The sequence below is a fragment of the Myzus persicae genome, unplaced genomic scaffold (assembly GCF_001856785.1).
Source record: "Myzus persicae strain clone G006 unplaced genomic scaffold, MPER_G0061.0, whole genome shotgun sequence".
Taxonomy (NCBI): Eukaryota; Metazoa; Arthropoda; class Insecta; order Hemiptera; family Aphididae; genus Myzus; species Myzus persicae.
In genome coordinates, this window is record NW_019104280.1 from 29644 (window position 1) to 90747 (window position 61104).

A 61104-nucleotide genomic window follows, 5' to 3' on the forward strand; every position below is an offset into this window, starting at 1 on the left:
TTGTATTTGTCTATTCGTATAAACAAATAAAGCAACGTCATATTTATTATTACAATATTCAATTTAGGATCCGAATGAGTTTTGGTATAAGTTTTTTTAGTTTTAGATTTGAAAGGTTCACAAAGTACCTTTTATAATAACATTTTCTAGACATTTGCTAATTTTTTTAAATATTTATAGGTACACTTTTCAGCTACATTTAAACACAATTGAAATTATTGCTTTTTTTTAGTTTTTTTTATGTACTCGTATGTTAATCAACATTTTTGTAACTCGGTCAATAATCTTAAAATTCAATACAAGGTTTGAAGGTCCATCATTATCATAGCCCAAGAACCATCATGGCCAATCTCAAAAAAATCGTATTTGCGTTTTATGTATTAATGGATTCGTATTTTAAAAACGCTTGAGCCGGTATAATTAGTTGTAAGGTTTGGCCCACAGCAGGCCATGTTTTTTTTTAATGTGACAACAATTTCAATTAATAAATAATAGGTATTAAGAAATCTAATATAATAAATAGGCGTATATCGATAGCTCCCAAACAACGTTTTCACCTGTAAGAAATCTACTGATTGCGCCCCGTATCAACTCCGCTGAATTTTTTTACACATTGATTCCGTCGGCCATCAATCCGCTGAATATTTGTAAATTATTTATTCGTGTTATATTTCCGTTGTGGACGACAACGTTTGAATTGTTTTTGAAATGTTGTTATTTAAACTAAAAAATTACGATGAACTAAATGTGTACCCATAATGTTAATTTTAAAAAAATACTTTATTATATGATGCATCGGTTATTGTTTAATAACTTAACTGTCAGCGGAATCAATGTATGCAAGTATCGGGCGGAATAAATGTAGATAGCCCATGCGGAATTGATATTAAAACGGTGGAATCGATAAAACCTCATAATAAATAATTAGTCATTTCAAAAAGTCATCACTTATACTAGTTATACATAAAAACATGATATATTGCTTATTTATTTAACGCAATTATACGCACTTAACATACTAGTAACGTATTTATTTTTTTTTTTTGCTAAGTTTTAGGTAGTAGGTACATTTAATTAAAGTGGATTTATTTTTTGGAGTGTTTGGAATATTTTAATTGGCGGCAATTTGTTAAATGTAAGTGTCCATCTGGATATTTTCAACCAACGTTTTTAAAAATATGCTTGTAGCTGTGTGTTATTTTTAAAACTGTTGATAAAACTGTGAATAAAAAGGTTCACAATTATTAGTAGTTTGGCGTAAACTTTCCATCATGCATATTATCTATATTTTTAGGGTAAACAGTAGACACTAGTAGAACAGTCTTTTTGTAACATTTCCATCGGTTTGGCTTAAATTAATATTTAAAATTATCCAAAACTAACTTTTTTTTACCATTTTTACTTTTTATAAGTTCAATGGTACTGGCTATTAGGTTATTAAATGACAAATTTGCAAATACGATTGTGCCGTACATTATAAGTATATAATACTTTAATTTTATAAAATAGGTACCTACAAGCTACAGAAAATGATACTTTTATTTTAATCATATATTCATAATTCATAATTTATACCTTTATGCAATATACCTTTCATATTATGTGGGTATAAAATAATTTGTGATCGATAAGAGTTTTATACTTTTATGGCATATAACATTATTGTTTACAATGTATTACATTAACTATAAGTGTTAATTACTGCGTCCTAACCTAAGTTTTTTAAAATATTATGTATTATATTTTCTAAGTTAAGACAGTAAAAATTGAATAAAAATGAATATTAGTTGCACTTCTTTACAATAAAAAAAACCCGTTTAGTGACAATTGTTGGTGAAAGTTTTCAATTTGCAGTCGCCAGGACAGAAGCCCAGAACAGGCCCTAAAATACCAAAATTGCCAAAATCTATACCTATAATTATAGGTAATAAGTCTGTCTCTTGACGAAAGCTCCGGGTGAAATGCGTCAGAAATACGCTAGACCCCGCAAGTCGATGTGCAACCTAAATTCAGGGATTTGTATTTTACAAACTATAAATAGTATAAACCGCATTAGTGGTGTAGGACGTATAGGTAAATCACAGGTTTAAATCTCTCGGTTTATCTTAATTCGTGACCATGGAGGGCAGGGGTGGCTCCAGAGATCTGGTTGTTGGAGGGGAAAGGAAATCATAATTTTCAGAAAACTATTAATGATAAAATACGTTTTTTTTTGTAATTTTGTTTTTAATATCATACAATTTTTCAGAACCACGGGCTTGGGAGTTTGAGGTGCGCAGCCTCTAGTCCCTCCCCCCCCCACGTGGACCATGACTAAGCTTCTTATATTATAATACTTGTTCTCACCTAATAAAATCTAATCTAAAAATTATAAAAAACAATATTATGAATATTATGATAAACGATAAGCGGTGGCGATAACAACTACCTACGTCCTTCGTTACAATCTTAGAAGTTAGAAGACACGACTGACTGTGGACTTATAAATATTATCATAGACATTTGAGTAATAAGCATTTTAATTTATTCATTTATGTCTAATAATAATTTTAAATATAAGTCTGTGATAACAACGGATATTATTATATTTTCGGTCGGTCGTCGACTCGGGGTGGGCGGATTCTACCGTTGGCATTCTGTGGGACCGTGGGGGTTGGTCGCACTGAGAGCCATTCGTAATGAATTCCTCCCGAGACCGTCCCGTCGATGCTGATCGGCGGTGAAGAAGTGAAACACACATTGGGTAGAAAAAAAACCAAAAAATATTAATAAAAAACCTACTTGCATTCGTCGTACGATAGATATCATAATATTATGCGATTGGAAATTTGGAAAATTGTTGTTGACATAAGACAATAACAACAATAAAAAAATCGAAAAAAAAACAACAGTATTTATTTACAACGATCGGCTGCGCACGGCTGTCGTACAATCTCGTAGGTAAAACTCGAGTTACCGTCGGATGTGAGTGTGTGTGTGTGTGTGTGCGTTTATGTGCGTGCGTGCGCGTGTGTGTGCGTTTCGGTTATTGTTTGGAGTAGTTGGAACAAATCTAATGTTATAGTCGGTGCTCCTCGTCCGCTCGTCACTCCGCCGTCGACATCGCCACAATTCCTGAGGTTATCACCGACCGACCAACGTACCTCATCGTCCGATTGATCGTCGAATTGCACTCGATCTGCCACCGAACAACTCGGATCTCGCCGTCTCCGCCAAGAGGACACCACCACAGAGGTGAGTCCGTCGTATCCTGTCTGTGTCCCTCTCCGGTGCTACGACACGGTCGTAGCGATCGCCAACACCTTCCCCTGAACCGTCCGGCGGGACGTCGTGTCCTCCCCTCGCTCTCGCCATCGCTGAAATAGGTGCCCGTCTTTCCGGAGACGCGTATACCACTTTTGTTTTCCCATACCCCAGCTGGAGACGTCTAGGTATTATGATGATATTATTATTGTAATAGTGTCCGCTCGGCCCCTTCCTCGGAACAGATGTTCTATTTTTACAAGACTTCCAGCGAGATAATAGCGTATTACTATGCTTCCTCTGATAGTCTGTAATTGACTTATCTAGCATGTCTGTTGCTACAAAAACAAAAAAATTCTACTCAAAGGTTTATGTGCATATAGAGGTACCCAACTATCTGTTGACTCAACTTGACTGTATTGTTTCTCTAATTTATGTTGCTCAATAACTTCTTCTATCTAAGACCTAGGGGCTAGGAGTTACTTTAACTTATACATTTAATTCAATCTTAATTAGGTAAGTATAGGTATATTATCCACAGTATATTAATCAATATTCAAAAACCTACTAACCTGTAGTCTTCTAAATGCTACAGATTTAATAAGTTTATAAAGTCTGTAATTCTATTTTACATGTTCACTAGGTACCTAAGAAATTGTTAGATACTCAATACAATTTGAAAAAACTAACATCCCATTGATATAGATACCCACTGTGTACATTATATAGATGTTTTAGAAAGGGTTATAATATATTAAGTACCTAACTATCTAACCATTAAAATCTAATTATGATTTGTATTACTTAGTTTAATCTGTGATTTAATTTATATACATATTTAAAAAAAATTAATTGCCAAAATGTGTTTATAAGCACTGAGTAAAAAATAGTTTTCATAATTTTATTCAGCTAAAAATCGCTACAGAATAATTTGGCACTACAATATTCATAAGACTAATATGTGTGGATCATAATGACAGTTTCATATTACTTATAAGTTCTTGGTTGGTACCTACCTATTTAAATTATTTATTATAAATCAAAAATTATTAATTTATCTTATTTTATTCATTTAAAAACTTTATGTCCAAATCTACCTTGTTATTTGAAGCTTATTTCCATTAATAATTATTTATTTTTGCAAAAGGTCTTATCTACTCATATTATATAATGTTTACTATTTGTATTGTACAGTTCTAAGTGTATAGACCTTCAAAAATTTAGTGTTGATTAATGTCAGTTAGGTACATCAGTATTAGTTATGTGATTATGTACAACTATAAGATTTATAACACATGTAGATACCATAATATATGTTTCTAATAAATATTAGAGATGTAGTCCTTGTGACTTTAAGATATTATGTATATATATTGATTTTTAATTAGTCACTAGATAACACACTTTAATGTTTCAACATGTAGATTAAACTAATACAATTTTATATTTCATTACACTTGTAGTTATTTTATTATAAGTGTACCAAATTTACTTTATTTTATCAATTCCTCTCTTCAATTTAAAAATTGTTTAAAAATAATTCACTCTTGAACTATCTCTTTTTTCCATTTGAACTATGAGGCATTGTCATTACTTCTACCCAGCCCTATATTGTTTATTTTATATTACCTTAAAAAAATTACAACTGTTTGTTCCCGTCAAGATTGGTGCCATAGTTTAAAAAAAGTTTTAAAAGGCTTGTGGCTAGTTACCTATCTGTCTAAACTGATTTTGTGTTGCTTTGATTACTTTTTGTCTACTACCTATACCCTGTCTCAAACGAGAATAATCAGTCAGTTGACAGATTTAAGTCAGTGCTGCGCACCCTCCCCCCTACCAACTAGTATTAGTTTTGATCATGAGGTTCACGGTGTATAGATTATTGCTGAACACCTTCACCTTCTTTCTTCTATTCTAGAATGCCTTCTATCAACTAGAACTTCCTACAAATTTATATTATATTATCTACCATTGATTAAATATACATTATATACATCGTATGTGCAATATCAATGTATCTACTCTTTTAATTTTATATTTAATACTCTTATTTTTGAAATCATTTTAACTACAATCTATTTATTTGTGGATCCTGAGAACAAAATAGTTCTTATAACTAGGGCTCAAACTTAATATTGTATTTGAAACTTTTTAGCACTGATTTATATTGTTATATAATTTATAAGGTAAATTAATAAATGAAACACAATAAAGATACATTTTTCAGTTAACATCATTTTTACCAATTCTTTAAAAATGGCAAGACATAATAATAATATTTAATTACTTTTTAACTCTTATTCTTAAATACACCTGTTATTTGTTAAGTAATTCAAATTATTCAAGTAAATAATAAAAATACTATATTAATTATGTATAGAAACTAATCATTTAAGTATACACAATTACTTAAATCCTTATATTCCTATAGTTTTTTTAAGGTCTTGTCAAATTACTCAAGTATTTATTTATAAGTATGTATTTTGTTTTTTTCCAGAGGGTTGAATAAATACATTTTTATCATAACCATCTCTATAAACCAAGTACATACTTGAAGTTTTCAGATTTTGAAATTCTTCCATGATGGAATGGAAGAACAATGTTCCAGAAGGGTATATATATTTATAAAATCAATGCAACATAAATCTTTTTTATAATACCTATATTTATATACTTTTTATGTGTGCAGGAAAGTAAATAAAACTTCAAGTTCTCAAAATAGAAGACCTTCTGGTGGTGGAAATAAAAAAGCTAACGATACTGTTGAATATTTTGGGTAAGTACTTGTACAAGATGTCACAATAAGACCTGACAAATAAAAATAAAAGTTGATACTAGTTAAACTCATTGCAAATATTATGAAAATTATATAGGTAGTAATCGAGGTAGTAATTAATGTGGAAAGTATACTTTCGCAGGGAATTCCCAAAAAGATCTTTTTTGTAAAGTTATTACGTTTCAAATTAATTTACTCCAAAAAAAATATTGAAATTATAAAAAATAAGCTACTTAACATGAATGAATGTTTTTATTACCAACATTTGTCTTAAAATTATATTTACACATTGGCTATTTTTAATTATTAAAAAGTAAAAATTGTGTACTAAACTTAAAGCTCGAGCTTTTAAAAATTGTGTCTAAAAAAATGTTTAAAATTTATTAGAACACAAGTTATTTAATTTATCAGGTCTTTCTGTTACACCTTTTATATATCATTGATAATTCAAAGAACAATGCCTACATTAGTTATTTTTATTTCAAAATTTTAACAAATTATTTTATAAATTTAATATTTACATATTTTTATTATCAAATTGTTCAATATAAATATATACTTTATTTTTATATTTAGGTTTTATCTACATATCAGGTGACATTTTTAATTTCCATGGTCCATTCAGTATTTTAAAAAGTATTAAATATCTTGAAATATTTAAGATGAGCATGCAATGCCCACTTTTTATATTAAGTACGCTTATAATATTTTAATTGGTAAATTCACTGATTTATAGTATACACATTTGATTTTCTAATGACAACTTACTTTTGTAATTATATTATTTGAAACTGAATATTTTTCTAAAGTCTGTGTGTATAATGTTGATGTATTGACAATTTAGTTATATTTTTTTTTATTATGCATTTCAATTTTAAAAGTATTAGTTTTGAAAATTTGATTCTATCAAATCATAACTAATTTTTATATCAAATACCCAAATTTAACATAAAAATTTATAAATAATTTTATGAACACTTCCTTAAAAATGAAAATTCTGTTTTTTGCACTAGGTAACAGTTTTTTTATTTAATTCAAAAATATTTATCATCTTATATTGTATTACCTATACATTTTATTTATGAATAGGTTCTAAACACAAACGCTATTCTAGAACCATGATTAACTATTATGCTACATAAATTATGTGATTGTAGGTTAGTAAACCACAGAATATTTGTGTGATTGTCATTGGCTATGTGACAATTTTACAAAAATGTGTCAAAAGTTTTAAATTAGAGAATTTAGAATTTAGATATGATATTTTTTTAAATATTTAAAAAAAATATATATTAATAATTGTGAAATGAAAATCATACTAATGTTATATTATTGTATTACACCTATATTTAAAGTATTAATAAATCTTTTTTTGATTATTTTTTTTTTTACTTTATTCGATCATATGATTACGTGGTATAATTGAATTTTTATTGATTTGTTTCTAAGAATAAAAAAATGTTGAGTTTAAAGTTAAAACTTTTAATAATTTTATTATTTTTTAGTACTACACAAAAACCTAAATCTAAGCGTAAGCCTAAGAAAGAAAGCAAGATGATCAATATTGAAGAATTTGTATGTACCTATGGCACTGGTAATAATATTGTTAGTTCAGAGCCAAATAAAGCTGCTGCAACATTCCGTAAGTCTAGAATATATTGCACTAAAAATGTATAACTATGTGTATTAAATCATAAACATGAAATTATTTTATAGCTGTTACTACAAATGCTTGGGCACGCAAAAAAGGGTCTGAACTGTTTGCCAAAGCAAAAGATGATAACGAGGAAGAAAAAATGTTAAAAATGGCTATTGCTGAAAGTATTAAAAGTGCCGAAGAACATTCTCGAACCAAAGATTCATCGTGGTAAATTTAATTGAAATGTCATAGGATTATCATTTTTTTAATACAAAAAAACAATTAATTATTTCAGGAAAAATGACCAAGAAAATGCTATTGGTACTGATGACCTGACGTTCCAAAAAAAACATAATTCCCAAAACAAAAAGAATTCCAGAGGATCTAAGGAATCTAGATCCATAAATTGTTGGAATAACAGTTCATTTGCTAAAGAATCAGACGATTATGGTTTTGCGTCTGAACACAATAAAACTAATAAAAGTCCTAAAGTTGGGATACTTTGGGAAGATGATTCCAAGAACAATAGGTCCAAAGAACGGAAGGACATTAAAAGTAAGTCAAAACACATTCAAAAAGACAAACCTAAAGAAAATAAACCATCACCTACTGACAGTCCACTTAAGCCAGAAAAAAAACTTAGGCAGAGGGGTGACTGGAAGGAAACATTCATCAAAGACAACTATCAACCGGAAAGAAATGTGAGGTCAAATGACATTGATGATCAAAGACCTCAACCTCAGGCCCATGATTGGAGCGTTCTCACATCAGGTTGGAACAAACCCGAAGAAAAAAAAGATGAAAAAAAGCCGTCCAACATGTGGAATGGTGATGTAGGTGTCAATGTACCCAAAAATAAATGGGATTCTTCAAACTGGTCTTCAGAGCCTGTTAAAACAGAATCTGTGGATATTTGGAGCAGTGATCGCCCCAAAAGTAATTCGGTTGTTTGGAACGACCCAGTTGAAGCCAAAGATGATGGCATCGATGAGAAACTAGTTCAGTCTGAACGAAAAGAAGTTAAGCCTAACGTGTATGGCTTTACTGATTCTTGGGGACCGATGAATACTCAGATTAAAGAACCTCCCAAACCTATTGAAAGTCCTAAGTTTGTTGAGAAAAAACCACTGCCGGCTCCAGATTTCAATAGGTACCTATTGGAAGCTCTCAGTCAGAGTTCGCCATATAATGTGCCACCACACACAGAACCCCAAATATCTCAAACAAATACTGATAGTCTGTATTCCAACATGGAATCTGTCCTTCCAAAAACCTCTAGTTCGGTGTTAGAAACGAACAACTCGCCAGAGTTCCTTTCCAACTTACACTTTTTGGCCAACATGACCCAAATATGTGATAGGCTGGGCCTCAACAATAAACAATTACTTTCAGACTTGCCTGTCGGTCCAACTAGTAGTGGTGTTGAACCCGATTTACTTCAACAACCACCTACGTTGAATCAGATACAGCAGAATCTGAACTGGAACCAAAAGACTACCCAGAAAGTGTACCAACCGTTCCAGCCTGTGCTGCAACAGCAATCAGATTATATGTTGCCTAACCAGTTATTGCAATCTCAACAGCAACATCAGCAGCAGCAGCAGCAGCAACAACAACAACAACAGCAGCAGCAGCAGCAGCAGCAGCAGCAACAACAGCAGCAGCAGCAGCAACAGCAACAGCAACAGCAGACATCGTTTATGCCTACTAATTCAAACAACTTCAATCTAACTGGCAACAGTGCGTTTCCAGCATTAAACTTAGATCTTAACCCTCAATTCAATAATCTCATATATCCTAACCCATTAGTGCCGCCACCTAATGGTCTTTACCCCTATCAACATCAGACTAACATCGAAAGGTTAGCCAATCTATCGCTAGGGCAGGATAAAATGAATTTTCCCATGTATAATTTGGTCCAAGACAAACAGACAAGACTAAATGACTCATCATTTAATTCTGTCCGAGAACCAATGAAACAATCCAAACCCGTGCAGCCGAATGTGTTCATGCCTAACACACTGCCCAACTCGTACAATTTCAACATCGATCCATCCCCTCCAATGTTTCCTGCCAATCTGTTTTATGCACAGATGCCTCAAGATGTGAACTACGTGCAACCTAACCAGCAGCAGTTCCACAACTTCAAAGAGCAAAATATGCAACACATGTTTGGCAACCAGAAACTGGAGCATCAGGTTCTCAGAGACAAGATGTTGAATGTGGGCAATCCATATTTAAAAGATTAATGAATATGTAGTCTTATCACAAAACGTAATATTAATACGTCATCTAGTCAATGGAAATACTTAGGTTTTGATACCTCGGTAGCATTGAACCCCAAGTATTGTGTAAGGTACTGTGTTTTATTTTTGCTTCGATTTTTTTCCCACCAATTTCTCCTAGTGTGTGATTTTTTTTTTTGGCAATAAATACTTTCAACCCATCTTGCTTCGATATTCGTATCGAATATCAATTGGGTATAAAAAGAATAGTGCAAATGTTTTTTCTTTTTATTGTAAATTTATATTTATCATTGAGTAACCAGTGTACATTATAACGAATTATTCGGTAAGGACTTTAGAACCATTGTACGAGTGTATTATTCTCATTATTATTAATACATTTTAAACGACACATAGTTATTGAGCTGTATTTTAATGTATATGAATAAGTGTAGACAGCAGGTGCGTACACAAAAATATATTTGGGGGGGGGGGTGATTGTACATTTTCGTACTTATATAATTTAATCTAACCTATAACCTAACACGAAGTTTACACAATTTCAATTATAGTACTATTTATTTCTCATAAAAAAATGTCATTATTAAAAAAATTTAATTATTTTTAAAAACATTTTCCTGAAATTCCGGGGTGGGGTTGAACCCCCCTTGTATACGCGCCTGGTAGACAGTATAGTTTGCTCATAGTAGAAAACCATAAAAAAATGTCAAGCAATAAGAATTGTTTGATCCTACCCATGGGTTATGCAATATCTACGACCTATGAGTAAGGATGGTCATTTGCTCACTGGTTTCTATTTGTAACCTGTAGACTTTAAGGTCTATTACCTGGAACAATCTAGTGACTAAACAAAAACTACAAATTCAGTTTAAAAAAAAATATATGTTTAATATTATTAGGTTATGAGATGGGTATAAATAAATAAGAACCAAGTTTCTCTTTGAACTATTAATATCCGTTTAAAAAGTATTTTCAATACTTATTTTTTTAATGTTCTTGTGAACTTGCATTTCCATGCCTATTTTGGTTTTTATTTAGTTTATAATGATACCATTGTGGAATACATAAAAAAAAAATTGAATCATCTTTAAATATCATTATTGAATATTATTGATAAAACCGTATATTTATAATACTTGATAATGAATAGTTGTACCATGTACGTATTGTTCTATGCATTGGTTGTATCTTGAATCATATACAATTGTATAATATTATGGTTATAAATAGGACCGTCCACAAAGTATACAAGCTGATGGATAATTATTGACGACATGAAATGACTAGAGTACTAGGCATTATGTTATTATATTATTCAACCACACAAGGTCCATCAAATTTCTAACAGGTAGGTGGCGCGGCGGGCTCGTCGTTTTGGTCACGTGATTTCAATGCCATTCGGGCTTCTTTTTTCAAAATAAATAAATCGGCTTTCTGCAAGTTCGCAAAAACAGGGCCAGTGCCGGCATGACTTGAGAGACTTTTAGTCTTCGAGTTGTTGAAAAAAAATCAGGCTTAAAAGCGCTCTCAGACGGAGCAGCATATGATGTGTGAGTAATGGGTAGGTAATGTTACGACTTACAACATAAATTCGTTTTCTGCCACTTTTTTGAAAATTTCCGATTGTCTAGTGCAGGGATTCTCAAACTGTGATACGCGTACCCTTTGGGGGTACTCGAAATGTTTTAAGGGGTATGAGTGTGGCCAACAATCCAACAAGGAAAAAATTCTTCAAGTCTTTAATTTTTTTTTTATATATTTGAGTTTAACAACTAAGGGGTTACTAAAAAAAATGTATTGATAAAAGCGGTACAGTGCTTATAAGAGTTTGAGAATCCCAGCTCTAGTGTGTACATCAAAGACAAGGGCGGCTCCCAGGCACATGGTTGGGGAGGCTAAATCATAATTTTCAGTTAACTTTGCCCCCTCTTTTATAACTTTTAAAATCATACCAATCTTATGACAAATGCCGTACAAAAGCCGCTACGTCTGGACGCGCCGTAACTCTTACACATCCTATATAAAATAAAAAATTAACAATTATATTATATACATCTATTGATGTATGTTATTACATTAAAATTGAAAAATAAAAGTTTATTTGAATATTATGAAACTAAATTATTTGTAATTATTCTGAGTGGGACGTGGGTAGGCGTATCATTGCGTGTCACTGCTTAGTAACACTCGTAGTGTTATGGCATATTAATTATTATGACATTATCTACTGACCACTGGCTTATAGCTGTGAATTTTATTGTGATACCCTAATCGAGAAAACCAAACAATTTTACAATGTTATGATATATAAGTACAAATTTTGTAAAAAGTTGCTTTCGTTCGTTCAAAATTGTTTTTTCCTCTGTATCATCAATAAATAACTACAAAATGGCAATTTTCAAATTTTTAAAAATAAAAAATAGATTTTGAACTTTTTTGAAATTTTTTTTTAGACCATGGAAATAGAGAGGCTATTAATTATGTAATAAAATTTACTTTCCAAAAAACTGCACTGGAATATCTGCATTATTATACTTAGAATTAAAGTCGACTTCACAATTAATTACCTGCGTAAGTATTAAGTGCAAAGTAGTGCATAATATTATTATACAGCATTTTTAGGCCATGAAGCACATTTTGGTTTAAACTGTTTTGTTGAAGTTAAAAAAACCGCACTCGAAGGCAACTAGTTTTCAATTTTTCATTGGGCGGCGGTCAGGCATCAGCTTTTCGTAATTTATCTCCGATCCTAAGTCAATCATCTGTTCGCCTGCCGACCACAAAAGTTGGCCGAAAAAACCTAAGAGTACCTCCGCTGCATGCGCCATGCAGATACGTCGAACGACGGACATGTCCTGTGATTACTCATCACCTATTTTTTATTTATTCTGACTCTTTGCGTTATTACAATAAGTCAATTTCGGAATTTCTGAGTAAAAATATAGTATACACGGGCACAGAATATCAGTAGACACTATTAGAGAAATCTGTTTAGTGTTTATTGTTTTCCGATGTATAACAATGTCGTTGTGTACATCGTTTTCAGATATTTTCCCAAAAATATAAGTACAATAGAAGCGGCTTATTAGAAATACTTTAGGACCAAAGTGAAATGTGTCAATCAACCGATTTTTTTCTAATAAGCGGTTAATTTGATGTGTACTATAAAAAAAAAATGAAAAATACGCGAAAAATGTATGTATAATTTAAAAAAAGTACATATGTATATATTTTTGGAAGCACGTCGTATGATTTTAATAACTCGTACTTCTGTTTGGAACTTAAATCTTGGCGTTTTTAGATTTTTAGAATAACGAAACACTTTTAAATCACATTTACGTACGCACGCCAAAGATGAACTAACGATACGTATAGGAAAGAGCATTCTTATGCATCGTACAGAACTGCACTTAAAATAAAGTTTAGTCCAAACATAAACGTAACGACAGCAAAGATAAGATTAAATTTACATTGGTTATCGCACGGATAAATGGTGAATACGTCAACTGACCTCCCAATTGTTTCAAATAACCGATGTGATGTTTCAATAATCCGATTTATTTTCAATGTTCTAATATACGGCCGGTCCGTCCCTGTACATTTTGTTTCAATAACGCGATTGTATCAATTATCTGTGTTTCTTTTTTTTTTTTTTTTTACATTTTTTTATTAAAATAAAGTTTTACTGACATATGTCATCTTAACTTAATGTTGATTAGATACATTTTTTTTTTAACATTTGGAAAAAAATATAACAATTAGTAATAATTAGAAAAAGTATTAGTAAAAACTAAAAATAGAAACTACTACGTTTTAAAGTATTTACAAATCGGAAAAAAAAACAAAAATAATAATAAATAATAGTTTAACAACAGGTCGTGTGGGCGTCCACGCTTGAGTCGGCGTACAGAAGGTGGGTCAATTAGTTTATAAAATTTCGCATCGTAATCGTAATAATAATAAATAATAAATATGTAATAAATTAATTAGAATAATATATTTTATATAAAATGTTTTTTGTAAAGTCAGTAAGACTTAAATTTCTGTATTTATTCATTTTTCCGAATAGCAGACATCTTTAAAAAGAGAACAATTTTTAAGGCCCAATGTGTGTCCCACTATTTAGAGGTTTTACTGTATTGAATAATAATAAATTACCTAAAACTTCCTATATTACCAAAGAGCTTTAGCCAATTAAAGTCATCTCGTTAAAATCATCTGTGATTTGCTTTCAGAGATACATTTTAGGGCTTCTGGGGATACTTCCCTGATATTTGCTCCTTTCTATGTTTCATTTCACTGCACTATGGTCTATGCCAGGGGTCACTAATTTATATTTTTGAAAGGCCACATTACGAATTTAGAAGTTTTTTGTAGACCATCAAAATTTCTGACGTTAGAAAACACCAATGAACAAAAGTAATAAATTACAACATTAGAAAGTATAATATTATCAGTTTTCACTTATTTTTATCTTGTCTGCAGACATATAACTATTAAATAAGAACATATATTAATAAACATAATATATTTATAATATTTTACAAATTACAAAATCATTTTTTTTACATAATAGGATTATTAAACATTTGAAACCCTAAATACAAATTATTACTTCAAGTAAAAGAATTAGTTGATTAATTGAAAATAGTAACACATTTATTCAAACAGATTATATAAGTATCACATGTTCAATATGTCATAATAGTTTTATTATTTAGATGCCTGTATAGAATTATGTATCTGTTTTTGTAGAAACTATTTTGACACCCTCAATTTTGATTACTTGTTTTTATTTTGTACTAAAACTATGAAAATCATCATTATATCTGTAGTTTCCTTGAGTTGGAGAATTATATTGAAATGAATGATTCATAGGGTACTGGACATTTCTACAATATTCATCATAAAATACATGGGTTTCTGATTGTTTAACATTGCCACATAACCATAATTCAGAAAAGTGAATAACCGAGCGAAATATTAATACTATCCATGATATATGTTGGAATTTATCGCTAGGGTAATCAATAGGGCCACTTTCAATAGCCAAATAATTATAGTTTTTGATTTTATTTATCTCTTTGAATCCATTTTCTAGAGAACCATAATATGTACTTTGAGTGGTAAAAATACAAAATATAATTTCATTCTTAACATCGAATCTTTTTATGTCTCCAGGGTCCAACTTTTTATCTTTAACGTATCTTAATAAACTACAAACAAATCAAAAACAATTAATTAATTAATAAGATGTTTAATAATATTGTATTTTAAATTGTAAAATCCTGAAATTTCATTGTCCCCAAGACTTGAAAAAATACTCAACTTGAAAAAAATATAATAAATGGATAAGTTAACCAAAATAATTATTCTCAAAATAAATAAAACCAATTAATGAAGGTATGATGCTAATTCTTTTAAAAAAATAACCTACAAATTACAATCTGTAAAGAAATATAAAATTGTTACAGTAAAGCCCATACACACTGCAGTAGTAGCTGTAATATACAGCCAAAAACAATATCACTACTGTGGCAAAACAGCCATGATATCATCATCATAAAATGTAGTTTTTTTTTATTTTAAACATAAGACATTCCTAGCCTAAGGCTATCTATATCTAGTGATGTTTTAAGACATTTGAGCTTATTCAATTGTTTAAACCTTAATGACAACAATGTAGGGTGTCTTAAATAAATATCAAATATATTATATAAGTGTATGTTACAAGTAATATGCCATACTATGCTCTGTCAAAAAACAGAATAATCAGTCGGCCGACCGATTATGTCGGTGCTGTGCATCTCCTACCAACTTCCTGGTGTTAGCATGAACACAGGGGTTTCGACACAGCAAACGCATCATTCAAAATGCGCAAAAAGTGATTGTTCTCTTTTAAACAGTGTATACATATACTATACATGTTAAGTTTGTGTCAGCCAAAAACGGATTGATACCTTTAGTTTTTTAGGGATATATTATTCTTATTGGAAAAAAATATATTATCCAACATGAAACATTTTTTATCACTTTACCAACAGTACTTAATATTATCATTTTTTAATGAGATATTAAAATGGCTGCTTAAGAGGATGTCGCACCCTCGTGTGTTGTCTGTCTTACACACGTATGACACAGTTTTAATTTTGTGCTGTTAGTTTTGATATTAGAGTGAATTGACTTATTATACAATTTATAGGTAAGATTATTATCTAGGGCTCTTAGTATGCTTTTATTGATATTATTATTTTTAAGTAAGTTATTACCTTTTAGAAACTGTACATTTGAAAATGATCATAACTTACATACAAATAATAATATCAATAAAAGCCTAAGTGAGACTCTGCATAATAACCTTTTCTTTAAATTTTATAAAAGGTAAATTCACTCTAATGTCAAAACTAACACCACTCGGCACTCTATTGAAACTGGTTAACAATAATTTACTATGTTGTATGTGTGTAAGACTGAGACAATACACGTGAGTGCAACGTTCTCTTGTACCTATAATATATTCAATCATTTCTTATTTTCTAAATTTTAAAATTCAATGGACTTATGGAATGAGTTAAATATAAATATAAATACTTTTCTTTGAGTGGGTATTTAGCGTCAACTGCATCTATTATAGGGTCTGTCCAATTCTTTTTGTATATTTGTTCTAAATCGATAAATAAAATAATAATTGTTTCTTGTTGCATCTGCCATAAATGTTTTGGTGTAATGTAAACTTTTAATTTCTGCGTTTTTTTTGAATCTAATAACTGACAATTTTTTATAATAATAAAAGTACCAAGATATTCAGTAATTAACAGTTATTATTTGTAACACTCACTTTTGAAGGTACACATACTGTTATGTGAATACCAGATCCATAAAAAATTTTATTGATAAGCAATTTTGTTTCAGACCAATCAAGTTTATCCAATCCACAACCAATTTTTGGTATTCCTAATTTTGTTAAATTGTTTTCTTTCATTTTGTTTAAAAGAGAATGGAGCGCTTTTTCCATTGTCACCATTGTAGGTTTACCATTGCTACTTTTTTTTGTTACCAAATAAAATGCATATTGATCATGGCGCTTAACTGTACCAACATCTCCTACTTTTAATTTCTGATCAACTAGTTTACCCACACCACCAAAGCTGCGTCTAGAAAGTAAAATAAATTATTTACAAATGAGTATAAATGAAAATAAGATATTTTTACTTGAAATCAACAGCTATGCCTGCTCCCATTCGTAAGTCTTCAGCAACACAATGGGCAAGAGAATAATCTTTTGATAATTTGAAAATGTCTTCATCTATTTCCTCAAAAATACTTAAATAATAATGAAATATTTTTAAATACATTTTAAATAGTATATAATCCAACAAAATGTTAAACAAAAATTTGTCTTCAAAATTTTAATCCATAAACATAGAGGCATAAAGTATAAACAAAAATATTTTTTAAGAAACAAGTTAGTAATAGGTGCAACTTACAATAAACATTATAATTCTCAATTTGCTTAAGACAGCGATAACATGTAGTAAATTGAAATAAATACTTAAGTAAAAAAAGAAGTGATAGATTTTAATAATTGATAACATACCTTTTCTCTATGTCAGAAAATCTGCTCTGCTTTTCACCATTGTTATTTTTGTTTTTATCCCTCCATCTGTTTTAGATAATATAAAATATTAATGATTACGTAAATACATTTTAGTATCCAAAACAATGATTTAAAACTATCAACATAAAAATAATAAAATAATGATGCAAATATCAGACAATAATTTTAATTAGGTTCATAGGCATAAATAGCAGTCAGCTTGGGGGAGGAGGGGGCAAAACACCCAAAGATTTTACACAATATTGAAATATATAAAAAAATATCAGCTTCATCTTTTCCTACCCCCCCCCCCCCCCCTTCCAGAATCTTAAACACTATTTGCATTTATTAAATAATTGGTTTTCGGTAATTGTAAATAAAAATTATGAGTAGATCTGATATTATGTTAGTATACTGTCTCAAAAGAGAATAATCAGCCGAACGAATGACTTACGTCAGTGCTGTGCATCTCTCACCAACTTCCTGGTGTTAGCATAATCACAGGGTTCTCGACACAGCAAATGCATCATTCATGATGCGCAAAAAGTGATTGTTCTCTTTAGAGACAGAGTATAGTTTGGCATTGAGGGACATGACAATTTAAATAATTTAGTAATTATGAACTGACTTTGTAACCATTGATCAATTTATATAAGAATTTTAGATCACTTATATTTCTCCTGACAGCAAGGTTAGGTATTAATATACGTAATTGTGTCTAACAATGGTGAATGAGGTTGACGTATAATATCACATTTGTATCAGATAACCATAAGTTCCAATTATTCTGAATTAATGAGGTTCTATTGTAATGCATAAGTAAGAGAAGATAAAACAATATTAATAATTGACAACATACCTTTCTTCTCCATCTTTAGTTACTGATATACGTGTGTCCTTTTGTGAATCACTGTTTGTTCTATTGTGTGCTGTTTTTTTTTTTAAATAGTCTTCATTAGAATCTTTGTAAGGCAATTTTCTTTGGTTTTGAATCTTTTTATGATATTTTTGTTCTTCGCTCAAACTTTGGGGACTAGTTTTTTTGTTGTTTTCGTTTTTATCCTTCCGTCTATTTAAAATAATATAAAATATTAATCATTTTATGACTTTTATGAATTCTGCTAGCATAAATATTTGTAACTGCCAAAAAAAATTATTTAAAACTATTATGATTATTTATGTAAGATTTAATCTACTGAAATTTGAAATATAAAAACAATAAATTACATGATTATTGTTTTAAATTTTTTTTTTTAATGACGGTATGTACACACTTTAAATATATAGGTACTGAAATAGAATAATGTGAATACTTATGATTTACAACATACACTTCTGAGTCATCAATTTTTGATAAATTGAATGTATATTCTTTATCCGAATTAATGTTGTTTCGATCGTCTACTTTTTTCTGATTAAATGTATCAGTTGATGAATCAAAATCACCAAATCTACTTTGCTCTTGACTATTTTTATTTTTGTTTTTATTTCTCCTTCTATTTAAAATAATATATAATATTAATGATTTTTATTAATATTGTGATTTATGAATGCTGATTACATAAATACATTTTAGTGTCCAAAACAAGAATTTAAGCTACAGAGTGCAACCGAATTAACTGACTAATGCAATAACTTTTGTTATAATCAATTCTCTAATTTTTTTTTAATATAAATTTTAAACACTTGTACTATATTTATGGTGTACATTTTTTCATTTTTATTTCATGAAACTGAAAATTAAAATTATAAAATTTGCTTTAACATTTTTCGGAAAAATTCTAAATAGTCAATAAGTAAATCTGACTATAAGAACAATTTTGATGATAACAACATTCATATAAATCAAATTATTTTTTAGAATTTTTTAAAATATTAATATTTTTTCAGAGTCAATTAATTTAAAAAGTAATAACACTAATAACTAATAGGTAATTATTTCAAAATATTATTTATGAGAATTTGACAATATGTGTATATTTCTTAAATTATTTACTACCCATGTCATTTTCATAATTATTGTTGTCATCCATTTAAGATTTAACAAGAATCAAATTTTTTCGTATCTTTCTGTACGCCTTGTTTGTAATTATCTAAGTAAAATGCAATTTTATGGGAATATTTGTTAAATAAAAATAAAAAAGTAATGTAAGTAAGAGAAAATGAATATTAATAATTCAAATTGACAACATACCTTCCTCCTTTTTTAGTTAATGGTTCATGTGAATCAATGTTGTTTTCCTGTATGGAATTTGTGTCATACAATTTGCTTTGCTTTTGAATATTTGTATGATTGTTTTGTTCTTCACTCAAACTTTGGTGGCTTGTTTTGTTTTTGTGTTTTGTTTTAACATGCCATCTAGTTAAAAAATATTATATAATTTTAATAATTTTATGACTTTTGTGAATACTGATTGCATAAACATATTTAAGTATCCAATAATACAATTGTTGTGATCTTCCAAGTGAGATGTTATTTTATGAAATTTGTAATTTAAAAATAATAAAATAATGGTTCAACTACCATACAATAATAATAATAACTTTTTTTTAAGACAATGACATGTAAAAAATCTAAATATATATAAATATACATTTTTAATTAACTACTTAAGTAAAAGAATGTGAGTAATGAATAATAATAAATGACAACACATTTAACACATAACTCTTCTAAATCATCAATTATTGAAAAACATGTCTCTTCTTCAAGCAAATTAATGTTAGTTCCATCAAGTTATTTACAAAAGTGAAAAAATAGGTAAACACCCCTACATCACCAACGCACAAGTAGGTGTCAAGTGTACCTCATAATTAAGTAAGTCTATGTAAATTATGTGCTAAACTGCTAAATATGAATTCATTGATAAATCATTGCATACTGAAAACAATTCTGGGTGAAGATTCCTCAGCATGTGTTACTAAATATATTTTATGATATATTTATGTATCTATTACAGTAATTTATTTTATTTTAAGTTAAACTGTAGGTTGAATTAATTATTTTTGAGTAAAATGCATTTATTATATTATTGATATTTAATTATTATAATAATATGTGTTTATTTTATATATTTTTGAATTAACTTATAAGTCGATATTGACTTACAGAAGAATGGTATGAATATATTTGTGGTATGAATACTAAATAGAAAATAGTGTGAAATTAATCTAGATGTTTTTAAAATGTCATAATAAAATAAAATAAATTATAAGTTTCAAGTTTCCACAGATAACATTTTTGAATTACAAAAATACAACTAAAATCATTATTCTTTGTTTAAATATCTATTTTTTTTAACTTCAAATTTCTAAAAAAAATTTGTGCCTATATTTTTGACTATAAATGTTTTAATACATATGTTTTCTTCTTATGAGGAACTTAGTACAATTTATATACTTAGTACATATTTATTTTAATCTTCAAGTTTTTACCAAAAATTTATTTTTATCAAAATATGTAGAAAAAAATGGAAAATTTAAAATGTCTTTAAATAATTAAAAATAATCAAAATACTTTGAAAATTATACCATTACAGAAGGATGTTAATGTAAACATTTAATGGTTATCGTTTCATGTAGTTATTCGTTCTTAAATTACACCAAAAAATGTTACACATACAAATTGCAGTATTCTCTATTTTTTTTTTTTTTTTTGTTTTTCTCAATCATTTAGGAAAATACTGTTCTACTAATTTTCTCAATTTTGACTCCCCAAAAGTACCAGATCCACTATAACAGAAATTCTAAAATTGAATCGCAAAGGATTTTTTTTACTAAAAATATCATGTCCACAAAAAAAAATATCCACATTGCAAAATCAATAAATTGATTTTTCCACTACTCGGAATACATAATAACAAATAATGACTAATCTACTAAAAAATAATAATAATTATTTATTTTTTTGGTTTTTTCAGGTAATGACATGTACTTATTTATAAATAATAAGTAAACAAAAACGAGTAATTAATTAAAATAACTAAGAACTTACTCTTTCTTTTCATCATCATCCGATGGTTTACATTTCAAATCCTCATGACAATCAATTTTGTGTGCTTCATTCTGTTTCAATTCATATTTGTCAGAATCTTTTTTACAAATTATGTTGTTTGAACCCTTCTGATCTTCACAAAAAGATTGATTGCTTCCTTGACTTATGTTATCTTCATTGTCACTGTGTCTAGTTAAAATATAAATTATTTTAATATTAATGATAATAATCGTATTTTGACAACAATTGCATAAAGAAATTTCAGAATCAAGGATGTATTTTAAAAATACTAAATTTAACAAGACTGTTTATATTAAACTTCAGTATTTTTATAACCAACCTTTAAGGTATTATATAGTATAGAATATTATTTACATGAATATTCTATTTAAAATCAAATCGATTTAAATCATAGTTTAATAAGAAAAGTTGCTTGGAAAAAGGGAATGATTAACAAATTTACACAGACTTTTTTTCAGATTATTTTGAATAGCTTTGAAGATCATTAATTTATTTATTTATTTTATTGTAACAATTTAAATCTTAAATGTAATGTACCGAATAACTAATATTAATAAGTAATAAATAATATTTTACAAAACAAAAACTATTTTGATTGTTTTTTCTATAATTTTAGGTCACTGCTTATATAATATGATGTAGGATTTGTTTGATTTTAAGTAGGGCAAAAATGTCCATGATCTTAAACACCAAAACAAAGCAAACTTATGTACAAATATCAAAGTATGCATTAAAAATAATTAAAATATAGGTACATAATAAAATGCATTAAATAAATTGTATTATTCATTTAAAATGGTATTTGGACATTTGGACATCAACTCCTGGACTAAGACAATTCCCCCCAGAATCAATATATATTTTTTACACACATAACATTAGATTGAAAAGTTGATTCTTTGGTTTTACCCAAAATATATTATGATCATCTATCGACTATCATCATTCACATTATGGATTTATTACCCAATTTAATGGCTAATGATTGATGAATCAAATGTATTATTATTGAATTATAATTAAATAATGCACACGTTAGTTTAACAATTTGTATACTTACTTAATGAAAAATCTCGTAAACTGTACCTACATTTACTTATTTGTAATTTGTATATTGTTAAATATTTTTACTTTTAATTTTTAGTCCAGAGGGTGGGGAGGGGGGTGTCTTAGATTCAATACTACACATTTTTAATAGAAAGTCAACTTGCATGTATTATTCCTTTAATACAGCCTCCTATATAAAAAATGTGTATTTGTAAATTTTAATAATTTATTTTTTTTAATTTAGATATGGTCAAATCAATACCTTTCAGCATAAACTATTTTATTAATCCTAAAAACATGTGTTCTAATCATACAAAAGATATCTAAAGATGCAATGAGAAGGGTAATGCAATTTTGATTGTACAATTAATTTAGGTTGAGTGGTTTCTGTAGAAAAATATCTTGTCTACTGACATTTTATGAGACAATAGTTATAAATTGATAAACATCTTAGATATCATTGACCCATAACAAATTTATCAAGAATAATGCTCAAGCTTATATTCTAGGAACATAAAATCAATTAAACATTACAAATATTAAATAGCAGTTACTAAATATGATAGTTGTATAAAAATTATTCTAAAATAATATATTAACAAGTTTTTAAAATATACTTCTCTTTTTTGCCTGATTTCTTATCTTTAACTTTGTTCTGTTTTACATCCTTCTTTTTGTTATTTGTTGATTCTTCTTTGGACCTAAATAAATTTATTACAAATTTAAATATTAATATAGACATTATTTTTATAAGTATGGTTTAATCCAACCTTAACTCTAAAATATTCCTCCAATATTAATTTTTAAAAAATACTAAGGAGTTAAATTAGAAGATAATGTGTATATAATTATATTGTTATTAATCTAATATATTTCACAGTGACATGTTTATAGTGAGAGGATGGAGGTAACAAAGGAGTCCTAAACAATGAGGTAATAAAAAATTATTATTGTTATTCTCAGCTTTGAGTTGGGAAAATTATATAGTTCCCTGCATAAAACTTAAAGTTTACTAGTTCAAAATTTAAATATTTTGTTTTTACATTTTGGTTAAATATAAGATTTTCAAGGATTTGAGGCTTATCGATACCTTCTAATTTCTTATTTGACATATATTTTTAATTTTACAACTAACAAATCACTTTAAAATAATGCCAATTCAGTATACTACAAACAGTATTATTGTAGCAATGATTATTATTTATATTCAAACAGAACATCATTTTGTGAAATTATCTAATAATTAAATATATAAGGCGTAAATAAAGTATTATAAAAGGTATGAAATATTATTGTTGTACAAAACCAGTTACCTTTTAGATCTTTTCTTTCGGTCCATTTTGATTAGAAATTAGCTTTTCTAAATTAAAAAAAAAAATACATTTAGGTATTAGTTCAATGAAGTATTAATATTTAACATTCACTAACATAGAAAATGGTTAATACCCAGTACTACTTGGTCTATTATAGAATTAATGATGGTAGGGCAATGTGTTACAATTTACAACTAAAATATAGCGATTTTAATAAAAAAGTTTATTAGTATCTTAAAATTAATATAGTATATTTATTTATTTACTGTATATAGAATATGAAAAGGTAGACAGATGAATATCTGTGATAACATACTACACATAGTTTAACTTTAGTGTTTAGGTTTGGTAACTATACGTCTATACTTAATAGTATTGATATTATAATAAATACATAATTATTGTCAAATTCATGGTTATAGAAATAACTAGTTTAATTATTGGAAAAGTATTTAATCATCCACAGAAAAAAATGCAAATGTTTTAAGGTACCCGGTAATAACATATGAAATGAACATTGTTCAACAGAATTACTAGCATTAAATTAAATCAATATTTTAAACAAATTAAATAAGCTGGACTCCTCTTCAAAAACATTTGAAACAACTTCTGGCGTTCCCCAAGGCGGCCACCTAAGCCCATTACTATTTTCACTTTTTGTTGACTCTATCTCCATACGGCTTAACCAAGTAAAATTTTTGTTGTATGCGGATGATATAAAGATATTTCATAAAATTAGATCCCCTTCAGATTCCACCCTACTTCAGAGTGAATTAGACATTTTTAAAGAATGGGTCTCTCATTTAGGTTTAACCCTAAACCTTTTTTAGTGTAACGTTATTTCCTTCTCCAGATTTTTAACTCCAATTTTAACCACATACTTTCTTAACGGCACAGAACTTGAACGAGTTTCCTCCATTAAGGACCTTGGTATAATTTACTCGCCTAATCTATGTTTTAGCACTCAAATAAATTTGATGGTTAATAAAGCACTAAAGTCCTTAGTTCATCATACATAATACTAAATTATTTAAGTCGGTTGGATGCCTTTGTACTTTATACAATGCCCTTGCCGCTCTCTTCTTGAGTTTGGATCTGTGGTCTGGCAACCGTATTTGGTTAAAGACCAGCTACGACTTGAACGCGTCCAAAATAAATTTCTTAACTTTATTGCCTTCAAAATGAACATTTATCACGAAAATCATGATTATTCCAACATAAGGCAAATTTTGAACATCCCAACTCTTACCACTCGTCTCGCAAAAGCAGACTTAGACTTTCTAAACTTAATTCTAAATGGTTCTTTGGACGTTCCTGATCTCCTTGCAGCCATACCATTCAGAGTTCCTTCTCATTCTTCCAGAAACCAATCACAATATTATGTCCCAACCCACAAGACCTCTTATGGGCACAACCACACTCTACACCACATACTCAGAGCTGCAAACAATCAATAATCCTTAGGCCACTAATTATACTTCTACCTTTATAATTATACTATTTATCTATATTATAACATGCATACTCTGAAATATTTATACTTTTATCTAAATTATTTATGTATCTAATTAATTATTTATGTATTCTACCTTACTGTACTTATACCATATTTGTAATACTATGTAAAATTGTCGTTTCATCATTTAATAAACAATAATAATAATAAGTACCTACACTAGTAATTTAATCAAAATGTATTTGTCAAGAATGCCTATAAGGCTATAACATAAGTATGTTTAATTTAAAATAATGTAAAATATTATAGGTAATAACCTATAAACCAGTATACTTACTAAACAAAAGTAGAATCCAAGAAAACTATTATATTTATGTATATAAAATTAATTAACAACTACACAAAAAATAATAACCATATAACATTTAATTTGTTAACTTGAATAATTTAAAATATTTTGTTATGCAACTACCTACTCATATTTATTAAGTACATTATTCATTATGATCGAAAAGTTTGAAATAAATAGTAGTTGTATAAATTACTATGGAAATCTATAATGTAATATCGTCCTTAAATGTCAATAAGCAATCAAGTAACATCCATATAATATAATTTATCAATCACCATTAATCAAACAAATGCTATTCGTTCGTTCAACAATAATATGTAATCAGTAATGAGCTAGGTACTATAACACCACTTAAACCTCTAAACCTCTTTAACACTGCATTACTGACTACTGTAATAGTATTGCTGATGATTAAGAATATTTACATTGTTTAATCTTTTTTATCTACATAATGTGACCATACATTTAAGAATTCAGGAATATTATGACGCGACGATTCAGATAATACGACATTAGTACATCACGATTTACAACATAATATTTATCTTTACCAAATACAAATTCCATGCCATTATTTTCATTAGGCACAAAATACAATTTGCCAAATCGCCGTTTTAAAACACGTGTTTATGTGTCATTGTGTCGTGTACTAATGTGTATACCATGTGAAACCATAAAATTGTGTTGATTGTTACTTGTTATGGATTTACACGCATTGGACTCTTCAATGTTGACACTAGACTGCCGTCATTTCTTGACTTCTAATCAGGGACTTCAGAGTTCGGACTACTGTTGTTTCATCTAAGAGTTAATACTTAAGAGCCATTAGTCAAATCTCAAATTACAAACACAGTGTCTCTGGAGTCTGGACTCAGATATTCTGAAGTAATTTGAAGTCTAAAGAAAAATGGCAGTTACGGTTAAGGTTAACGTGATAAATGATAAAACAAAACCATAGACAACCGAATAGTTATGTATATATTTGTCATACATGTCAATACATGTAATCTGTCGCCTGTGCCATTTCCATAGGCTTATATATTTTTATATATTTTGTATAATATTGTGGTCTATCGTCTATGGATAACACAAATTTAATTTTATCATAGAAAACAGTTGAATTCATTTATAAGACTAGTGACTACCGTACCTATCTTTGCCCAATGGTAGAATTTGAATTGGGCGCACGGCCATTATCTGGGATCAGCTGGCAGCTGGCAGCTGCTATTTTTTATTCCGCTTAAGGCCACGGCTAAGGCGATTGTTCACTTATCATTTTTTGGATAAAAAAAATCTCATCACTGAATCATTAAAATAATAGATCGGTGCATCGCTTCTGCCTTCAGAAAATAATTGTTCCAAACCAAAATTGTTTAAACTAAATTAATATCCAAAACGTAGACACCTACGTATGTTTTTTCCGATACATATTTATTTCCAGAAACATTTGTTCCAACGACCAATTGTTCTCCAATCTATTTATGTCACTAGCCAATACTTATGTTTTTAACCCACCTGTTGTAGAGACTATAACCCAGGGGTATATTATGATGGCACTGTATGAATTGGCCGAATCGATTGTTCTATACTAGAGCTGGATAGTGGTACACCATTCACAGACCTTTTGCTTTTGTCTTTACAGTCTTGATACAATTTGGAGAAATAATTAATGCTTAATATTAGGTATTTATTAAAGTGATTTTAGATCCGCTATAAACGGTGTTTTCTGAACTAAAATCAGCGTCTCAGCGTCTTTCCTCAATTATTAAGGAAAATTCGAGCACTGGGTACGTATTGATAGGTACACAATTGTAGTATCTATCAATTCAGAGAGAACTAACCAATTTTGAAAGGTTACAATGGTTAGCGATCACCTATAATTTATCTATGATTTATCACAGTATTTTTTTAGATATGGGGGTCCAACATAAGACGCCATGTGGTAGGTACTGCAAGGTAGCAGGATACTCCATCCAGAATTTACGTTAATACTTAAGCATAAATGATTAAACATTGCATTACGCCAATTGGCATTCGCCATTAGGTACCTATAATGTCGCTTTGATTTGTATCTGATGGTAAAATTTAAAAAACTGATGATGGGGATGATGGGAACTCCTTGATGTATGATTTCATATAGTATATTTTAAACACTTCAGCATGACTAAAAAGGCAGGCCAATATATTATGAGTTTTTTTCAAAAAAAATTATTTCTTGCAAAATTTAGAAAACTTTCTCGAAAAATTGGAATCTTTAATTTTCCTTGCACACAAAAGCCTATGATGCATAATAATGTATAATCTGCAATACCTCAAATGCCAAATTATTTTCTGTGTTCATGCCCTTGGTTTGCCGTCTGAACTCAGAAACCAATTTTTCCCTACCCAATCCCACAAATATTTTTAACGTACCAATTTGTTCCACTCAAGTTTTGTTTGAAATTATATTTATTCCAATGCCCTTATTGATTCCATAAAAACATCATCCAATATTAATTATTATTACTTGTTTCGAATAATATTTCTTCCAGTAACCACTTTTTCCATAAGACGTTCGTTCCAATGATCTTTTGTTCCAAACTTTTTTGGAACTATATACTATTGGAACAAATATTTTGTTATAATATATTGTTCTGTGATAATAATACAGTTATCACAGTAAAATAAAATTAAAACAACATGCAACAAAATATATTTTTTTAATTTAAATGTAAAACTTACTCGATTTAAATGATTTGATATTAACAACAATAAATTAACTCTTAAGAGTTGAATCTTCTCGTTAAGAGAATGTTACCGGGTATTGGTGTTTTTGGAACAGGTAACTTTAATTTACATAAAATTGTATCCCGTACATTTCGAATTAAAAAAATGATGTTATGAAATTTTGAATTGTTAAAATATTAATATTATTTCTTTCTTTTCTTTTAGATTTTATTTTATGTTTTCAAACCAAATTTTTTATTTTATAATATGTTGAATAATAATTTTTATAAAATATATGCAAAAGAAAATTCATACAATTGGTCAGACTTTAGTTATACAAATACACAAACTATCACTATTTAATAAATCAACATATGACAAAAATTTTGCCTGTAATTAATTGATTAAATATGTCAACAGGTAAAGTTATTGAAATAATTGTACCCTTTTTGCGTGATAAGGGTTTCAAAGTAGAAGCACTATGGGGACGCACTATGAATGAAGCTGAAGAAGCTGCTAAGCGTCTTCAAATACCTTTTTGGACTAACAAAATTGATAATGTGCTCCTAAGAAAAGATGTAGATCTCATTTTCATTGTATGCTCTCCAAATCTTCATGCACAAATAGCCGTCAAAGCATTGGGTATCGGGAAACATGTTCTGTGTGATAAGCCAGCTGGTCTATGCCAGAGTGAAGCTATTAAAATGGTACATGCTGCGCAATATTATCCTTCGCTTATATCAGTTGTCAACCATAGTTTGAGGTTCTTACCAGCATTTGTGCAAATGAAAAAACAGATAAATGAAAACAAAATTGGAAATGTGTTTTTATGTGATGTCAAAGTACAAATGGGTCGTTTGTATGGGGATACTTATAACTGGTTATGTGATAAAACAATGGGCGGTGGGGTCTTAACATTAGTTGGAAGTCATGTTATAGACTTGGTTACATATTTAACTGATCAAAAAGCTGTCCGCGTTCATGGTATTGTTAAAACATTCAATAAAGATTTTAAGTGTTTGACCGGTGTAAGGCAAGTGACAAGTCCAGACTTTTGTACTTTTCAAATGGAAATGGCAGACAGGTCTTTAGTTACAGTCACATTAAATAATCATCTTGCTGGAACTTATATACAAGAAGTGCTTATGTGTGGCACTGAGGGTAATTTAATTGTCAAAGGTGGAGATTTATATAAGGACAAAGACGAAGTATTGTATTTGGATGTGGAAGACTTACAAAAGTCAGATGCTATAAATGTGGTGTCTGCTGATATCATGCCTAGACCTTGTATGAAAGGTTTACTAAAAATGATCAGTGCTTTACGAGAGGCATTTTTGCCAGTTGAAGATAAAAGAGGTTGGGTCAAAGAACCGGTTTCATCTGCAGCCACTTTTGAAGACAGCTTATACGTCCAAGCAGTGATTGATGCAATAAGATCTTCTAGTGGGAACAAAGAATGGGTTAAAGTTGAAGTAATCACAGAAGAACCAGATCCTAATCCTTTATTGAGTGCAGCTGTAAGAAAGAGCGGCATGTCCATGTAATTTATAAAAATATATACATTTTATTTAATTTCTTTATTGGCATTTTTACTTAAATAACAGATTTTTATTGTATACATTTTATAACAAAAATATAACTTATCTTTTTGACAAGATCTCATTTTTATTATAACATTTTGTAAGTGATACATTTTAAATTGTACAAATAAAAAAATAGAAGTAATTATTAATCCATTTAATATAATATAATTAAATGTGTTTACTTTACTGCAGGAGTAGGACTTGATTGAATTTCAGATATATAACTGAAACAAAAAGTGAAATTAAATATTAAAACTTCATTTAACCATTGTAATATTAAATGGATACTGGGATCATAGTTATTCAAATTATTCATTTTTTATTGTTAAGATTTTGTACTTTTTAGGCATTTAAAATGTAGATATAAAACCAATAATGCTATGCACATAAACGTCATAAACTAATAAATTGTAATAGTTATAAAACAATAGTCAGTCAGCCAACTAATTCACGTCAATGCTGCACATCTCCTATGAACATCCCAGTGTTGGTGTGATCACATTGTTATTGCAGAGCAAAAAATGATAGTTCTCTTTTGACTTTTGAGATTAAGTAAAAAACATTTTTTTTCCCAATAACTACAAGAACTACGGAAAATTCAAAAATCCTCATCCTTATGTATAATCTTTAAATTTAATAATGTGGTTCTTACAATTATAAAGATTTCTTAGTCCTAAAAAATGTTATAATGTGTTCATCAGGTTATGACTACTAAAAATGTATTTTAGTAGTATGTAATAACTAAAAGCAAATAATTTAATACTTGTAGATGGTATTTTCATTAAACTTTTCTTAATACACTAAGAAGTTTATATTTTTAAATTGTTTATCAAAAAAAAAAAGGGATAGATAAACGTTTTGATTTTATAAAAATATAGAAAAAAATATTATTAAGTATTGCATTAAATGTAAAATATCATACCTAGTCATTTCTTTAATTTGTTTATCGATTTCTTCTTCAATTTCTTCTAATTCTTTCTCACAAGTCATCAATTCATTATACTTCTTATCTAATGTAGTAATTGTTTGTTCTAATTCATCCACATTGTCAACGAGCTTTTGAGCTGCTTCTTGAGTATCATTTTTAATCACTTCGGTCCCAATAGATTCTAATAAAACCTTAGCATCATCTAAGAAAATAATTTCACATAATGAACTATTAATTTTCATTATCAACTGTATATTTGGACTTAGATACTCTAGTATAAAGATCATAAATTAAAAACTCACCTGTTAACAATGGAGCTTCAGTTTCATCTATAGTTTTTAAATCTTCTTCGATTTCTTCTTCTACTGGTACTATAGGACACTGTGGTATGGGAGGTTTTTTAATACTCATTTTTTATATGAAGTTTAAATTTCCTTTCTATTCAATTTTGACAAAATAAAAATTAACCTACAGAGGTTTGCTACGAGTTATATACGTTCTATGCGAATGTCATTAATGTAAACTGACATCTGGGATTATCGTAATTCGTAATGAAATATAATTATTTGATTGCATACAATTATTATCAATCACAAGTCTTGAATGACGTGAGTACAACTTTAGTCAACAACTACTACGGAGTAAGGAAATTTAATTATGACTATAGTGATAAATAAATAATAATAAATATTTATGTACATTGAATACCCATTTACCCAAATATTTTATAATTTTACTAGATTAATGATAGTGTTATCTATAACCGAGGATTTTACAAAATTTTCAAAACCAAAATGGATTTTGATATCAACCATGATTAAAAATAAACTGGTTACATAAGGGCCTTGTAAAGACCTCTACAGTGCCTTAGTTACATAACTGAACTGATACGTAAAATAATACGAATTTGTGGCCCCTTCCGTTATGTTCACTTTAGGTATATCTTTAATCGTGGTAGGCACTTCAAAAATTGAAACTGAAATCAGAATTATTTGCCTCAATGACTCATTCACAGTTCAAAATTTACAGTTTAATTTTTAACATAAAATAAAGTATAATATATTATAATCTAATATAATAGGTAATAAATAATAGTACATTAATAATTATAAGTCAATTTGACCAGACGTTCCGATTTTCGTAAAACTATTTTTGACAAATCGTTAATTTAAAGATCCTAATTGATTTTACAACAATATGCTTTTTTAAATTTGAGGAAAAACTAGAATTCAATGGTTCCATATAAGTTTTGCTATAATAAAAATTTGTGAAATTTCACAATTTTTTTTTCTCAGTGTCATCAATTATTACAAAATTGGATACTCAAGTGTAATTTTGCAAAATAATGATCTCATTAATATTAACCAATTTTAGTTTCCTTGATGTAATTCAAAATGTATTAATCCTAGAAATTTGAAACATTCCACTGTTACTTAAGTTGACGATTATTTAAGGTCAGTGAAATTTTAAAAATATTAGGACCGAAATTTAGGAATTTTAGACGAATCGCGGACGATTCGCCCCCGTCAAAAAAAAATCCACCTACGTTTCGTCCCCGTCTATTATTAAGATACAATACAATACATAACCTTTAAAATGTTTGTGCCACTTTTATAGGATTTTTATCTGGTTATTTGATATAGTTTAGTATACTCTTATGATGCTTTTACATTATAATAATAGACCTAAAAATTGTTATTGTTTAAGGAAGGGGGGGGGCTATAGTACATCTAAAGGAGCTAATTTTCCTCCCTATTTGCGCCTATGGGTGTATGGTACAGAAATGCATACATACCTAGTAATTGATCGAATCATCAGTATCTTCAATAATGATGTTATCCTGTAACTATAATTAATATCTACCTATTTTTGATTTATTTTTTAAAAAACGCCAATGTATTTTTTAAATTAATATTTAGGTACTTATTAATTGTAAAACTAACAAAAAATAATGAACTAAATTAAAAAACAACTTTTTTTCCTGTTAAGGATTTCTTTGATACACGGGGTATAACAGAAATAACTGATTAATGCAATAAATTTTGTTATAATCAATATTTTGAATTTTTTTTTATATACATAATTTGTAGTCACTTGTACTACATGTTTATATACAAAAAAATTATTTTTATTTTTTAATACTGAATATAAAAAATTTTAAATTTAACTAAATTTTTTTTGGATAAGTTCAATATAGCCAATTTGTGAATCTGAATATAAGAACAATTTTGATGGTAAAAACATTTATCTAAGTCAAGTAGTTTTTAGAATATTTTAAAATATCAATAAGTTTTTGTTTGAAATCAATTGGAACAAACAACTTTTTTTAAATATAATTTTAGGAAATTGGCTGACATGAGTATATTTCTTAAATTATTTACTACTCATATAATGTTAAAAAATGTCCTAGATTAAGTTGGCGTCATCTTTATATTTTTTTTTTTTTTTTTGGCAGGTCTATCAGTTACATCTTGTATATGATCTACTCGATTTTGATGTGTAATAAAAGTATTTGTAAATATCAGCCCTCTAAAATTATGAAAAACCTGTAGCTCATTGGCCCAGAAATAAAAACTTACAAAAACATGGTTAAATGTATTACTGATTAAATAATTTATTTAATAATAATAATTAATGCAAACATTTATAAAGTATTTTTTGATGCAAGTCAACTAATATATACATATAATTTTTTTTTTAAAGTCTGGAATCAGAGTTTCTGTAAATTCTTGAAAATAAAAATAGTTATATTTAAACTTTTATTCAAAAATAAATATTGATAGATGGCTTATTAAAGTCACATTGAATTTTAGTCTTTCTAATTAGTGGCTGATTCAAGTCGTGTCGAATCAGCAGTCATGATCATGCTTTGCTTACTAAATAAGTCAATAGTTAAACTAGATAGCAAAACTGGTATTGAACGTTGTTGACCAAGGTGTAGGGCAATCATTTCTTCAATAGTTTTTGAAAAAGGAGTTTCTAGCAAATGCATCGATCCTTCATTTAACTAAAAGAATAAAAAAATAAAATGTATCAGTTCATTGTGCATATTTTTATTTTATAAAATATTACAGGAAGTTCTACTTCTCTTTCCTATTTAAAAACCTACTCTAGCCAAAATAAATAGTAATTATACTCCAGTTCATACAATTTTTTTTAGTTTAAGAAACTAACAAAATTAAGGATAGTAGATAATAAATTATTATACAGTGACTGCCCACGATACTTTCTCCTCAGTAAATAAGTCAGTCTCAATACACATAATATATCAGCTGGTATCTCCCCCCCCCCCAAAAAAAAAAAATGAAATCCTCTATATTATCATCTTAACTAAATTCCATTCAATGGTTCAAAACATGACAAATCTATACATGACACCTTTACCTTCCAACAAGACTGTCAATAAAATACGACAAAATTCCTCAATTAACTAAAGTTAAATATCTTGATTTCATTTTTGATAGAAGACTTACAACCTTCATTTCAAATGCAAAATTAAGCTGCATGATTTTCATCTACAGATTTTAAGACCATTCTACTAATCGAATTTAAACATTACATATCGCCCTCTACTATACAAATGCCAATCAGCCTGGTAATACAGCATTGCCTTTTGGAGTTTCGCCAAATGATCTAACATCAGGACAACTTAAGCCTTCCAATCCATTTGTCTTAAATTGGTTACTAAGTCTTTGTTTCATCACTAATGGCCTATTACAAAAAGACCTAAACATGAAAGCTATAAAAAAAAATCCAGCTTCTTATTGTACTTCATGCTAAATTTCAGAACGCAACATCATTACAACGGACTCATCTCCTAACTTCATACCAAAATTCTACTAAGCAATCCTTACTAGAGTCTAAACTATGGATGGTCCAGCAACCTACCAAGAGTTTGATGAATAAAATAAAACAGTATAATCATATCTCTTAATAATTCATGATCTGACCAGGCTAAATGTTAAATTTTAATAATAACATACAATTTACTTATGGTTACAGAGAACCAAAAGATTGCAAATAAATTGGTTAAACAAAAAAATGTAATTAATTGATTCCTTATAAAATAAATAAATACTTGGAACATTAAGTTGTCTTCTTCATGAAAAGCAAATTGACTAGTCAGTCTATACATATTATTTTGAAGTCCGTCAACCTTAAAACCTAACAATGTGTAAACGGACTCTCTAAATTCTTGACTACTCTTTTTAAAAACTTCACGTAGCCTTTGATTTTGAATTTCTTGAGATTTTAATTTTTCTTTAAGTCCTAAAATGTAATAAATATCATAAATTACAAGTTACATAACTTTAAAAAATATGTACTAACCTTCTACTTCTTGAGATGCATTTGTTTCAACTCTATTATCTACTAACTGTGTCAGATTCATAGAAATACCTTCCTGCATAGCTTTAATTCGTTCCTTCAATTTTTCAATTTCCTGTTTAGCTTTAGCTAATTCATTTTGATAATGATTGAATCCTTCGGATGCAGGATTCATTCTACAAAAAGATTTAAAATGAATAAATTAGATAGTTGTTGAAATTTCATACGTTGTGCTACATACTTGAAATGTAACACTTTGGTTTCTTTTAAATTAAAATCTCCCTTCAGAGCTCTATGATCTATTTGATCATTTAAATCAATACATTTGGCTTCCAATTCTTTACATTTATTAATAAGTTCTTCTTTTTCTTTTAAAAGTAGATTTTTTTCATCTATCCAACGTTTATTATTATCAATAGGCACATATATAGATGGATCAGTCTCGATTTGATTCATACGCAATTTGTAACCATTTATAGCTTTTTCTAATACTTCAATTCTAGTATCTTCACCATTTATATTGCCTATGACAGTTACTTCTTTTTGAAATGAATCTAAAAGTTCTCTCAAATCATTGCGCTCCTAAAATATTGGTTTATAAATTAAATAAACATTACAATTATCTATACAATTTATATATACCCATGTAATAATGTAGTTTTGCTTCTTTAACCGTTTAATGGTTAATTCGTTTTTGGTGTTATTATTTGTTAAAATAACTATTTGTTCTTTTGCTTTAATTAACAGATCTTCCATCTGCTTCAGTTTTAATTCCAATCGAGCAATACTAAAAAATATATTAAAAATTAAACACATAACCAAATATTGTTCAAGAATAAATAATGATTCTTTCTCAATAATTTAAGACAACAAAAACAAAATTAATCGTTTAAAAATATTTTTACCTGGTTTGTAATTCTCCCTTCTCATTAACTAAAAATAAATCTTTTTTCTTTAGATTGTCAACATAGTAACGCAAATATTCTGGATAACACTGAGATTCGGTAACATTTTCACAGACTTCTTTACAAACATCAATCCATGCTTTCAAACGATCTTCACTAACTGCTAGATTTGATCGTAATTGCATTGCTTCTTTTTCAATTAATTCATGTTTGTTCAATTTACTTTCAAGTGTAGCAACTGTATTTTCTAGGATTTCTGTTTGCTTTACATCATTTCTAAGAAAATTAAAACAAAAAAAAATATTTTGAATTGTATAACAACTGATTTTATTCACAATAATGAATAATAAAATAAATAATTTGTTAAAAGTAAATTGTCACCTGTAAATAGCTACTTCTTCTCTTAATGAAATGAGTTCATTTTCCATAGAATTGAACCGTTTCAATTTTTCTCGTTGGGCATTAACTACCATAGCACTTTCTTGTAAAGAAGCTAATTCATTTTCCAAACACTAAAAATAAATAAATTAGTCTTGATAGTCAAAAAGAAAATTTCTAACCTACTTAAAAAATATAAAAGAAGGTAATTAATAAGTTCCAACAATTAAGTATAGTTACAAATACTCAACTAAAATATGAACATGTACAAACAAATAAAGTATAACCTACATTATATACATTATTTATAATTTGTCTTATAACATATCTTTTTAATTACTTTAATTCTTTGATTAGCAGTGTTCATTTTGACTTGATCATTTTCCAATGTATTTATTTCAATTTGTTTTTTCCTTAAATTGCTGGTTAATTCTTCAATGTACTTTTCATTTGATCTTAGAGTTTTTTTTAGTTCATTTAATTCATAATCAGTACAATTTCTTGATACACTTTCATTTTGGTATTTTGTAAGCTCTAAAGTCACCTACAAATGTTGATTTTAAAAATTTTAAATTTAATAATAAACATATCTAGCAATTAACAATCTTACACTTTTACTTTTAAATTATGGACGTAGTACCCATATCATCCAGTTTTTAACATAATTTGAAAAAGAGAAAAAAAGATTTTTTTCTTTCACAAAATTAATTTTTCAATTGCAAATCAAAATAGGCATTATTGGAATCAGTGGACTTTAGACCATAAAATAACAAACAGCAAAGTGGCAACCTCTTTTTCCTTGTTGGGGTCAACAATTGTTTTTTTCATACGAGACCAACCACCAACCTTAGTTTACTTAGACTCACTAGAATCCTACTATTATCAAATTAAAAGAATCTAATTCTGCAATTATACTACTAATTATATTCATAATATTTTAACACACTAGTGTCTGGTAGACAGGACAATACACCTCCAGAAAACCTTGGGTTCTGACACTTAAAAACTTTACCAACACTCTTGGAAGAGCAAGTTGGTGCATGACCTGTTATGGTGTCTTCAGCAATAGTGAATGGGTGATAAATGACGCTAGTTTATGTAATCCACAGAAAAAGTGTTTATGATGTATACCAGAGAATTATCGATTGTATAATAATTTATACTTAAACTATACTACTATTTAATAATTATATTCAACAGTACCAAATTTCAAATCTAATTTTTGAATATATCTAAATTCTTATTATTATTTATAATTTAAAATTAAATAAATGCAATTATAAAAATCAAGAATTTCAGTGTGGTTAGTTAAATTTCTACTAAAAATGGACAAGACTATAAAAAATATGGTTAATATATTTACACCGGTCAGTTTATCTTCAAGTTCCTTATTTTCTTTTTCCAGATTTGATAGATTACGCCGGTTTTCTTCCATTACTGACTCAAGTTTTTTCATTAAACTATCATTTTCTTCTTTTAAATTGGATTTTTCATATCGGATTTCTTTAAGTCTGTTATCCAACTGATCAATCTAAAACCATTAAAATAAATTGATAAAATATAATATATGTACAAATGTTTTCTTAAAAATATTCCGAACCATTATTTGTGATTTGTTGATGTTGTGTTCTAAAGCAGATTTTTCTTTATCAAATAAAATATCTGATTCTTTTTTAAGGTTAAACAGAGTCTTATTTCTTTCTTGGAGAGAGGCAATTTCTGCACGAGCATTAATCAACTCTTGTTTTATGCGACGAGATTCCCAGGGTGAAGTTACAGGCGCTTAAAATACAAAATTGTTATTAATAATAGTATAAGTTTTTATTATTAAAATTTGTAACCATACTTAGCATAGATTCTTGTAAATCGGGACTGCAAGATCGTCGTCGTTTATTTGATAGTAACAATGAATCATTTGAAGACATCATGCTGGTATCATATCGCATCCTCAATGGATTTGTCCGATTATTCGATCGCAGATCGTCCAATATTTTGATCACAAATGTTTGATCATTATCTTTAGATTTATTCATGATGATTATGATTTAGAAGTAGTGTTGGTAATATAACGACTATTTGGATCAAATGAAAAGGTTTTTAATTTTTTTCATTAAAATTCCATAATATAGTATACAATTATAAACATAATATTATCAAATGAAATACAGGAATAATAAAATAAAAACCTTTAGACAATGTTGCATAAACATCAATTCACATCATAACTTAATAATTAAACGTCAAACAAACGTAATCGACAATAATGATTAACAACCAATAACGACAACCGACAAATAGAGAAGTAGAGAGTAGAGACTGTCTACCGAGTACTGTTTACTATTTTTTTTATAACAAGTTATATTACTGTTGGTGTTTCTTCTGTTATCAGCTTCGTACACAACGCAGTGGGTCGCGATCTTTAATATGAAAAGGAGAAAGACGACTCTCTCACTCTAGCAAAGAGCAAAGAGTTGTTTGTCGTTTGTATTTATGTATTGTAACCTCAAATAATTTTTCAATTATTTCAATATTTCCCGGCGTACGATAAGATAAATTTAATCTATTCTGTGATAAGGTCGAATCATGGCTAAGTAATACTGAATATTAGAATATTTGAACAATTAGGGTTGCATCACGGTCTTAGATTATTAATTACTCTATGCTAATAATTAATATGCTATAATAGCAACATTATTCTATTCTGTGATGGTACAAAAAGTGTTGATGCTCAAGACGTGAGGAGATTCCTAACGTAGTAACGTGAATTACCTCTTTTTTTTTATCATATACGAACATATCTATTTTCAAAGAAGTTATAATATACGTAATAGAGGGAGCTGATAAATGCTTAATACAAAAATACGAAAAATCTCGAGATTTGAGGTTATGGTCATTATTGGGATTTAAAATTTTAAATGTTTATTTTTTTTTTTATTATTATTAAATTTTTCTAGTTTTTAATTTTTAATACTTGACTCTCCGTCTTTTGGAGATCTGGGATCTCAAATTTTGTGAAAACAAATGATTTATTAGATTGAATTAACCGGTACTTTTGAATTGATTATTGATAGTTTTTATTAGTTGATTTAAGTAAACGAACGTTTTGTTATTAGTGCTGTAAATTATAATCGTTTTCACTCCCCAAAATGCATATTAAACATGTATGTATTGAATTTGAAATATATGTATTATCATGTCAAGTTTATATAACGTTTTCCGATAACGTACCTATCGATTATGACATCGAAATTGATGTTAAATCAATTACTATAACATTAGCAGAAAAAGACATATACATTTTAAACATTAAAGAGTATACACTTGAAGAAGATGAAATTAGTGATATCAAAGTTTATGGCAACAAATTGCTGTTTCGTGCTCAGTTGAATAGTTGCCCCAAAACTGAATCGTCTTGCTTTTCATTCGCGCCCAAATACATGCCTAAAGTGAAAAGTGCCGAAGAAGTCTTCATTACATGTTGCTCATGTCAAAAGTTGTTTGACACAAAATCATTTAACTTTCGTAGAGTCTTACCGGTAGAATTATATGAAGTTGATCATATGTTTTGTCACGGAGGAACAGACAATTTAGTTTTTCATCCGCAAGAAGATGACTGCTACTTCGACAAAGTATCAATCTATATAAGAAATAAACATTGGACATCGTCCAATTCCGTCAAATGTAAAAACTGTGATTTGTGTATAGGTGTATGCGTAGAATACGGATTAAGATTGTGGTTGGACTCTGTCAGTTTTAAATTTGGCCTTAATGATGAACAAACATATGCCCCACCATATGACTGTTTTGCTATTTTAATAGATGATATTGTTAAAACGATGCTTGGACCAATTTCACATGTTATTATGAAATTCAAGGATTCTGTAAATGCCTTTCATTATATATTAATGAAAGTCGTTAAAAAAAGTGAATTCGCTATTGCTTTAAATCCTAATTGTAATAACATTATTACACTTGAAAGGAAAAATTGCTCAAGTATCATTTGGCATACATATTCTGATTTTGTGGAAAAATGGAGAAATGATTACTTTGTGACAGAAATACAAATATCAGAAAGAATGTATCAAAGTGCAATTAAATATTTAACTGAAATTAACAAACAATTCCTTATTGGAAACTGTTTACCTGGAATTGAGAAAGCACGAAAATCTTATTTATTCACTGATTTAACAGATATAGTTAAATAATTTCTACATTATTCTACAAAAAATATTGTATTACTATATTACCAATAAGAAATTACCCATATAATTAGTCATTACAATATGATTTCATGAATTTTTGTTAATTTGATTGTTTAATTGTCCATATTTGTTAAGATATTTTGTACAAAAACATTCCATTTATAATGTATCATTGTAATGTTTTATAAATAATGATAATTTTAATATATACTTGATTTAATTAATATAATATGTTATAATACTATGATAAATGGAATTAACTATTGTATTTTTAATTTTATTATATAATCTCAGTCAGATCATAACATTATTCTTAGGAATTTAAATTTAATATCATATTGAATAAACGTTTTTTTTTCTTTTATTAATGTGGTTTTGAAGATTTTGTCAAAATTGATGATTTTTTATGTTTTCTTATTAAGTTAAGAATGTGAACCATCAAAATTAAAATTATATAGTACTAATATTTTTAACATTTTTTCAAAAAATTTGCTCAAATTAATTGATTTAAATCTACTATATTAAAATAAACGCTATACACAAATACATCAGCACTGAATATGAACTGAAGAAATTAAACTAAAAATTCATTATTAACTACTTGTTGGTTTTCCTGCGAATGATAACATTAAACAGTTGTTGAAAAATTACTGATAAGTGATAACAAATAAATAAACAATATTATTTTATAGGTAAAAAATGTATCCAAGGTTGGTCTAAAGATATTTACCAAAGTGACCGACCATATAATTAAGAAAAAAATAAATACCAGAAGTCCTAGTAATATTAGCCAATAGCTTAATAGCTTCCTTAATCAAAACTAAAAAGCTTAAAAACAATTAAGTTATTTATTATTGATTTTTGTATTACCTTAAGTCTTTCACTTCTTTAATAATTGTTTTGGTTATACCTTCAATACTTGAATTTTCTATTAATTTTAATTGACCTCAATAAGGTATTAAAGTTTTCCTCATAAAAAAATTTAACATGTTGAGAAGGTATATTTTATACACTACCAATAAATTTGTCAATTGTCGGCATGTCTCCCAATCAATGGTACAGTCTACAGTTGATGAAAAATCAGGTACCGTTGTTTAATATAGTTCTAATTTTCTATTATATCAATTTATCTATTTTGTTTTACTATTCCTTATTATACCAGAAACTGAGATACCGGCTCATTTTAAATTTAAATTTAATTTTTATAGGCATAGCTACTGTGACAATGAATAAGCCACCCGTTAATAGTTTAAACCTTGAGTTTTTAGATGAAATTAATACTCAACTTAATAAATTACAAAAAGATAAAATCCGAGGAATGATATTAACATCAGTATGTATATTTTTGTAGGTGAACAGAGACATATTCAACTATTTTGTATTAATATTTAATTTCAGGGTTTGCAGAAAGTGTTTTGTGCAGGATTAGACATAACAGAATTTTATAATCCAAATCCTGATAGATTAGCCAAATTTTGGACTACCCTACAAGATACTTGGCTTTCACTTTATATGGCTTCATTTCCTACTGTAGCTGTCATAAATGTAAAGCAATTGCATATTTATTGATTAAAATGTAGTAATTAAGTAATGTATACTTACAGTGAAATTTTGAATTCATATGCTTGAAACATATTAAAAAAATTTTATTTCAAAATAATTAAGTTATATGAGTAAGTTGAGTATGTAGTATGCAGTGCAGTGTTTGGTAGTAACGCTGTAGTTATTTCATTATATCTTATTTAAATTAATGCAATCATAACTTTTTTAAAGTAATTTCTATGGAGTATCATGTTATTTTCTATATTATTGAAGTAAGTTATGAATGTAGAATTTATGACAAAAACTTGGGGCTAGGATGTTAGAGAAAAATTAAAAATCAATAAAATTTATTTGCGATTCCAAAAGTTTTAAATTATAAATAATAATCAACAATATTTTTAAAGATCCTAGGATCTAACACTTATACATTTTGTTCATGCATAACAATTCATTAACCAACTACCTACTTTACTTACAACTTATTTTTTTTTTCAAAGAAACATTTTTTCTAACACCTTACTTTTTGAATAAAAATGTAAAGTAACGTGATAAAAAATAATGTCAGGTAACACAATTGTAATTTAAATATAAATATTTGATGTGACGCATGACATAATTTAATTACTTCTCAAAAGCAATTTATCCAACACTGGTAATATTATAAGATGTACTTGGGTCAAAATATTTATTATTAGATTACATTAAGGATTATGAAAATTGAACTAAGATATATATTCTTGCATTTAGATTTTGGTATTCATTGTATTTAACTTAATTTAGTACAAATTAAATAATTTAAAAAAATTGTTATAGGATTATAGGTTATTACAGTCATTGCTTTTTAACAAATTGGGGTGTAAACTGTAAAGTAAAAAATTAGTGTTGAGAAAGAACATACAATTAATGCCACAACATTAAAAACCTATTATTAATATTTAATGTTAAAAAATATATATTCTCATTTCTTACATTTTGTTAAATTTATATAAAGGGTCATAGTCCAGCAGGAGGTTGCTTATTTGCTATGAGCTGTGATTACAGAGTTATGGTCGGGCCGAATTATGCAATTGGACTTAATGAGACTAAATTAGGAATTGTTGCTCCAAAATGGTAAAATTAGATTAACAAAATAATTTTAGCAACAGCTAAAATACAAAACTTAAATTCTTTATACAAATACATTTTGTATTAATTATCTACTAGGTTTCAAGATACTATGGTAGCAGTTATTGGACAAAGGAAAGCTGAAGTGTCATTGACCACAGGAAAAATGTATACTACTGATGAAGCATTGAAAATTGGTTTGATCGATGAAAGTTTGCCAGATGCAGACAGTGCTCTTAAGAGAGGAACACAGTTTTTAAATAATTTCCAAAGGATATCCCGTGAGTAGTGTTTAGTTAAAAGAATTATATTTAATTGTAGAGATTAAAATTTAGTGCTATTTATTTTACAGCTTGGGCATATAAGATGACTAAAGATATCAGTCGTCAACCAACTATTCAATGGTTAATTGATAACAAACAAAAAGATCTTGATTTTGTTCTTAACTTCATGCAATCCCCAGAAGTTCAAAAAAGTCTTGGGCTTTATTTACAATCTTTAAAAAAATAAAATAAAAATATAGTTTTATACATGGGTTTTTAATTTCATCTTTTTAAATTATTAAACAAATACCTATATCAATTTTTACAAAAAATAAAATTAATAGAAATCTCTGGCATTAATGTTTTAAAAGTATTGTACATATTATTAAATTTAAAAAAATGTATAGCATGATATTGTATGTTTTGTTGAATAATATTATTTCAAATGAATTTGTAATTGTATTAATTATATTATTTTATTTAACATATTATTAAAATATGTAAACTTAAATAATCTCTTAATGTATTAAAGACTTACTTTAGTATCGCCCAACATATGACTGTTGATTACACCATTTCACCATCTATAATATTCCTCATCAGTTCTTCTAATAATTCTGTCTTAGACGAAAGTTTTCTCATATTCCCAAACTATATAACTATAAATTCAAGAGATCTCTCTTTTAAAATATCTAAAATCCTTAAATTTATCCAATGTATCTTCCGAGTTTAAATTGGACAGTTTGTTTAAGATTTTTTATTGCTCCTTGTATATCCATCATGTTCTCGATTACAGATCTGTTCTTTGGGACTTAAACTGTGTGTTGATGCCCAGGTCATTGAAAAGGCTCAATTTAAATCATTAGCCACTTATTCTCTAAATGTGATTATGGTCCTTTCTGGCCTATTCATAAAGTTTTAAATCGTATTCAGCATTCCTAATCATTGACACATTGACTGGCAACTCAATTGACTAAACCCCTTTAATCCTTTCACAATTCAGTTTTTAAGTCCCACCTCGCAATACTACTTTCCATTTTTTCTTTTTATTTATCTATTAAGAGGATGTCAGCTCAATATTTATTTTCTCTCTCAAACCCACATATATTACAAAAACTATAGGGAATAATATTTTTGTGAGTGCCATGTTGGTTTTATATTTTATTATTGAGGAGTGGTGTAGGTCATCGTAAGGATATATTACATTTGAATTCAATTATATAAAATCATTGTATATGAAAAACAATTCTGAGTAAAGACTATATTATACACATATTGGACTTAAAAAGCAAGTTAACTAACTTGAAAACTAACAATAATAATCCACAAATCACTTTTTAAAAACCTATTTGAAGATACAGACTTCAACTTGGAGGCTCAGCCCAAATCTAATACAAATAAAATACAAACATTCCAAAACATCTTGCTTTATAAAATTACTTATGCTCCCGTCTCTGTCTAACCATACTCTCCACAACTACCTTCATACCAAAATAATTGACGAAGAAGCCAAAATTGACTATAGTCAATTCCTCAATAAACTCGACACCCACTAAACCCACTCATAAAAATTGTGCAAATATCAAACTTCCACGGCAATTCCCAACGCATTTTAAAAAAGAACACGGTGTCATGATCTTCTATAATATCATACCTGAAAAATCACTGAATACCTATGATTATTGATTAGTATTTAAATTTAAGTGTCACTGAAACAATGACATGGAGCAATAATGAGTGGCTTCTTCCATCAATGTTTTTTCCACCATTTATATGTTAATTATCAAATATTCTTATTATGTATTTTTCGTATGTATGGTTTATCTCATTATATGTTTTAAAAAAATATATACATATTTAATTTTTTAAATGTTGTTTTTTTTCAACTAAAAACGATGTGAAAATTTTTTTCAAAAAAATGAATACTTTTTGAAATAATGATTGGTTTTTGATAAAAGGATCATCTGGTATCTAAATTGGTCAGAAATAAGAAATATTGTACTATATAACAACTTACAAGTTATAAATTTTTAAATTTAAATATAATTAATTTAACATAACTTCAATACTTTATTAAGTTTTATTTTATATAGGTAGTAACTTAAATTGTGGCATAGATTTCTAATGTAACAAATATTACTCTTAATCTGTCAAAAAGACTGTGTTAATTGTATAATTATAATTATATAAATTATTATTGCATAATGATCTCACTAAAATGAAATTGTATTTATAAATCATGTATTAGATTATACTTAAACAATTCAATTGTTAAAATGTAACCTTGATTGCTTTATTTTAAACAAAATACTAACACTGAACTATCATAAATTATATTAGTATTAATATTAAACAGCATAAAATAAAAAGCTAAAGAAATTTAAAGCTTGAAGACGTTAACAGATTTTATTATAATCAGTCTATTGAAAAATAGAGCGATAATATAGCATGGAAAATTTAGGCCGAGAGGAAAAAGGTAATCTAAATTTAGTATAGTGAGAGAAAGGATGGCAATTGATGTAAGTCGCATGCTAACCTGTCACAATAGGGCAGGGACACATTGTACATCATGATCATAAACTGTGATTATGCTCCAGGTTGAAAGCATGATTAGGCGGGAGATTATAGCACAGAATATAATACTAAATAGGCTGATGTATTGACTTTGATTGTACTGTTAACTAGCTTTAATATTTTTATGAAAAGTTTGGCAGTTACTGGCAGTATTCCATTGTTCAAGGTCTGTCTTTTAAATGTTTATGTAACTGTTTCAATCTGGCTAAAATTAAAATTGAACAGTAGTTATGATTCTAAAAGGTTATCAAAACAATCATTATCATAAAATACTTCACGGCATTGCAGCAATAAATTGCATTGTTCAATGTGGCAATGTCTAATCTGAACGATACTTTTTATGGTTAATAATAAACACATACAAATTGAACATTAGGTATTTCATTTATGCCTAAAATGTTTTTCATAATAACTTATTAAACAACAAAAAATATTAATAATGATTAAATTATGTACTTACTATGACAATAAAAACCAACAAATCTTGAACTGCATTTCAACTTGATTGAGATTTTTTTTAAATGTATTTATTTTTGATCTCATATTGAATATATTATACAATATAATATATAACTTATATAATATTATACTTAATAGTAAACATGTTTAATTTTAAATTGAAAATACAATTTTATCTAAGAAAAAATATGTTGATTTTAATCCATTTTCAGTAAAAGAATTTCATACAAAATTGTATTATTTTTGTTTTGATTTACATAATATAATAGTAGTTATAGTTTAATAAAATAAATGCTGTTAATTCAGCAATAATAACAGTCTTTTTGTGCTTTACTAGTTATAATTAAAAAAAAAAAATTACAACACAACACAAATTAATACTAAAATCTACTATAAGTGTTTCAAAATATTAAATAGTTTTGGAATAATAATCATAGGTAGTAAATAATTTTTAAGATTTCAAAAAAAATAAATACAAGAATGTATATTGTTGAAAAAAAAGATGTTAGACTCATATATTGCAATTCAAATAGCAAAACAATGTATGTATAGGTAGGGATGTCTCAAAACAAAGTAAACAATAAGAATGTTTTAACTATTAATTATTGCAATGTCTTTATCTCTCCTTTTGATTTTTATGATTATAGGCACAAGCCATCTATGAGGCCATGAAAGTCTTGCTTCAAATTCAATTTTAATAATATACACTAAAAATTATTTGGAAAAAATGTGTAAAATTAATATTTTTGAAAATCAATTATTATATCATTATGATTATCAATATACAATACAAACAAAAATTATAATTTAAAAGTGGGTAGGTATTAACATAAATATTAAACATGATTACATGAGATTGCAATACAAATTTAAAACTATTGCAAAAGTAAATACACACTATAGTAAAGACATGGCATGGTAATAATAAATTAGACTAGATAGATGTTTAAATAATACTGTATAATACTAATAAATTTTGTAGATTGTATGTTAAGCCCAGGAATTTGACTTATTAGAACATTTTTTTTCTATGAAAAATTAATAATGTATTATTAGTTGTTTACAAATATGTATTGCTTTTTTTACCTACATCAATAAAATATACATTAATTTTCCTATGTTGACGCTATTGTAGGCTACGTAAATATGACTGAATGTCACAAGACTAGAAAAAGAAAAAATCAATTAAAAAAATTGTATGACTCAAGTAATATACCAATGGTAATTTTTCTTAGTTATGGCTAATTATATTATTATATCCAAAATTGTATTAGTTAAAAACCAACTATATATGTTAAGTATTGAAACTAAGGATATTTTTTAACATAAGAAATTTATGTTATTTATGGATATTTTAAATTAAAAATAATTTAAACTAATTTAAAAAGAAAGTGAAAGAAATTTAAATGTTAAGGTCTTGAGAAACACCATACCCGCATTTGTTTTCTTTATTGAACATTTAAGTTCGCATTTAATTTTGTTAGTTTTAATATTATTATAAATTTACCAATTATCAAACCTAGACATAATAATATTGTTAGAAGTGTATTTATAATACTTTAATTCAAACTCTCAATATTGATATTCAGAAAACAGACTATGTTGTTACCTTTAAATATGATAGGCAATTCAACGTAATATTACAACTAACAAAACAAAATGTAAATTACTGAATTTTCTACTTTGTAAGTTATATTATTATTCATAACAGTAGTCGTAATCGCAAAACAATCATAATCATTTTGATATTATTTTATTTTTATGAAATAAATGCTATGTGAAATAAACCCAATGAAAATTATTTCACAAGGTTGAATTGAGTATTTTACTATACAATTTTGCATAGACAAGAATAAAAAAAATTATGAATAATATTAGTCAATATTAAATTTAAAAAAATAAAAACCATGACTATAGAGTATAAAAAATAAAAATGATAAATATTATAATTTATTATAAAATGAGTAGTTATTTTCCTGGGCTCTTTAACTAATGCAAACTCATAAAAGTAGAGTATATAGGTGTAAGGAAGAATTTTAAACAATAATTATAATATTAATAAATAGTTATATGGTGAAATTAATACTACTTGCTAGAATTTGATTTTGTACAATCAAATTGTTTTACCCTATCTGGTATACTAGCTCTTTCAACAGGCACACAGTCATAGAGTTCATCTAAACTGTTGATGAAATGTATCTTGTTGCCAAATTTTGAGCTTACAAATGGTTTGATCATTAATACAAGCGTTTTCAACCAAAACGTCGGATGAACCAAGTACAAAAACTTCAAATTTTTCCTTAGTTTTCTATCAATCATCTTATAACAACGTTTCAGCCAAGAGAAACCAGGAACACAATCCTTAGAAGTACCCCCTTGCAGATAGACTAGAACATAGTCTTCTGTAACTAGTTGGTCCAAAGTTGAAACTACATATGCAAATAAATTATTCATAACATAATTGTAGTCTACACGATCACGATGCGGTAAATAGCATGCACTAAATATAATAATAGCATTGTGTGAACCAGTTGTCATGTAACCACCATGTGATAGCACACACTTATATGGCTCTATTACTTTCATATCAATTTTACTAACAACACCAGTTACCGTACAAGACCTCCAGTTACGTTCATCTTTGAGTTCTTCTTCAGCTGTTAACTCGGGTATTGATTTGTTTCCGAGGTCCACATTTAAGAATCTATCAGTATTGTCACTGAATTCACTACCGGAACTTGATTCATAGTCATAATCATTAGCTTTGTTGTTGATAGGTATCAATCGACGTCTGCGTGATGGAAGATTAATGGATAATGGATTGTCACGTGTCAGATGAACACTTTGTAGATTATTTGTTAAAAAAGCGCATTCTTCTTCTTGAATTTTAGAATGTTCACAAGAAGCATTACTAAATGACAATGAATGGTTTATGTCTAAATGTGTTTTACTTGCCACTTGAGAATCAACTGCATAGGTATGGCACAGCAAATCTGGTTGAGAAATATCCTCCATATTATTGTCATTTATTGATTGGCTGCTCGCAGCAATGTCCTTTTCGTTGTCCATAGTGTATGTATTTTACACGACTGAAACCAAACCATTCTTCATTAAATTCCATTTTGTTTTGTTATTATTTTATTTTTATATTTTGCTCCACTGAAAAAATTAATTGAACTCAATTGACAACAGAGATGGACGAATGAATGAAATGTTTAACATGAAATGATTTATAAATGCATAATTATCTTTAGCGACACTGTTACTTTTATAGATAATTTCCAATATTTTAAAATATGTACAATATGTGTGATATGTACATAACAAGACGTTTTCAGTAGCATTAAACTAGTAAACCAAATTAATTTGGATTGAATATCTAAATTTGTTAAATCATATTACGCTTATCATGGGTAAAACTTAATGTAGTTTGTATTACATGAGGGAAACTTATCCACAAACGGAACAAACCTAAAATAATGTGCAACATAAAACAGACAGCAGTACATAATATTTGCATACTCAAAAATTCTAATAACGTTATAGACTTAAAAATATAGTTTAAATATAAACAACTTTTTTCATTGCTACATAAAATTTATACAACTTCACAAGTAGTAAATGTAAATAGATACATTTTCTATATTATATGCGAATAATAAATCACTCAAATGTTGGTTGATAATATTTATAAAAGTTTGTGAAATTAATTTAAATGTTTGATAACCTAATTAAAAATAAATAAATATTTATTTATAGTTATTATTTCTTTTTTCAATATTTCTATTTATCTTTTTTATTAAGAAATATGCATGACAGGCTGGCTTAGGATGATTATTTCATCGTGTTTTTTATGATTTTATTGTAATATCAATACAACATTATACAAAATTATAACCATTTAAAAGATTTTAACTATATGAATTAATTAGAAATATGTTAAAATTATAAAATCCAAATTATTTATAACCAAGTCAAAAATTTAATTATCAAATTTTCTTTGTTAATAAATTTTAGTGAGTAAGTGATTTAAATAAAAATAAATAATTTCAAAAATATTTAACAAATTACTGCGGTTTTTACTATTATTTATTTTTAAATTATATTTTATTATCCAAGATATATTTTTTCCCCCTTTATTGTTGTATACACAATATTTACCTCGGGGGTACAATAAGAGTATTAGCTAAAATACAAAAAAAATATGACATGAATAAACTTGACAAAAGCAACCACCCAGTGATGACACTTTTAAGTAAGGTTACACATTAATTTATACATATATATGTATATATTTTATTTTATAAGTCAATATATCTCTACACCAGTTGCGTTTTAAGGACCTTGCAGAATTACGAGGAATATCATCTAAGATTTTAACATAAAAAATCAACTCTTAATTAACCTTCTTTGAAATGTTTAAAAAATGTATTTATTCATTACTTAGTTTTGAAAAATATCAAATATTCAAATAGGTGTTATCACTGAGTGGAAGGCACTTTTAATTATTTTTTTTTGCCTAATAGTTTTACATTAAATAGCTATAATATAATACCTATTCTCTGTCCAGCAAGAGAATGTGTCAATTTTGGTTGGCCTGTGGCATGTTCTCTCGCTGAACAAAGTATAAATCTTAATATATAACATTAATAATTATTAATATCAAAATTATCATTATGTTTACATAAAATATTGTAAGTGATTTAATTTTTACACTACCACTACAAATATTATATTAAGTAACAATACTCATAAAACTTAATACTTCTGAGAAATAAATATATATTTATTTTACTGTAAGAAAGCAACACAACTAAACTGTAAGTTGCATCCAGATATTTACTTCAAATCTTAATTTGACTTTTAAATATTTATTTTATTACTAAACATAGACCACTAAAATTAAAATTAAAAAATTAAACTCAGAGTTAAAATAATATATTTTTTATTTTTTTATTATGTTCTACATTTTAATACAATTCTTACAAATTTTTCCAATTTATTTTATATTATATTACATAAAAAAAATTAATAATAATAATATATAATATATAAATTAGGAGTATTGTAAATTTTATGGCTGATCAGTAAAACCATAAAGTTTAATTTCACAATTTAATGACATAACTGTAGGCCTAAATAACAATTTTAAATTACAATGGCTGTTTATGTTGTAGTTTTTCAATAACCCATTCTATAGCTTGTCTTCCTTTTGCTGCATTGCCTGAAATTTTACTGGTAAGTATATTTTCTATATATCCACTACATGGTAAGCCTTCTACAGTGACATAAGCTGTTTGTTTGAGTAAAGTTTTTTGTGGATCATCAGGATGTGGCTTATATGTGAGCTTTTCTCGTACTATGACAAATGGTCCCATTGATAAGTTTTGACTATCTAGCTTTAACTGCCGACGATCTCGATTAACTTTAGAATACTCACTGGCATAAAATGTACTTATTGGACCCATTAATGCACATGCCCAGTTCGGTAATGTCCATCTAGTAGTAACTAATCGATGTGAATGTAATTCTCCATTAATTACTTGCCGATCAATAACATCTATTCCAAGGACAGCTGTGTTCATTGGATTTGGGTACTTGTTCCAAGCTGCTTGAACTACTGTCTCCCATGGATAGTTAAATGTGTGTTGAACAGTCCAGATTTTCATGATGAAGAGAGATCACAGGTATCAGCTTTCACGATATTTCCTAAATTAAATCACACCAATGTCTTTTGATGTAAACAAATATTTAAGATAGGAAGTGAGTTTTATTAAAAATAATTTGGGTTAATGTGTCTAATTTAGTATTAATTATAGTAAGTACCTATGTTTTCCTAACTAATTAAAACAAATCTTAGATAAGTACATTTTTATTCATTATGATATATAGACTGATTACAATAAATAAACATACCTATAGAGTGATTATTTAATCATGAACTAGTAAATAATAAATATTGAAAATAGCCTAGCTATTTTTAAAAAATAGTGTGAATTTACATTTTTCAACCAATTATCAGTTTTTAAAATATGATGTACCTCATATTTAGTAATAATAATTGAATACTATTAATAAACCAAAAGTTGATACACAAGCAAAATTATTGAGTGTGAACAGACTTCTGTGAAGTATACAATTTTACCAATACATACTTTATAAATTATTCTAATAAAAAAAATATTGACGAATTGGTGTAATTGTCCATAAATAATCACACTATACAAATATTATAATTTATATTTTATGTATACCCTAGTATATACATAAATAACAAAAAATAACATAGGTAGCTTATTTATTGTAATATTTAGTAATCACGTGCACTTATTAATAGCCAGGGTCACTTTAAGAAATGTCTTACAAGCAAATTACAAATTGTTTGCTTCAATAACCCTATTACCACTTTAAAATTAACATAGGTAAGTAAATATAATTTATTTCAGTTCATTTTTCATAGATAGATCCCTAATGATTAATTTTTTTATTAAGCTTGAAACTGAAAATACTACTCTTCTAAATCTCAACCAATTTTTTATTTTTCATCATCTCAGTATAATAAAATATTTGAGATAATTTTGGAGTATAGATCCATTTTGTTAATATAATTCATATGCATGGGTACCAAATTTGTACAATATTAAGGACTCAATTGGTGTTCTTTTAAATTAATAATTTTAAAAAAAATACCTATATTTTAACTAAGTGCCTATATTTTTGATTTTTATGTTAAGAACAGTCTTTTACTTGTGTTTTATGCATTTATAGTTTTCAATATTATAACTAGCATAAGTATTTTGCTTATTTCATGTACAGTAATATAATTATGTCCCACTAATGTAGATTATTAAAATAAATATTCAAAAGTACAGTAAAAAAATATAAATAAGTAATAAGAAAACATCGAAAAAATGAATAAAGTGAATTTATAAATGTATTTGAATGGGTGCAATAAATTAAAGTGATCTATATTAAAGGTATTTTTTTTTAATTAAACTACTTAACTACTTTCCCCCCTAGATAACCAGATAACATTTAAAAATAACTAAGTGTTAGTATTATGGAGTTTATACAATGTTTTCGATAAGGGCATGCAATTTTTATAATCCCCATCACTAGAGACCTAAGTCAAACTTCCATAACCAATAATTATACATGTTATGTTAGTATTCTGCAAGAACAATCAATTACAGATTAGAGGTTGGTGGTCATGCCATGATAAATAACTACCAGAACCCAAAATAATATCATATCATATAAAAACGTTGAATAAGTATAATAAAATAAACAGTTAAATATTTTTGAATTATTTACTAAAAAAAGTGATAATTGAGTTACAAAAGGCTTATAAAAATTAGGTACCGATTTTATTTAATATGAATATTATTTAGGTAAATACAGGGATAAATTGTGTGGTTTTAAAATTTGAAATAGTTAAGAATTTAAAATTATTATACTACTAATTAGTTTACTACCTAGGTAAATTTATTGAATTTTTAAAGAGATATTTACGATTTATATTATATATATTAATATATTATTATATATTTAATATATATTAATATAGGTACCTGTGATAACTTATTCATTCTATAGGTATAGATATTAGATACAAAAATTTAGATAGTCTGAAAAGAAGTATTATTTTGTTAACAAACTAACTTGTTTAATATTTTGAATGGTATTAAGTACATTTAAAATATAAATGTATTGAAACATTATGTGCTCAGATTTTATGAGCATACCGTCAATGACTTTAATGGTATTTCATTGAAATCATAGTTCAGAGGTCATATAAATGAAGAAAGATATGTTTATGTGTCAATTAAAAAAATAAAACTAGAGATGACATTCTACTGATGACAATTGCGCATTAGTATGATTAAATTACTATTAATTTGGTTGGACAATCATTGTAACATATTCTGGTGCAGAATAAGTAGGTAGGTACATTATTTTATCAGGTACAAATCTTCTCGCACTATACTACTAAATTACCACCAACGTCGAACCCAGAGCAGGCAACATTTTAAAAACAATGTTAGAATTTTTGTTAGGCAACAGAATAATAACATAATTAAGTACGTAAATAATATTATAATTAATTATTATGCAAGTTTGTAGATGATCTTTTGGCTCACCTGATGCGTGTTTAAACTTTATTTTATGGTCGAGCAAAGGATCCTTGAGCGTTAATTGCGTATAGTGATGTGGGTATGTCGCAACGGAGGTGTGAGTTTGCTTCTGGACAGCAATACGATACGTATTTTAGTAATATTTCATAGTCGAGCTTGTTCGACAACCGGTCAGCACTCAGCAAGGGCGACACAACGAACTATACGGCACTAAGGTCTATAAGACAGACCACAGACACCCAAAATCCGGACGGACGCGCACCGTCGAAGACGAAGACCAAAGTAATTTTTTTTCGACGCACAAGTCGTACGTCGCAGGTAATCTCCCTGTACTCTAGAACGTGAGTACCTGTGGGGAAAAGGAAAGAGAAAGACGGAAGGATCGAATATCGCCCGACGTACGGACGTCGATGTGCCGTAGTGGGCCGCAGATTATGCAAAAATGCAGCACAGCCATGGAGGAAAAACGTAAATGGTGCTTGTTATCGATTTCGCCACGGAATAAAACATATTATCTCTTTTTTCCTTCACCCTGGCGTGACCCGATGCGGGCCCGCTTATCATTGGAGTCCGTGTCCCGTGATGTGAAATAATATGAAGCAGCCTGCAGCAAGCTGTCCCTCTATGCTGCTGATGCGATGCAATATGGGCGAAATCAGGGAGAATATATTATAATAACAGTATAATTCTATTGACTTTGGGGTACTGGTCAATGGAGCATAAATTAAATATGGTTATGTGCATTATCTCTTTACAATTTACGCGCGTTTTTTTACATTATTTTCTTTGATCTTTCGTTCATAGTAAATATTGAGATATGAGAGTAATATTATTTATGTTCTAAGTGTGAGGGCTTAGAATTTAGATCATAGTGTTGTACGAAATACGACTTGATTCTATACTCTATTATGTTTTGTTTATAAGTTACAGGTGACGACAGTAATTATCTGCTACGAGTTGATAAATCAAAATTAATTATTATTATTTTTAAGATTTATTACAGTGATTCCATTTTGAATCTTAGAGTTTTATGGTAAAAACAATATTAAAACCGTCTTAATATATAAACTATAGTGTTATGGCTCCTCGAGGCAAAAAGCCAAAAGTAAAAAATGAAGAAGAAAACACAGAGTTGTTTGAAAAAAATCGTTTTATCATTTTGCCTGGTAAGTCTTTCAGTGCAATTATTTGTATAATTATTTGCATTAATAATTCTATTGGAGGTATAAATATTGTTTTTTTTTATGTTTGTCTTAGATGCTTTAGCAAAAGATGAAAATATTGATCGACAATTTATAAAACTGCGTCATCCTCAAACTAGTGAATTGGCTATATTTGTGTATTCAGGAAATGATAAAACTCTTGCCCAGATGCGATCCTTACCGCTTGGTCATAGGTAATTATATTTTTCAATGGTCTTTGTCTTGTTGAATTTTCCAATATAAAAATACTTTTACAGGTCATTTTTCAAAGGCAATGATGTCATTCCTGTTGATAAGATTGATTTTGTAACATTAGTTGATCCTACGTTTCTTTTTTTACCATATTTTGTCAAAGTAAGTATACCATTATACATTTTAGCATAAACAGATATTCTCCATTAAAGCTGTATTATTTTTATTACAGTTCATAAAGTTCAACACTGATTTCCACATTGTAGATAGTTTTATATTAGTAAAAGACAATGAAACATTAAAATCTTGTCACAAAGTTTAAGTGCTCATCTAGATTATTTCAAAAAAATTTAAAGGATAATAAAGATGAAAATATAGTTACATTTTTAATAAAGGCTAATAAAAAAAAAAAATGAAAATAAATAAAGTGCAATCAGAGAATTTATAGGATGGCCTTAGTTTCAAAATTATAACAGGTTAAAATTTAAAAAGCTTGCCTATTTTTTAAATACATTATTTTCCATTTACTTACAACCTAGTGGTTTAATGCATTTAAATTCTATGATTGAATCTGTTTTTTGAATTTTTTTTCATATTCTGAAATGCCCAATATGGTTTTCCATGATATGTTCTCTAATGTTTGATTGAGCACTGACCCACTAAGTCACTAGATGCTCCAAATAAATTGTTGTCTACCATTTCACTTGACCATGATGACTTGATAAAACAATTGATTAAAAAATTATTTTTAATAACTTACTTTGTAATTTTGTATTCAAAAACCGATAGTAAAATAAAATATTAGTAATAATTATATTTAATCGCATTTTTTTGTTCACATCAATTTTATGATTTATAGTGTTCTTCTATGTTCTGTCCATTGGATCAAATTTTAGTGGATGAACATCTTCCAGAAATAAATAACCTACTAATGAAACTATCGGAATTGACCAATTTAAAACAAATTGCTACTAAAAAAGGTAAAACATATTAATTGAAATAAAATTAATTATTATTAACTATTTTTTATCAACTTCAAGGTTTTTATTTTGCTCTATTAATTAACATTCTTAAACATTTTTTATAGAAGTTGGAGATTTAATTTTGTGGCAATATAATGAAAACAAAACTTTGGAATGGCTAACACCTAAAATAGAAAGAGTATCAAAAGTTTTAGTGGCACAACAAATAAATGTAAATCAAAATGCAGCCATTTCATCCTCATTTAAAGTGTGCGAGACAAGCATTCAAGCAACTGACGGTAAAATATTTATTCTATACTCTGTTCCATGGGTGTTCATGCCACCCGAAATAACAATGATGGGTTAGCTCTGCTCAACCCACACAAAATTCTCGATATGTGACTTGCAATTGTAGAGCTAAACTTTTCTTAGTCAACAGCAGCCAATTAAGTTTGTCTAGTACACTACACTTGGTCTTTGTAGATTACACTAGACCGCATGGAGAGGATATGACGGTGTAAAGGGTCAATGGACCTCATTCTTTATGCACAGAACTGGCATATTCTATCGTAGAACAGAGTATAGATGAGTTTTCATTTCTTCAGACTATTTATATATTTAAAAACAAATTTCTCTAACCCATTCCAAGAGAAACTGGACCAAGTGCCATCTATCTTACAAAAATCATTTAAATTATATAGTAATTAAAATATATATTTCAACAATCACCAATATTAACTTAATTTAACAGTAATAACTGTAAATTATTAGTTTGAAACAATTATTTCTTGTATGATAATAATTAATAAACTTGTTAGAATTAGCCAGATTACATTTCTTAAATTTACTATTATTGTATTATATTTTAACCTGTTGTATAGGGATAGGCTCAGCCCATTAATAAATAACTATACTATATATGGTTTTACCAATTAATCATCATTAATGGTTTTTTTGGGTTATGCTTTTTAAAATGAATAATAATGTATAATATTAATCAATAATTTGCATAATCATATTTTTAATACAGAACAATACAAAAGGTATGCATACAATATAATTTCGGAATATTTACCCATTGATATTCAAAAATCATTGTTGAAACATCTGGGGCTCCCAGATATAGTAGAATGTAATAAACGTAAAGCCGATGAAAATAAAAGTGATGTAAATAAAAAGGTAAAACACAAAGAAGTTGAATATGATGAGGTGCCTTTTCAAGTTATAAAGGTAAATCATTTTTAGTTTTATTATTATTATTTAGTTATAACTCTAGTTCGTTTTTATTTTTAGAATGTCACTCCAAAATTAACAGCTAAAGACAAAGCATTAAAAAAAGCTGCATCAGGAACAAAATCTATATCATCATTTTTTAAAAAAAGTGCCTAATTTTGTATTTATAATGGCATAATGTGTATTTAGTTCTTTATTTGTGAATTAAAAATTAACATTTTTTCAATAAAATATGTACATAGTATTTGTAAGAGTTTATTCATGATTGTCTTCATAAAAATTAAATAAATTAAATATTAAATTTATATTATTTTTTCTTTTTTAATTCATATTATAAATATCAATTTACAATCAGTCATACGGCATTAAACAAAACTTCATATTTTAATAGGTTAGTTGAATTATAACTAAGTTTGATTTCCATTAAATGAGAATATTTCAATAACAATTAAGCTTAAGTGCATCTTTAATGGTTTAACTCAAACTGATTCAATAGTAATGTGAACAATAAATATTATAATTTAATACATTTGAAATATTTTTAACACTATATAAAATGGTAGCACCTACTTATACAATAGGAATTACTTAACTTAGACATTTTTATCTTGTGCCTTAGAATATAGAAAAAAACTAGATTTTCCAATCAAGAACTTTCTGTAATTACTTTGACTTCATCATTTTCTAATGCGTTGGGATCGTGTCTAATTTTAGAGACATGGATTTTCTTATTTGACACACAAACAGAATAATGATAATGTTGAAACAAAACTATCAATAAATCAAATTAACAAATTAGTTTAAAATTAATTTAATTTTTAATTTGACATACTTGACATGTTTTGGAATTGTTCATCGGGTACATATAAGCTTTTACTAGTTCCAATTGTTTTTGATATAATGTCCGCAATTTTTTCATTATTTTCTAAATCACCACCTGACTGAAATGATCGATTAATTTGTTTTAGACATCAAGGATAGATCATTAGGTATTCGTAATAAATAAATTGTCTAATTAGTAAATAAATACGTTTCTTGTAATTTTACTCACGGAAATCACAGCTCCATCCATTGTCATGATCAAATAACCCATTTGCTCGGGAATCCTTTCCATCTTCCTTAATTGTTTGAATACACTTGGTTAACTTCAATTCAAATCTTTATACAGGTAATACTGTAAAAGTTTAATGTTTATTTTACCTAATCGTCCACTATTATTGTTCTATGATTATAGCCTAATTCCTTTCCGTCCCATCCTTACTGTTGTCAATCTTGTCAAACTTGGTAATCCATATCAAAAGTACTTCAGTGATAAGGAACTATGTTTGTTCGGTTGCATTTAACTACTTTTCGGGCTAAGCATTTGCAACAAGGCTACACAGACCTGTCCCTACCCTAACCTAACCTACAAGATTTTTTTTGAATACTATATAGTCTGTATTCTGTAACTATTTCCTTTATTTAAATAGATAAAATTCGTTCATCTAAAATATAATGGATAGTAGTTTGGAAGTTATCTACATCAATATCATTATAGTTATTCGAAAAAGCCACTAGTTACTGCAATTCCATCACTAACATTGTTTTTAATATTATAATATATATTATACAGAGTGATTACAGATTACTCAGTGCTCATCCCCAAATTTAGATTCTGACTTGTGAGTGATAAATGGAGTGATTTTTTAAATACTTTTTACTGTCTTCATATCTCTATATTTGTTTTTTTTCTATTGTAAAACATTTATGTACTATATTTAATTTTGTCTGTAATTGGCGAGTTATAATAGTTTCTCCTAAGACACTTCATAAAAAAATAACCAAAATAAAAATGGATTGATTATTCAAATTCAATGATGTGTAGCATATTGAATCTAATTGGTAGTTATTTTGAGGAGGGTCAAAGTTCGTGGATCTGTCTATTATCACATTTCAGTTAAACTTTCATGTTTCTAATGCTACTCTCTTGGGTACATTTTATTTGCAAGTATTTAGTTTTTTGGCTACTCGTGCAATTTTCATCGAAACTCGTTGAATCCTTAATCGAAAACCGTACCTAACGATGAATCTAGGGAAAAATAGCCCCACCTATAGGAAAAGAAAGCCCCGTACCGGCCGTACCAACTAAGTACCTACATTATTCTTTTTTATTTTGATTTGCATGATTAACTATAATCATAATATAATCATTAAATTTATCAATGTAACTCTTCTGTAACATAATAGGTACCCATAAACTAATTTTACAAAGAAAAATAAGAACCAGTTGTAAAAATATCACATTTAAGTATAATTAATTATTTAATACCGTTCTTTTATAATACTGATATAATAAATAGTAATATACCATTTTTAATAATGAGTTGCTTTTCAATGTATCTAGAATAATTGCTTTTGAAAGTACTCAGAGTGTGGAAAGCAATATCAATTAGAGCTATTTCATTACTATGAAACCAGTTTTTTGGTACATCAATCATTTGTCTGTTGTTTAAAACCAATTGGTATAAAGAAGTTGAAGGGTTTAATGTGTCAATCTGCTTAAACAATAAAGTAATATTTAACTATGAATAATTTTATTCTATTTTAATTTGTAATCTGTTTTTGAAATTTACCTTTCTTTTTTTAGGTTGTGGCGGAATCAATGCATTACTAGGTATAAATGGTTCAATAAATGTCTGTTCACAGTTAGAGACGTTACCAAAATCAATTTGTTTATTAATATTTAA

General features: G+C 27.7%; 11 protein-coding genes across 16 annotated transcripts; 5 read left to right on the forward strand and 6 right to left on the reverse strand.

Annotated features, from left to right (window-relative positions):
* Positions 1-2706: 2706 nt before the first annotated feature.
* LOC111040856 (myb-like protein P) lies at positions 2707-10299 on the forward strand. Its single transcript, XM_022324920.1, has 6 exons — positions 2707-3234; positions 5741-5855; positions 5933-6019; positions 7525-7661; positions 7736-7886; positions 7954-10299. Exons 2-6 carry the CDS (start codon positions 5824-5826, stop codon positions 9905-9907), a joined length of 2361 nt encoding a protein of 786 aa, XP_022180612.1. The 5' UTR covers positions 2707-3234; positions 5741-5823; the 3' UTR covers positions 9908-10299.
* A 4242-nt stretch (positions 10300-14541) lies between these two features.
* On the reverse strand, positions 14542-26795 carry LOC111040854. Of its 5 annotated transcripts, none has more exons than XM_022324916.1 (12): positions 26395-26795; positions 23877-23923; positions 23181-23264; positions 21496-21684; positions 19696-19860; positions 18833-18997; positions 18361-18570; positions 17502-17567; positions 17117-17227; positions 16743-17058; positions 16496-16671; positions 14542-15120 (listed from the first exon to the last, which is right to left on the reverse strand). In XM_022324916.1, exons 2-12 carry the CDS (start codon positions 23900-23902, stop codon positions 14697-14699), a joined length of 1932 nt encoding a protein of 643 aa, XP_022180608.1. In that variant the 5' UTR covers positions 23903-23923; positions 26395-26795; the 3' UTR covers positions 14542-14696. The 5 variants fall into 5 exon arrangements, with proteins under 5 accessions (XP_022180608.1, XP_022180606.1, XP_022180609.1 ...); XM_022324914.1 differs by having other exon boundaries at positions 26380-26795; XM_022324917.1 differs by lacking the exon at positions 26395-26795 and adding an exon at positions 26236-26346.
* Positions 26796-28336: 1541 nt separating this feature from the next.
* On the forward strand, positions 28337-30023 carry LOC111040858 (glucose-fructose oxidoreductase domain-containing protein 1). The gene is made up of 2 exons (XM_022324922.1): positions 28337-28505; positions 28811-30023. Exons 1-2 carry the CDS (start codon positions 28475-28477, stop codon positions 29932-29934), a joined length of 1155 nt encoding a protein of 384 aa, XP_022180614.1. The 5' UTR covers positions 28337-28474; the 3' UTR covers positions 29935-30023.
* LOC111040859 lies at positions 29935-31615 on the reverse strand. The gene is made up of 3 exons (XM_022324923.1): positions 31204-31615; positions 30896-31103; positions 29935-30197 (listed from the first exon to the last, which is right to left on the reverse strand). The coding sequence occupies exons 1-3, from the start codon at positions 31310-31312 to the stop codon at positions 30152-30154; spliced, it is 363 nt and encodes a 120-aa protein (XP_022180615.1). The 5' UTR covers positions 31313-31615; the 3' UTR covers positions 29935-30151.
* A 2031-nt stretch (positions 31616-33646) lies between these two features.
* On the reverse strand, positions 33647-38995 carry LOC111040851 (mitotic spindle assembly checkpoint protein MAD1). 2 transcript variants are annotated; one of them, XM_022324910.1, is made up of 12 exons: positions 38697-38995; positions 38357-38582; positions 38111-38292; positions 37874-38041; positions 36851-37054; positions 36514-36644; positions 36133-36408; positions 35870-36014; positions 35469-35809; positions 35231-35403; positions 34980-35170; positions 33720-33908 (listed from the first exon to the last, which is right to left on the reverse strand). In XM_022324910.1, exons 2-12 carry the CDS (start codon positions 38541-38543, stop codon positions 33720-33722), a joined length of 2187 nt encoding a protein of 728 aa, XP_022180602.1. In that variant the 5' UTR covers positions 38544-38582; positions 38697-38995. The 2 variants fall into 2 exon arrangements, with proteins under 2 accessions (XP_022180603.1, XP_022180602.1); XM_022324911.1 differs by lacking the exon at positions 38697-38995 and having other exon boundaries at positions 33647-33908; positions 38357-38543.
* A 218-nt stretch (positions 38996-39213) lies between these two features.
* LOC111040852 lies at positions 39214-40922 on the forward strand. The gene has a single exon (XM_022324912.1). The coding sequence runs from the start codon at positions 39657-39659 to the stop codon at positions 40713-40715; it is 1059 nt and encodes a 352-aa protein (XP_022180604.1). The 5' UTR covers positions 39214-39656; the 3' UTR covers positions 40716-40922.
* Positions 40923-41409: 487 nt separating this feature from the next.
* On the forward strand, positions 41410-43888 carry LOC111040853 (enoyl-CoA delta isomerase 1, mitochondrial-like). The gene is made up of 6 exons (XM_022324913.1): positions 41410-41796; positions 41921-42045; positions 42111-42257; positions 43246-43364; positions 43458-43639; positions 43711-43888. Exons 1-6 carry the CDS (start codon positions 41700-41702, stop codon positions 43866-43868), a joined length of 828 nt encoding a protein of 275 aa, XP_022180605.1. The 5' UTR covers positions 41410-41699; the 3' UTR covers positions 43869-43888.
* A 4656-nt stretch (positions 43889-48544) lies between these two features.
* LOC111040848 (protein prune homolog 2-like) lies at positions 48545-55232 on the reverse strand. The gene is made up of 2 exons (XM_022324907.1): positions 54796-55232; positions 48545-49743 (listed from the first exon to the last, which is right to left on the reverse strand). Exon 2 carries the CDS (start codon positions 49721-49723, stop codon positions 48740-48742), a length of 984 nt encoding a protein of 327 aa, XP_022180599.1. The 5' UTR covers positions 49724-49743; positions 54796-55232; the 3' UTR covers positions 48545-48739.
* Positions 51808-52323, reverse strand: LOC111040860 (protein slowmo). The gene has a single exon (XM_022324924.1). The coding sequence runs from the start codon at positions 52321-52323 to the stop codon at positions 51808-51810; it is 516 nt and encodes a 171-aa protein (XP_022180616.1).
* Positions 55233-55368: 136 nt separating the features above from the next.
* LOC111040849 (ribonuclease H2 subunit B) lies at positions 55369-58683 on the forward strand. The gene is made up of 8 exons (XM_022324908.1): positions 55369-55719; positions 55782-55955; positions 56047-56185; positions 56249-56345; positions 57043-57163; positions 57271-57444; positions 58176-58375; positions 58439-58683. Exons 2-8 carry the CDS (start codon positions 55868-55870, stop codon positions 58532-58534), a joined length of 915 nt encoding a protein of 304 aa, XP_022180600.1. The 5' UTR covers positions 55369-55719; positions 55782-55867; the 3' UTR covers positions 58535-58683.
* Positions 58684-58826: 143 nt separating this feature from the next.
* On the reverse strand, positions 58827-59680 carry LOC111040850 (ragulator complex protein LAMTOR4 homolog). The gene is made up of 3 exons (XM_022324909.1): positions 59430-59680; positions 59211-59319; positions 58827-59149 (listed from the first exon to the last, which is right to left on the reverse strand). The coding sequence occupies exons 1-3, from the start codon at positions 59490-59492 to the stop codon at positions 59025-59027; spliced, it is 297 nt and encodes a 98-aa protein (XP_022180601.1). The 5' UTR covers positions 59493-59680; the 3' UTR covers positions 58827-59024.
* Positions 59681-61104: the final 1424 nt, after the last annotated feature.

Coding starts and splice junctions, on each gene's coding strand:
- LOC111040856 (XM_022324920.1), top strand. CDS start 5,824: ATGATGGAATGGAAGAACAATGTTCCAGAAGG. Junction 6,020..7,524: donor GATACTGTTGAATATTTTGG/GTAAGTACTTGT, acceptor ATTATTTTTTAG/TACTACACAAAAACCTAAAT. Junction 7,662..7,735: donor TAAAGCTGCTGCAACATTCC/GTAAGTCTAGAA, acceptor ATTATTTTATAG/CTGTTACTACAAATGCTTGG.
- LOC111040854 (XM_022324916.1), bottom strand. CDS start 23,902: ATGGACCGAAAGAAAAGATCTAAAAG. Junction 21,685..23,180: donor AAATCAGGCAAAAAAGAGAA/GTATATTTTAAA, acceptor TATTTTAACTAG/ACACAGTGACAATGAAGATA. Junction 19,861..21,495: donor GATGATGATGAAAAGAAAGA/GTAAGTTCTTAG, acceptor TTTTTTAACTAG/ATGGCATGTTAAAACAAAAC.
- LOC111040858 (XM_022324922.1), top strand. CDS start 28,475: ATGTTACCGGGTATTGGTGTTTTTGGAACAG. Junction 28,506..28,810: donor TATTGGTGTTTTTGGAACAG/GTAACTTTAATT, acceptor ATATGTCAACAG/GTAAAGTTATTGAAATAATT.
- LOC111040859 (XM_022324923.1), bottom strand. CDS start 31,312: ATGAGTATTAAAAAACCTCCCATACCACAGTGTCCTATAGTACCAGTA. Junction 31,104..31,203: donor TGAAGCTCCATTGTTAACAG/GTGAGTTTTTAA, acceptor TTATTTTCTTAG/ATGATGCTAAGGTTTTATTA. Junction 30,198..30,895: donor CAAATTAAAGAAATGACTAG/GTATGATATTTT, acceptor TTTTTGTTTCAG/TTATATATCTGAAATTCAAT.
- LOC111040851 (XM_022324911.1), bottom strand. CDS start 38,543: ATGAATAAATCTAAAGATAATGATCAAACATTTGTGATCAAAATATTG. Junction 36,015..36,132: donor AAGGGAGAATTACAAACCAG/GTAAAAATATTT, acceptor TATATTTTTTAG/TATTGCTCGATTGGAATTAA. Junction 35,404..35,468: donor ACCAAAGTGTTACATTTCAA/GTATGTAGCACA, acceptor ATCTTTTTGTAG/AATGAATCCTGCATCCGAAG.
- LOC111040852 (XM_022324912.1), top strand. CDS start 39,657: ATGCATATTAAACATGTATGTATTGAATTTGAAATATATGTATTATCA.
- LOC111040853 (XM_022324913.1), top strand. CDS start 41,700: ATGTTGAGAAGGTATATTTTATACACTACCAATAAATTTGTCAATTGT. Junction 43,365..43,457: donor GGAATTGTTGCTCCAAAATG/GTAAAATTAGAT, acceptor ATTATCTACTAG/GTTTCAAGATACTATGGTAG. Junction 43,640..43,710: donor TAATTTCCAAAGGATATCCC/GTGAGTAGTGTT, acceptor TTTATTTTACAG/CTTGGGCATATAAGATGACT.
- LOC111040848 (XM_022324907.1), bottom strand. CDS start 49,723: ATGGACAACGAAAAGGACATTGCTGCGAGCAGCCAATCAATAAATGAC.
- LOC111040860 (XM_022324924.1), bottom strand. CDS start 52,323: ATGAAAATCTGGACTGTTCAACACACATTTAACTATCCATGGGAGACA.
- LOC111040849 (XM_022324908.1), top strand. CDS start 55,868: ATGGCTCCTCGAGGCAAAAAGCCAAAAGTAAAAAATGAAGAAGAAAAC. Junction 57,164..57,270: donor ACAAATTGCTACTAAAAAAG/GTAAAACATATT, acceptor CATTTTTTATAG/AAGTTGGAGATTTAATTTTG. Junction 58,376..58,438: donor TGCCTTTTCAAGTTATAAAG/GTAAATCATTTT, acceptor TTTTATTTTTAG/AATGTCACTCCAAAATTAAC.
- LOC111040850 (XM_022324909.1), bottom strand. CDS start 59,492: ATGGAAAGGATTCCCGAGCAAATGGGTTATTTGATCATGACAATGGAT. Junction 59,320..59,429: donor TGGATGGAGCTGTGATTTCC/GTGAGTAAAATT, acceptor CGATCATTTCAG/TCAGGTGGTGATTTAGAAAA. Junction 59,150..59,210: donor ACAATTCCAAAACATGTCAA/GTATGTCAAATT, acceptor ATTTATTGATAG/TTTTGTTTCAACATTATCAT.